The sequence below is a fragment of the Lonchura striata genome, chromosome 33, assembly GCF_050655825.1.
Source record: "Lonchura striata isolate lonStrDom1 chromosome 33, ASM5065582v1, whole genome shotgun sequence".
Taxonomy (NCBI): Eukaryota; Metazoa; Chordata; class Aves; order Passeriformes; family Estrildidae; genus Lonchura; species Lonchura striata.
Window position 1 is genome coordinate 6,245,974 of NC_140735.1, and position 70,943 is coordinate 6,316,916.

A 70,943-nucleotide genomic window follows, 5' to 3' on the forward strand; every position below is an offset into this window, starting at 1 on the left:
GCCGAGAGGTGCCGCGCCCGGCAGGAATCCCCGGTGCTCGGCACCATCTCGTACTCCAGCTCCAGCCCATGGCCCGGGGGGCCGAGGCCTTCCTGGGCTCAGATGTGGGGTGCTCGCCCCGCGTTCGCTGAGGACTCCGCACCACCAGCGCTCGGGTCGGGGCGGAAGCTGCAGCCCCGGCACAGCGCAGCCCCTGCAGCCCCGCCCGCCCGCCCCCCATCATTGCCCCGTGCACCCCGGTCCCTGCAGCCCCCCAATCCCCCGAGCCCGCCCGTAACCCCCCGGCCGAAATGCGCCCCCCGTTCTGACGGACCCCCACTCTCCCGGCGCCCCCGTTCCCGACAGGGCCCCGCCCTCAGCCTCGGCCCCGCCCCTCCCGCAGGCCCCGCCCAGCCCCGCTGCTGCGCGGGCCCCGCCCCTGCAGGCCCCGCCCGGGTGACGTCATTGGGCAGGCCACGCCCCCAGATCAGGCCACGCCCCCTGCGCCGCAGCGGGGCCGCGACTCTGTCCCAGTACAGACCAGTACAGCCCAGTACAGACCAGTACGGACCAGTACAGACCAGTACAGACCAGTACAGACCAGTACAGACCAGTACAGACCAGTACACACCAGTACAAAACAGTACAGACCAGTACGGACCAGTACGGACCAGTACGGACCAGTACAGACCAGTACAGACCAGTACAGACCAGTACGGACCAGTACAGACCAGTACGGACCAGTACAGACCAGTATAGACCAGTACAGACCAGTACAGACCAGTACAGACCAGTGCAGACCAGAACAGAGCAGTACGGACCAGTACAGAGCAGTATAGAGCAGTACAGACCAGTACAGACCAGTACAGACCAGTACAGACCAGTACAGACCAGTACAGACCAGTACGGACCACTACAGACCAGTATAGACCAGTACAGACCAGTACAGACCAGTGCAGACCAGTACAGAGCAGTACGGACCAGTACAGAGCAGTATAGACCAGTACAGACCAGTACAGAGCAGTACAGACCAGTACAGACCAGTATAGAGCAGTATAGACCAGTATCTACCAGTACGGTCCAGTACAGACCAATACAGAGCATTATAGACCAGTACAGACCAGTGCAGACCAATACAGACCAGTACAGACCAGTACGGACCAGGACAGACCAGTACAGAACAATACAGACCAGTACAGACCAGTACAGACCAGTACAGACCAGTACAGACCAGGACAGAGCAGTACAGAACAATACAGACCAGTACAGACCAGTACAGACCAGTACAGACCAGGACAGACCAGTGCAGACCAGTACAAACCAGTACAGACCAGTACAGACCAGTATAGACCAGTATAGATCAGTATAGACCAGTACAGAGCAGTATAGACCAGTACGGTCCAGTACAGACCAGTACAGAGCAGTACAGAGCAGTATAGACCAGTACAGACCAGTGCAGACCACTGCAGACCAGTACCGCCCAGTACAGACCAGTACAGAGCAGTACAGAGCATTATAGACCAGTACAGATCAGTACACACCAGTGCAGACCAGTACCGACCAGTACAGCCCAGTAAAGACCAGTATGGACCAATATGGACCAGTACAGCGCAGTAGAGATCAGTACAGACCAGTGCAGACCAGTACAGACCAGTATAGACCAGTACAGACCAGTACAGACCAGTATAGACCAGTACAGACCAATACAGATCAGTACAGAAAAGTACAGACCAGTGCAGACCAGTATAGACCAGTATAGAGCAGTATAGACCAGTATAGACCAGTACAGACCAGTACAGACCAGTATAGACCAGTACAGACCAATACAGATCAGTACAGAAAAGTACAGACCAGTGCAGACCAGTATAGACCAGTATAGAGCAGTATAGACCAGTACAGAGCAGTATAGACCAGTACAGACCAGTACAGACCAGTACGGACTAGTACAGAGCAGTACGGACCAGTACAGACCAGTACGGACCAGTACAGACCAGTACAGACCAGTACAGAGCAGTATAGACCAGTACAGACCAGTACAGACCAGTACAGAGCAGTACGGACCAGTACAGACCAGTGTAGACCAGTACAGACCAGTACAGCCCAGTATAGCCCAGTACTGCCCACTAGCAGCCTGTAGAGTCCAGGATAACTCAGTACAACTGGCACAGCCCACTATAGACCAATATAGTACAGTATAGCCCAGTATAAGAAAGTAGAACCCAGTACAGCCCAGTATTTTCCCCGAAGGAACCAAAACCAGCTGGTTCAGTCTGAGGAAGGGGAAGAGGAACCAAGAGCAGCACGTGGCAGCAGGGGGACGGCGCGGCCGGGGCGAAGAGGCTTGGGTGTCCCAGGGGCCCCCCAGACTCCGGGAGTCTGCACCGAGGCGGGGTGACCCAGCTGTGTGGACTCGTAGCCCTGCCAGCCCCTCGGGGACCCCTAAATCCGTCTGGGCAGGGGCCTCCCCCACCAACGTCACTGGGAGGTGGGTGGGGCAGTTGTGACAAAAAGCGATACCCCAAACTTCCCGTTTCTAACCCCAAAATCACCCAAAGCAGAGGCAGTGGCACAGTGGGAACTTGATGGGGAGCAGGGGGGCGCCCAAAATCCGTGGGGGGTGGGGGGCAAGGGGTCCTTGGGGTGTGTGGAGGTTCTTTGGCCCTAGGGGAGGTCCCTGGGCTCTGGTGGGGGTCCCTGGAGTGTGTCTGCCTTGGCTGTGGATGGGGGTTGGGGGGTCCTCTGTGCCCTTGGTTCCATGAGGATCTGGAGGATCACAAAGGATCCTTGGATCCACAAGGTGTCGAGGAATTTCTCATGGAACAAGGACATGCTATCCTTGATGCTATTCCTTTGCAGGAGCTGGACAACCCTGGCCTGCAGATTACTGAGTTATTTTAGTTACTTTAAAGTACTTAGGACATCCTTGGAAAGACAATAAGCCTTGTACAAACACAATAGCCAATGCTGGTTGCTGAGTAGTATATGAAAACTATCACATATTATAACCTGATCAGATGCTTGTAGAATAACAGCCAATCTATAAGTGACAATAGCAAATAAATATTCATTGGTTACCATAACATAATTTCATATATTATGTTAAGCCATGAATGTTAATTTGCTATTGTATTATGTAAGGCAATAAAGGCATAAAATAAGACATGAAAAAATTAGACAATAAAGGAGGATGACATCAAGCCATATTGGTTTGGGTGTCATTACTCCAGCTGGGTCTCTGTGAGACCCTCTTCAGACTGTCAGCAACAAGGGGTCTTGATTTTCACACCTACTAAAAATGGATTAGGAAATGCTGGGGATCCATATCAACTGAGGATTGATGATATCAATCTATAAATAGGAAAAGTAAACAGGACAAAACAATTCCCTCTGCACTGTTTTCAATATAGTGGCTTGACTTTGAATACACTTCTGCAATCTGTCTAATTAACCACTGAAGAATTGAAGACTTGAATTATTTCCATGGGCTTGTTTTGTTTGGGTGTTTGGAAGAAATATGAATGAGCCTTTGTCACTGAATTTCTACACTGAAGAGCTCAAGAAAGAAGAGGTCTCTGGAGTAGTAAAGTTCATCACCAACCTCCAAGGTGCTGAGGATCCATACCCATCAGAGCAGCAATGAGCAGAAATGGGCTCAGCTTTGGGGCTGCCCCAGCTCTGGGTTGGGCCCTGGGCCTGGAGCAGGAGCAGCTCTGGAGGGCCCCAGGGCCGGGGCTCTTGTGCTGGCCTGGGCAGATGGGATGGCAGGAGGGGCTGCAGAGCTCTCAGCACCTCAGGCAGAGGGGAGCAGGGCACCCAGGGAGCTCCTTTGGCCTTGGCCAGGCCCCTTCCCCCATGGTGGGGCTGAGTCCTGGCTGAGCTGCAGCTGCTGCTGTGCCCTTGGCAGGGGCTGAGGCCGTGGGGCAGTGCCCAGAGCAGCCTGGGCTGAGCAGAGCTGTGGGGCCAGAGCCGGCTGGGCTGTGCTGGGGAGAGGCCCTTGGTGCTGCCCAGAGCTCAGGGCAGCTGGCAGAGCTGGCAGGGAGCTGGGCTGGGCTGGGAGAGCCTGGCACAGAAACCATCAGTGTCCATCGCAGCCTGGCTGAGCAGGCAGGGGCCAAGGACAGCAGAACATGGTCGGCAAGTTCTCTGTGTGGGAGCTGAGCTGGTGAGCCCTTGAGCCCTCCCAAGGTCTGGGGCTGCACCTCCAGCTCCAGAGATGTGACAGATGGGACCAAAGAAAAGTCATTCCTGCTGTGTTCTTCATTGTGTTTGCTTGTACAGGTGACCTGGATCCATATGTAGACAAGCTGGTTTGTGTCTGAAAACACTGGTAAAATACGAAGAATACTATTTTTTAGCTGAAAATAATATTCCATGCATAACACACAGTGAGAAAGACACATATGATCAGAAGAGCATCTGAGTTTTTCAGCGGATGAGAGACTCAATGATGTCTCAGTAGTCAAACCTATTCAAATACTTTCTTCAGGGCTTCCTTGAGATAAGAGGTGACCACCAGAGGCCAAGGCCAGCCAGAGCTCTCTGTCCTGGCAACTTTTGTCTGGGAGAACCCTTGCATATAGGGAACTTTTCAGGAGGAGTATCAATTTTGGCCATGGGCACCTGGAAAGATGGATGGTTCATTTTAGTAGGAAGGAAGGCACAAAGCTCCAGGTCTCCAGGGGCTGATGAGAGGCAGCCCTAGGCATTCCAAGATCAGCTGGACCTGTCAGGTGGTCCCTGGGAGGCCCAACCGGCCAGACCCATTCCATGTTCCCTTGGTTCCACCAGGCCCTGTAATGTCTCAATGTTCTCCTTGCTTCTCAATGTCCCAACGGCCCTGCGCTTCCATGAGGCCCTGCAGGGTCACAATGGCCCTTTGGCTCCAATGGGCCCAAAGTGTCACAATGGTCTCCATGATTCCATGGGGCCTTGCAATGCCACAATGCTCTCCACGGATCCACAATGCCCCACAGGATCACAACAGCCCTTTGGTTCCACGAGACACTTAAATACCTGCAATGGACTCTTGGATCCACCAAGCCCTGCTGCTTCACACTGGCCCCTTGGGACCATGTGGCCCAGCAGTGCCACAGTGATTTCCTTGGTGCCACGAGGCCCCGCAGTGTCACAGTGGTCCCTTGGATCCATAGGGTCCCCACCATGTCACAATGCTATCCACAGGTAGAAACCAAGGAGCCCCAGTGTTTCGGAGGCTGATGAACTGCAGCCACCAGAGGCCAAGGCCATACCTGTCTGTCTGTCCTGGCAGCTTTGTCACACTGGTCTCTTGTTTCCATGGGGCACTGCAATGTCACACCGGCCCCTTGTTTCCATGGGGCCCTGCAGTGTCACAATGGTGGTGTCATATTGGATCCTTGGTTCCATGAGGCCCAGATGTGTCACACTGGCCCCTTGTTTCCATGGGGCTCCATAGTGTCACAATGGTCCCTTGCTTCCATCAGGCCTTGCAATGTCACAGGGATCTCCTTGGTGCCGCAGTATCACAATGGACCCTTGGTTCCATGGGGAGTCACAGTGTCAGAAGGGTCTCCTTGGTTCCATGAGGCCCTGCAGAGCCCCTTGATTCAACAAGGCCTCAAGGTGTCATGATGGCCTCCAGGATTCCATGAGGCCCCACAATGTCCCAATGGACCTTTGGTTCCATGAAGTCCTGCACAATTCCATGGTTCCTGAGTTCCATGAGGCCCTGGAGTGTCACAATAGACTCCTTGGTTCCATGGTGCCACACAGTGTGACAACTGCCCCTTGGCCTGCCATGCCCCCATGGTGTCACAATGGCCCCTTGCTTCCATGAGGCCTTGTAGTGTCACAATGGCCCCTTGGTTCCATGGGGTCAGTAGTGTCACAGTGGTCTCCATGATGCCATTTGGCCCTGCAGTGTCACAACAGACCATTGGTTTCACTGAGCCCCACAGTGTCACTATGGTCCCTTTGGCTCCAAGAGGCCCTGAAGTGCCACAATGGCCCTTTGGTTTCACAGGCCTCAAAGTGTCAAAAAGGCCTCCATGGTTCCATGAGGCCCTGCTGTGTCACAAGGGACCTTTGGTTCCATGATGCCCGAAAGTGTCACAATAGCATCCTTTGTCCCACGGAGTCAGAATGGACCCTTCATCCCATGGACCCCGACAGTGTTCACTGTAGTCCCCTTGATTCCATGAGGCCCTGCCATGCTCTAATGGTCCCTTGGTTCCAGTGGGTCCCAAAGTGTCAGGATAGTCTCCATTGTTCCATGAGGCCACGCAATGTCACTGTGCTCCCCTTGGTTCCACAGAGCCCCACAGTGGAACAATGGACTCTTGGTTCCATGAGGTTCCTCAGTCACAATGGTCTCCCTGGATCTGCAGTGTCACAGTGGCCCCTTGGCTCCATGTGGCCACGCTGTGTCACAATGGCTCATGGTTCCCAGAGGTTTCTCAGTGTCACAATGATCTCCTTGGATCTGCACTATCACAATGGACCACTGGTTCAATGTGGCCCCAATGTGCCAAAATGGATTTTGGTTCCATGGGGTTCCGCGGTGTCCCCATGGACTCTTTGTTCCATGAGTTTGGGCAGTGTCACAGCTGAGTCCTGGGTTCTGTGAGGCCCCGCTGTCACCAAATCTCGGAAATATCACAATGAGGCTCCTTAACACTAATTTGCTATTTCAGAGGGTATAATTTATTCAGGCCTGAGGCCTAGTGAGGGATAACTCCTGATCTGATGCAGACATGTAATTTTACCAGTGTGTGGCTTCCATAAAGTTCCTAAATGCCAATTACAATTTACCCATTTCCATTAAACCCACCCCAAGTTCCCAGATTCAGTCCTTGTTTTCTCTGTCACTGCACCCTTGAGCCAGATGTCTTATCTTCCAGCCATCCCTGCTGGGAAAGCAGTCCCTGCATGCCTTGTTCCTGTGCTGAAAGTTCACAGGCAGGGTAAAAATGGAATTAACCCTTTGGGTATCAGCCCAAGGCTTTGTGTGGCCAGACAGGGGCAGCAGGAGGCAGAGCTGCCAGCAAAGGAAGGGGCCAGCGAGGTGGGGCAGCCAGGGGTGACAACAGCCTGCAGGGACAGAGGCGCAGGGCAGGGACACCGTGGGACAGCCTGGGCTGCAGAGGGCTCAGGGATGTGCAGCAGCTGCAAGGCCCTGACAGAGCCAACCTGTGCAGCCCTTTGGCCGTGGCTGCTGGCCCTGGGCCTGAGGCCACGAGGGGACAAGTGACCCTTGCAGCCCTGGGGCCTCAGTGCCTCCTTGTCCCTGCTCAGCAGCCTGGCAGGGCCGCCCCATGGTCCTGCCCTTGGCATTGCACATCCCCACATGCCAGTGCTCATCCTGGGAAGAGCCCTGAGCAATGAGGGAGGGACAGGATCTGCCTTGCCAAGGGCTGAGGCTCAGGCCTGGGCCCTTTGCATTCCTGAAACACATCCAGGTTTGCTCAGCACCAGAGACACCTTTCCCTTGCCTGTCCCAGCTGTCATCACTGCCTCCAGTGTTCTGCTCTGACTGGAACCTGGGGACACTTTCTCAGTCCTGTCCCTCAATGGGACCCATTAAAACTTCAAGAAGCTCTGAAGTTTTAATTTTGAGTTCTTGAGAAGTTTTTTGAAGACACATTCAGGGACTGAGTCTGATGTAAACAACACCAAAGCCCTGAGAGGGTCATTAAAATTTTTCTATTCCAGTTGTGGAGAAAGATTTCAAAGTGCTTGTAAGAAATACACATTCCTATTTTAAAGGGTGTATTTTATTACATTTCTCTTTAGATCAGAGGTGATTGCAGCATTCTGTGTTTGATATTGAGCCAGAGTCTCCCCTCAGGAGCTCTGGCCTGCTCAGAGAAGCTGTGCCCTGAGCTCTGGCCCAGCGTGGACAACCTTGCTCCACATTGCCCCAGCCCATCCTGTCTGTCCTCACTCACCTGGGACCTGCTGTGCTCGCAGAGCTGGCTGCACCCAGCCTAAGAGGGGCTTTCCCTTTTTCTATGTTTGAAGCAATCTAAAACTCCTGAGTTTCCCCATGAAAACAGACACCCTCCTCAGGCGTGTGCCAGCCCAAGGTGCCACCAAAACCATCCAGACCCGCCCTGGGCCAGCTGTGAGGGTGGATCATCAGCCCCAGCTGCACTGGGCACTGCAAGGAGCTGTGGCCATGGGCACTCCACTGACCCCACTGCTGGGTTTGGCTACCACGGCAGTCCTGAGAAATTAAACTGTTCTTGGAAACACTGGGGAGGACTGGGAATACTGGGGAACACTGGGAATGCTGTGGGAGACACTGGGACATACTGGGAGTGATACTGTGGGGATCTGGGACAGCCTGGGAACATGAGGAATGCTGAGGGGGAATCTGGGTGGACTGGGATGGACTGCAGGGGTACACTGGGACACACTGGGACATACTGGGTGTGAAACTGGGAGTGAAACTGGGGGATACTGGGACAAACAGGGAACATTGTGGGGAAGACTGGGCAACACTGGGGCATATTGTGGATGACATGGGAGGAACTGGGAGGGCCTGGGAATGAACTCAGGCGTATTGGGAGGGACTGGGCTGTGCTGGGAGGGCCTGGAGGGGCACTGGTGCTGTACTGGGCTGTACTGGGGATGAACTGGGCTGTACTGGGAGGGACTGGAGGGGCACTGGGACTGTACCTTGGGAGGGAGGACCAGGAAACTCAGGACATGCTTAAGAATGTTATTAGGTCATGCAGAAAGCAAAATAGAGAGGTAAAAGCTCAATTACAACTTAACCAGGCCACTTATGTGAAGGAGAATAAAAATGTTTTTATAAATACCTTAATGGCAAAAGAAGCGGTAAAGACAACCTCCATTTGGTGGGTCAAAAAAAAAGGTTCCATGAGGCCTCTGGGTGCCACAATGAATTCCTTGGTGCTGCAGTGTCATGATGGAGCCCTGGTGACACAAGATCCTGCAGTGTCACCAGGGACCCTTGGCTCCATGGGCACCACAATGTGACAATTGTTCCCTCAATTCCCAGAGTCCTTGCAGTGGAGCAATGGCCCCTTGATTCCATTGTCCCCAGGCTCTCCTGCTGGGAAAAGCAACTGAGTGATGAAGCATTTGCTGCATCTGAACACTGAGGTCCATCTTACCCCCTCTTTTCCTTATTGCCATTGTTCCAACTGCACATTTCTCAGAGGATAACCAGGGATTTTGGGACAAAACCACATTTTTTTGATTGTGAATGTCCCTGGGGATCCCCATTACACCAGGGTGAGGTCGCTCTAGAGCAGCTTCTTTCTCTCCTGGCAACCTTTTTCCTCCTCCCCAACCTCCTCCTCCTCTGCCTCCTCCTCCTTCTTGTTACCTTCATCCCCACTGTTCAGAGCATAATTCCAAGAGAAAAGCCAGTGATTTTGGGGCAGAAAACTGCTTTTCTGAAGGGGAACCTCCACAGTGGTTCTGGTCCTGTCAGGGCACCCTTCCTCCCTGTCCTCCTCCTCCTGCCCCGCACTGAGGGCACACCTGAGCTTTGCCCAGAAGAGGGGCCGCGCAGGGAGCTCGGAGGGCCAGCGCAGGTGTGTGCGCCGCAGCAGCACACGGCGCATGCGGTGGAAGGCCGAGAGCTCGGCCTCGGGGATGTCCTCGAGGAAGATGAGGACAAGGACATCGCGCAGCTCATCAAAGAGGCGATAGCTGGCCATCTGGATCTCCAGTGAGCACCACTCGCTGCGCAGGTACCCGCGGCTCACCACGCACACTGTGTGCCGGCTGTTGTACACAGCGTCCACGATGTTGTCCACTATGGCGCGGCCGGGGCGAAAGTCACGGTGGTGCAGGCAGAGCCGCAGGGCTCCGCACTCCAGCTCAGGCACCAACTCCTCCAGCACCCACCGCTCATCCCCAGAGTTGTAGGACACAAAGGTGTCGTAGGTGTAGCGCCGCTGCTCCCGCCGCCAGTGCCCACGTGCCCACGTGTGCAGCAGGAACAGCTGGTAGCGCAACCGCCAGTACCCACGGTGGTACAGCAGTGGCAGCACTAGCAGCAGCAGCACGGCTGGTGCTGTCCCTGCAAACAGGTACCGCCCCATGTCCAGGTAGCACACACGTGTGTCAAAGGAGTGCAGGTACGTGGAGGCCCCACCCGTCTCACCGCAGGTGTAGTTATACAGGTAGACCACCTGCACGGGCCCACCTTCCAGCCAGGCAGGCAGCCAGGCATTGGCACAGCTGCAACTCAGCGGGCACTTGCGCAGGTCCAGATAGCGCAGGGCGGGGAGGCGGGTGGCCAGAGTCACATCCAATGTACGCAGCTCGTTCTTGGCCAGGTGCAGCTCCTGCAGTCGTGTTAGGTTGCCGAAGACCTCGGGGCCAAGGCTGCGCAGTCCTGCACTCTCCAGGTTCAGGCTGCGCAGCTGGCTCAGGTTCTTGAAGATGCCGGCAGGCAGGTGGCCCATCCCGCCGTTGCTGTCAGCCAGCGTCAGGTTCCGCAGCTGTGCCAGGTCATCGAAGGCATCGTCAGGGATGGCCGAGAGTGAGTTCTGTGCCAGAGAGAGTGAGCGCAAGGCACCGAGGCCCTGGAAGAAACGTTGTGGGACTACACGCATCCCATATGGCTGCTGTGCCTGCAGATTCAGGTCATAGAGGTTATGCAGGTAGCGGAAAGGCGGCAGCTGCTGCAGATGTCGGCTCAGGTAGTGCAGCGCGTTGGCACGCAGGTCCAGCACACCCAGCGTCAGCTGCACCGGCTGGAACGCGGCCGCTCTCACCTCCAGCAGCCGGTTGCGGTCCAGGTAAAGTCGGCAAAGCCGCAGGAGGCCCTGGAATGCCTTGGCTGCCAAGTGCTGCAGGTTGTTCCCACCCAGGTCAAGCGTCTGCAGCTGGTCAAGCCCCTTGAAGGCGCCAGGGAAGAGCACGGCCACGCGGTTGTTGCGCAGGTTGAGGTCTCCCAGCTGGTGCAGGTCAGCAAAGGAGCCGGGCAGGAGGTCAGTGAGCAGGTTGTTGTCAAGGCGTAGGTGCCGCAGGTCGTGGAGTCCACGCAGCGCTGCGCGGTCCAGCCGTGCCAGCCCATTCACATCCAGCCGCAGCTGCCGCAGCACCGGTGCATTGTCAAAAGCGCCCGCACCAGCCACCAGGATGCGGTTGAAGCGCAGGGACATGTTGTGCAGCTGCCGCAGAACTGGGGACCCGTTGCACGATGGCAGCCGCTGCAGCAAGTTGTGCTCAGCCACCAGCTCGCTCAGCTCTGCGCACTGTGCCTGGTTCAGCAGCCGCCCTACGCAGCCCAGGTGCCGCAGCCGGTTGCCAGATAAATCCAGGGCACCCAGCACCGGACACTCGGCCAGAGCCCCATCGGGCATTGCTGTGAGCCCCATGCGCTGCAGCTGCAGCCTCTGCAGCTGCTGTCCTCTCAGCTGCTGGCACAGGTATTCCAGGCCGCTCGTGCCTACCTGTAGCCCTGACACGTCCACCTGGTGCGGGGAGATTCCAGGCACACGCAGCAGCTGCACTACGTCCAGCGGGTTCCCAGCCAGGTGCAGGTATGTCAGGTTGCTCAGGCACAGGTGAGCGAGTGGTGCAGGGTCTGAAATGTTGTTGTAGGACAGGTCAAGCTCACGCAGCCCTGAGGGCATCACCCCAGGGGTGGCCCCTGAAAGAGCTCCCAGGGAGTTGTTGCAGAGGTGCAAGACCCTCAGCGTGGGTGGCAGCCCCGGGCCCAGTGTCGACAGCATGTTTACACACAGGTCGAGCAGGTCTAGGTGCGTCAGATTCCCCACAGCCATGGCCACGGGCTCCAGTGCTTGGAGCCGGCCATCCCGCAGCCAGAGCGTGGTGAGTGCGGCCAGTGGCTGGAAAGCTCCGGGGGCCACTTTCTGTAACGGATTGTGGTCCAGCCGCAGCGTGCTCAGATTTCCCAGCCCAGAGAACACACCCGTGGCCAGCACTGACACCTTGTTGTGGGCCAGGTCTAGGTGCACCAGTGCTGACAGCCCCCAGAAAGCCCCTGGGGCCAGGCGTTCCAGCTGGTTGTGGGTCAGATCAAGGGTGTAGAGCTGCGGCAGGTGGGCAAAGGCACCAGGGGGCACCTGGCGCAAGATATTGACAGAGAGGTTGAGGAATGTGGCAGTGGAGGGGAGGTCGCCCACTGCAGCCCCCACGGTGCTCAGGAAGCGCTGGATGCAGCGGAACAGACCAGGGTCCCGCGGTGCCTGGATGCAGTTGCGGAAGCCATAGGGAGAGACCCCTGCAGGCACCACCACCAGTGTCACCAGTGTCACCAGCAGCGGGGTGCACATCCTGACTCACCCTGCAGAGATCCTGGATGCAGTGGGAGAGAGAGGAGGAGGAAGCATATCCTTGGTACCACAGAGACCACGCTCAAGGCCCAGAGACCACACTTGGGGACTCAGGGATCCCCACCACCCTAGGGATCCCCTTGTGAACCAGAGACCCCACCAGCATCCCAAAGACCCAACTCAGGGCCCAGTGACCCCCGATCCACACCCCAGAGACCCAAACAGAACACCGGGACTCCCACTCTGTGTCCAAGGACTCCTCATCCCCACCCCAGGGAATCACATACATACTCCAGGGACTCCCGTCAGGGCCCAGAGGACCCCCCCACCCCCATCCACAGCCAAGGCAGACACACTCCAGGGACCCCCACCAGAGCCCAGGGACCTCCCCTAGGGCCAAAGAACCTCCACACACCCCAAGGACCCCTTGCCCCCCACGGATTTTGGGCACCCCCCTGCTCCCCGTCAAGTTCCCACCGTGCCACTGCCTCTGCTTTGGGTGATTTTGGGGTTAGAAATGGGAAGTTTGGGGTATCGCTTTTTGTCACCACTGCCCCAACCACCTCCCAGTGACGTTGGTGGGGGAGGCCCCTGCCCAGACGGATTTAGGGGTCCCCAAGGGGCTGGCAGGGCTACGAGTCTACACAGCTGGGTCACCCCGCCTCGGTGCAGACTCCCGGAGTCTGGGGGGCCCCTGGGACACCCAAGCCTCTTCGCCCAGGCCGCGCCGTCCCCCTGCTGCCACGTGCTGCTCTTGGTTCCTCTTCCCCTTCCTCAGACTGAACCAGCTGGTTTTGGTTCCTTCGGGGAAAATACTGGGCTGTACTGGGTTATACTTTCTTATACTGGGCTATACTGTACTATATTGGTCTACAGTGGGCTGTGCCAGTTGTACTGAGTTATCCTGGACTCTAAAGGCTGCTAGTGGGCTGTACTGGGCTGTACTGGGCTGTATGGGTCTGTACTGGTCTGTCCTGGGCAGTACTGGCCTGTACTGGGCTGTAATGGTCTGTACTGGGCTGTACTGGTCTGTACTGGTCTGTACTGAGCTCTAATGGGCTCTACTGGTCTGTATTGGTCTTTACTGGGTTGTACTGGTCTGTACTGGTCTGTACTGGTCTGTACTGGTCTATACTGCTCTGTACTGGTCTAGACTGGTCTTTACTGGTCTGTACTGGTCTGTACTGCTCTGTACTGTTCTGTGTTATAAGTTGAGGCGAATAATTTGATTCAGCCTGTTAAGATCAATTAATAATTTTATTAATTACAGCAAGAGATAGCAAGCAAAACAGCGCTGGGTTCAGCTGGGAGCCTGGCTCCGCCAAAAGCTGACAACCTTTCCTTCTCTTCAGTCCCTTTTTATCTTGCATGAGTGGGGGTGATGAGTCTCGTTCCACCGTGGTTATCAGTCCCAGGAACAATGGGTTTCACAAGTGGGGTGGTGTGTCTCCTTCCACTGCGGTTTATCAGTTTCAGCAACAATGGGTTTCCACTGCGGTTATCAGTTCCAGCCAGTCCTGCAAAATCTTTCACAATCTTTGTTTGTGGTTACCAGTCAAGCCTGCAAATTCCATGTCCCGACTTCCCCCCCTTTTATCCTAATTTCATACTTTTGATGAACAAACAAGTCAATGCAGTTTCTCACAGTCCCCCTTTCCATATTTTATCATTTTGTTCATCAAATAGTTTTATTTCTTGGTGGGCTAGAATCAAAGTCTCTTCTACTTCAGGATCTCTAGGGAGAGTTTCATATTTGGCTTTGATTAGCATCAGGTGTGCTGCTTCCGATCTTCTTTTTACTATTTCAATTACCTTGTTGAATATACATGGGCCAAATGTTAATCCTAACACTAATAATATTAAAGGACCCGCAATTGTAGATAGCAAGGTAGTTAACCAAGGGGAGTGATTAAACCAGGTCTCATACCAGCTCTGCTGGGCCTCCCTTTCCCTTTTCCTTTTCTCAAGTCCTGCTTTCAGTTTTGTCATAGTGTCTCCTACCACCCCAGTGTGATCTGCATACACACAACATTCTTCCCGGAGGGCCACACACAGTCCTCCCTGTTGTAAGAATAGAAGATCTAGTCCTCTTCTATTCTGCAGAACTACTTCCGATAAGGACCTTACTGACTTTTCCAATGCTGATATTGATTGTTCTATACGTTCCAAATCTTCGTCTACAGCAATCCTCAGGGAATTAAACTCCTTTGTTTGTTTTACTAGGGAGGCTACTCCCGTACCGATACCTGCTCCCCCTGCAAGCATTAAAAGTGCGACTGTAAGTGTGGTCAAAGGCTCTCGTTTTTGTATGTGGTGTTCTGGGATGTTTTGTACATTATACATATATTCGTTGGGGTGATAGATAATTTTGGGAATCACAGCCACCTGTATACAATAGTCAGAGGTTTCGTCAAATATTTCTAAGGAAATACAGGGGGTGAATCCTCCTTTTGAGCAGATCCACTTGGTGTTTTTAGTGGGAACTAGCCATTTAGCTGGAGTATCTTCCCGTTTAGCTTTAGTAACAGTCTCACATAAATATTCCAGGTGTGTGGGTACTCTGCCAATACATCGTCCCCTCCCCATTGTTGAAGCCAAAGTCATTTCTTTACCCCGGGAATCTTTCCAATTACATTGCGGGGGATTGCTACCATTAAGACATCTCGCCTTTTCAGATATCCTTACAGCTTCGTAAAATGGAGGCCTAACATCAAAGCAGAGCCAACAGCGTTCTGTTAATTCTGGCTGAGTAGCATTTAAGACTTTATATACTCCCTCCATTAATTTCCAGAGAGTGTTAAACCGGGAATCCCCACTTGGCGGTGTTGTAGGAGTTGTAGTTTGGTTATCCGTTATCAGGTTCCTAGCTGTTAAATCCCCAACTATTACAGGATTAGGGCCCACTGCCTGTGTGTCTGCTGGTACAGGCCCTTTCTTTATGGTAAATACGCTCCCTCTGTCTTTTCCAGGTTCCCAATACCGAAAGCCCCATGATCTTCCTACCATCCATCCTGGGTCTGTGGGCTCAGTTATGTTTAAATGCACAAATTGGCAACTCCCTTTCCACCCGCCCAAGAAGGCGCCACTAGAATCCTTTTGTGGAGGGGTACACCCATAGGGTCCCCATGATACTTTAAGAAATTTATCTCCTGCTGCTTGCCAGTCTGAGGCTATTGTTTCACACCCCCAGTACCCACAGAAATATTCTCCAGGGTAATTGCAATACCCCTTTCCTGGGTTCGATGCTGGACACATGTAAAATCCTGCGGTATTAAAACAGGGCTCTACAGGGGCTAGTTCACATAACTGTGGGATAAAACTAGGGGGTCCGGATGTTATCTGACTCCGAATTACCCTGCCATCTATTCCGGTTAGCGTCCACTTAAAGGGCTGGTGCAGAGCCGGGGAACCCTCCCCTTTATGTATGATACAAAGCATTAAAATACTTATAATCTGCCAATAAGGGTGGGGTCCTGACCTTGTTTTTACTGCATAATATCCTGTTTTCCCTTTTTGGGTTTGTTGCCTTTTTGGTGTTTCAGAGGTAATCAGACGGGTCGTCCAGGGGAACCTAGTACTCGGTTGGCAATAGTTGGAGCATTTCAGCATTATTCCATTGCGGGGGGACCTGGCTTTTTCCCCTCTGCCTCACTCGCCGACCCAGTTGCTTCGAGCCGCGAGGTGAACCATCTTCTCGGCAGCAGTGGTACTCGCCTGGGCGTCCCTTCCCCTGCTCCTGCCTAACCTTGTACTGATCCCAATTTTTATCCTTGACCGGGGGTGGGTTGCACGGGACCCCCTTTAGTTCCCTCCGACAACACCCTTTTATAATTTGGGCAACAAATGGAGTGGGTTCGTTAGTATGGAAACAAAAGTTTCCTGGATGCACTCGTTTTGTGTATATTTTCCACCAATCCTCAGACTCGAAATGAACCCACTGATTTTCCAATTCCCCTAATTTTAACACAATTTTGGTTAACTTTCGTTCAGCCTTATAGCATTCTGTACAGACCCCAGTTGGTGGCCTCCCCTTTTGGCAATGGACCCACCACCGTTCTTGGCAAACTTTACATGCAAAGCACACAAAAGGATAACAATCACAATCTACCTTATTACAAATTATCAAATAATCACTAACAAGCAGGTAATCATATCCCTTTTGTTCCCCTTTGTGATCAACTTGAATGGTACACACAGAGTTCATCGGTTTTTCTTAATGGTAACCTTCAATTCCCCAGGCAGGCTGGTCACTTTCCACTGGTCATCTGTGGTGATCGGACCTTTAACTCGACTGGCATGTGTCCACCCCTTCTCGGCTGTCCGTATCGCAGTTCCTGTGGTAAGCAGAACAACAAAGGGGCCTTCCCAACGTGGGGTTAAAGAATTTTCTTTCCAGGATTTAATAAGCACATTGTCCCCTGGTTTGATTTTATGTATTGTAATGTCTAAAGGTGGCCTCTGTGTCAACATCCATTTTTCCCTCAATTCCTGCCTTCGGCTCATAATTTGTATGATATAATGCTTAATCTGGGAATCCTTCAAGCATGGATGGTCTGTAGGGGCTTCCATATCATAAGGCATTCCAAATAGCATTTCAAATGGGGAGATTCCTACATCAGTTCGGGGTTGAGTTCGAATATTTAATAAAGCCAGAGGCAAACATTTTACCCATGACATCTTGGTTTCTAACATCAACTTCGTCAGTTGTTTTTTTATTTCCCCGTTCATCCTTTCCACTCTCCCCAAGCTCTGTGGATGCCAAGGAGTGTGATATTTCCACTGGGTTCCTAAGGCCGTTAAAACATCTTTTGCGATTTTAGAAGTGAAATGAGGTCCCCTATCTGAATCTAAATATTCAATTAATCCATATCGGGGAATAATTTGTTCTAGTAACACTTTTACTACGGTATTTGAGGTGGCTCGGGCAGTAGGATAGGCTTCCACGTAATGGGTCAAATGGTCTACCAGTACCAATAAATATTTATACCTCCCCGCCTTTGGTAATTCTGTAAAATCTACTTGTATGTGTGAGAAGGGTCTTTGTGCTAGCTCCCTGCCGCCCATTGGTCTTTCTCTCAGTTGTTGTTTATTCACTTTTTGACAAGTTAAACACTGTTGAGTTACCTGTTATGCAAGGTTATAGACTCCTATACACATATATTTTATAGCAAATTGATCAACCAAGGCTTGTGTACCCCAGTGGGTTTTCTCATGGATTGCTTGTAGGACCCTCATTGCCATCCCTTTTGGGAGTACTTCCCGCCCGTCGGGCAATACCCATTTGCCTTCCTCTTTTTCTCTTATCCCCATCTGGCCTAATTTCTCCTTTTCTTGCACAGTGAAGTCTAGTATGTAATCAATAGGTCCATGAAACCAGCAATGTTTCTTTCGAGGGGTATCACAGGCACATTTTATTGAGTCTATCCCATAGTATTTCCAGCAAACCCAACACGGTGGATCTTCTAAGTCAGCTCCACAAGTGGAGCAATCCTCTCCTCTCTCCTTGTGACAAGCCCTGTCCATGGCTTTAAATTCATCAGGGCCGCTCGTTTCGCTTCCTGGTCCGCCAAATTGTTTCCTCGTATTGAATTTCCAATCCCTGCTTGATGTCCTTTTACATGGACAATGGCTATTTTCTCTGGCCCTCTCAAAGCTTGTAATACCTGCTGAATCAATTCTTTATGTACCAGCCCCTTTCCCGGTGAGTTCATAAGTCCCCTTTCTTCCCAGATTTTTCCAAAAGTATGAACTACTCCATAGGCATATTTAGAATCAGTGAAAATAGTCCCACTTTTTCCTTCCAATAATTTTAGAGCCCTAAGCACCGCATATAATTCGCATGCTTGGGCTGACCAGCTGGGGCTAAGGAGACCCGATTCTGCTGTCTTAAATGTTTTCCCATCTATTATAGCATACCTGGATTTCCTTTTCCCTTCCAGAACTCGAGAGGACCCATCTACATACAATCGAGTCCCTTCTTCTAGCTCTTCTTCCTCAAGATCCGGCCTTATTTTTGTTTGTTCCTCTATTTGTTGAAGGCAATCATGTGTTAGTTCTGTAATTGGTTCTCCATATAAAAACTGGGCCGGTTTTTGCAGGCTCGTTGTTTCTATACTTAACTTAGGAGAAGAGACTAGGATGCCTTCATACCTTAGAAGTCTGGCATCCATTATCCATTTATCAGCCTTCTGTTACAAAACTCCACGAATGTTATGGGGAGATATGACTTTTAGCTCACTTCCAAAGGTTATCTTCCCAGCTTCCTCTACCAGGAGAGCAGCAGCCACTATAGCCTGTAAGCATGTGGGCCACCCCCGGCTAACGGGATCCAGGAGTTTGGAGAGGTATGCTACTGGTTTCTTTTTCCCAGCCCAATCCTGAGCTAATACACCATATGCTACTCCCTCATTTGCACAAATAAATAAGTAAAATGATCTCTTCAAATCTGGAATGCTAAGGACTGGAGCATTGACTAGTTCAGTTTTTAATGCTTCTAATTGATCTTCATCATTGGTGCTCCATTTCAATAACCCATCATTAGTTAATTTTTCATATAAAAATTTGACTTTTCCACTAAAATTTTCGATCCATTGTCGGCAATACCCGAAGAGTCCCAGTAACTGTCGGACTTGTCTTTTGTTCTGTGGGGCCTGTAGGGAAAGTATTCCTTGGATTCTATCAGTGTCCAATTTCTTGGTTCCCCTTGTTAACCAGTGCCCAAGATATTTGACCTCTTCTTCTACAAACTGCAATTTTGGCTTAGAGACTTTAATTCCCTTAAGGCTTAAATAATTTAGGAGGAGTTTTATACTTTCTTCCCTTACCTTTTTTTCCTCTTTCCCTGCAATTAATAAATCATCCACATATTGTAGTAACACCATCCCTTCCCCTAAAGAATAACCTTCCAGTACTTGTTCCAAAGCTTGTCCAAACAGATTTGGGGATTCTGTAAATCCCTGGGGAAGGACTGTCCACCTCAATTGTTGTTTTCTATGTGTATCTGGATCCTCCCATTCAAAAGCAAAATAATCTCTAGAAGTTTCCTTAAGGGGACAAGCCCAGAAGGCATCTTTGAGATCTATTACACTATACCACTGGTTTTCTGGGCCAAGTTGACTTAATAAAAGGGTATGTGGGTTAGCTACCACGGGGAACCTTTCAACGGTTCTTTTGTTAATTTCCCGTAAATCATGTACTAACCTATAACTACCATTGGGTTTCTTTACTGGTAAAATGGGGGTATTAAAAGGGGACATACATGGTTCTAAAAGTCCCTTTTCTAAAAGCCTTTCTATTTCCGGTTTCAGTCCTTGCCTCCCCTCCTTAGATATAGGACATTGCCTAACTCTGACAGGTATCTCTGGGTTCCTAATAGTTACTTCAAAGGGTTCAATATTCAATTTTCCTACACTATCAGGGGTATACCACACCTCTGGATTAATCTTTTTCTCATCCTCAGCCCGGAGAGGACACAATTTTACTGTCAGTTCTCCCTCACTAATCTCTATCCCTATCCCCAATTCAATCATCAAATCCCTTCCCAGTAAATTATAATCTGCTTCTGGTACTAATAAAAATGACCCAATTCCTAATTTGGAGTTACTTTCTAAGAGTACATCCTTGATTATAGGTACTCCAAAGGGTTCCCCTTTTGCTCCAATCACCTGTATGATTTCAGATGAAATCTTACACCCTAGGGGAAGGGTCTGGACGGTCGATCTTTCTGCCCCTGAGTCCACAAGGAACTCATATTCTTGCTGCTGGGGACCTATTTTTAATTTTACCAGGGGCTCTGTTCTTTCTCTTGTCCCCAGCAGATAGAGCCCCTGACACCCCTAATCTTCCTTAAACTGCTTTTCATCAGCCATCCTTTGTCGACATTCCCGTTTCATATGTCCCTTTTTCCCACAGTAAAAACAAACAATCCTATCTCCTCCACCTTGTCTTCCTTCATGCACCTGTTGACCTGCTCCCTTCAAACCTCCTGGGTGACCACCACCCCTCCTTTGGGGAGATTGCCTCTGTCCTTCCCTTACAGCTGCTAACATAATCTTAGACTGCTTCTTGTAGTTCTCATCCTCCCTCCTAACATAAACCTTTTGAGCCTCCCGCAGTAACTCATCCAGCCCCCTTGCTTGCCACCCTTCTAACTTTTCCAACTTCTTTCGAATATCCACCCACGAATTTACCACAAAATGAACTTTCAACAATGTCTCTCCTTCAGGAGTGTTGGGGTCCACCCCTGAATATAACTGAAAGGCTTTTCTCAGCCTCTCCAACCACTCAGTTGGATCTTCATCCTTCTTTTGTTGTTCCTTGAATGCCTTTTGTACATTCTGTCCACGAGGGACAGCTTTCCTTGTTCCCTGTATTATTATATTTCGCAAATCGCCCATATGGGTACGGTGTAACGCGTCTTGATTATTCCACTGGGGATTATGTAGGGGCCATTTAATATCTGCTAATGGTCCCTGTTGATGTTCATCATCCCAGATTCTCATGCCCATTTCTCTAATCATTCTTCTTTCTTCTGCAGAAAACAAAATCCCTAACATGGATTGCATCTCCTCCCAAGTATAAATATTAGGTCCCAAAAATTGATCCAACCGCTCTGCCACCCCTAAAGGATCTTCTAACAGATGTCCCATTTCCTTTTTAAATTCCCTAACATTCCCTGAGTTTAATGGAACAGATATATATACTATTCCCAGAATCTGGGCAGGCTGTCCTGGTTGCGCAGCATTCGGGTTAGGCACCATTCCCATTCCATGCTCTCTAAGGGGAAATATACCCAATTCTTGCTTTCCCTTTTGTCGGGTCTGGCTTCGGGTTACTCGCCGAGAACCCTCAGGGATATTTTCCTCCAACCTTTCACCTTCCGGTCCCTCATCCTCCGATAATTCTTGGGTGGGTGCCGAGGGACCCGGGTGGTCGATTAGCGAAGGTTCCAGGTGGGGGGGTATAAAAGTTGTGGCGGTGGAGGTGGCAATGGAAGAGGTGGGGGTGGTGGCGGTATGTATGGAGGGGGAATGCCTGGAGGTAATTCAATTTCTTTTGACCTCTTTTTCTTCCTCTCGGTATTGAGAGCAAATAATTTTGCCCTTGTCTCTCCTCTTCTCCAGAGGGCTGCATATTCACTTTCTTCTAGATTAAAGGGTTCTTTTGAATTAACGTAAATATTTAAGGTCTGACAGATCCAATCCTCAGAAGACCCAAATACTGGCCAATATAACTGATCCCCTCTTATTTGTTTCCCCCCCACAAATTTCCATGCAGTAATGAGCCATTTTCACTTTATCTTTTCCCTTCCTAGAAGGAAAGGCATTCCAATATTTAATCATTAAGCCTAATGGACTATCCTCTGAAATATGGGGAAGTTTTACAGGGATTCCCCCACCCATGGGTTCAGCAGGCTTGCTTTTCCTCTGACCCATCTTCTGGAGTGCCTTCTCTCACACACACACTTGCTTCCCCCAATTCGTGGCCCAGTCCGTCGCCAGATATGGGAACCGCACTACTATGAGGTCCGCACTTGCTTGGGGAGTCCGAGCTGCCGGCCCCCCTCTCATACACCACACTCGTCACACTCCAGGATCTCCAACCCCCGACCAGGCGGTCCCATTCTCCCAGAACAGGCCTCCTCCGGACACCAGGTCCTTCGCAAAATACTTACACCATCCGGTGTCTTCGCCTGGGGCTTCGTGCACAAAGATTAAGGGGGTAGCCGGCAGTTCCTTGCTTGCTATCGGATTTTAGGTTCGTTGGTCAGAGTCCGTGGAGGAGTGTCCCCGTAAGGCCACTGTTAAAGCAAAGGCAGTGGGGCGCCTCCTTAGGACACCTCTTCTCCAGGTGTTCCGATCCGAGTCACGGCACCAAATTTGTTATAAGTTGAGCGAATAATTCGATTCAGCCTGTTAAGATCAATTAATAATTTTATTAATTACAGCAAGCGATAGCAAGCAAAACAGCGCTGGGTTCAGCTGGGAGCCTGGCTCTGCCAAAAGCTGACAACCTTTCCTTCTCTTCAGTCCCTTTTTATCTTGCATGAGTGGGGGTGATGAGTCTCGTTCCACCGTGGTTATCAGTCCCAGGAACAATGGGTTTCACAAGTAGGGTGGTGTGTCTCCTTCCACTGCGGTTTATCAGTTTCAGCAACAATGGGTTTCCACTGCGGTTATCAGTTCCAGCCAGTCCTGCAAAATCTTTCACAATCTTTGTTTGTGGTTACCAGTCAAGCCTGCAAATTCCATGTCCCGACTTCCCCCCCTTTTATCCTAATTTCATACTTTTGATGAACAAACAAGTCAATGCAGTTTCTCACACTCTGTACCAGTCTATACTGGTCTATACTGCTCTGTACTGATCTATACTGCTCTGTACTGGTCTACACTGGTCTGTACTGGTCTATACTGGTCTGTACTGGTCCGTACTGGTCTGTACTGCTCTGTACTGGTCTGTACTGGTCTGTACTGGTCTGCACTGGTCTGTACTAGTCTGCATTGGTCTGTACTGGTCTGTACTGGTCTATACTGGTGTGCACTGGTCTGTACTGGTCTGTACTGGTCTGTACTGGTCTGTACTGGTCTGTACTGGTCCATACTGCTCTGTACTGGTCTGTACTAGTCTGTACTGGTCTGTACTGGTCTGTACTGGTCTATACTGGTCTATACTGGACTGTACTGGTCTGTACTGGTCTGTACTGGTCTTTACTGGTCTGTACTGGGACAGAGTCGCGGCCCCGCTGCGGCGCAGGGGGCGTGGCCTGATCTGGGGGCGTGGCCTGACCAATGACGTCACCCGGGCGGGGCCTGCAGGGGCGGGGCCCGCGCAGCAGCGGGGCTGGGCGGGGCCTGCGGGAGGGGCGGGGCCGAGGCTGAGGGCGGGGCCCTGTCGGGAACGGGGGCGCCGGGAGAGTGGGGGTCCGTCAGAACGGGGGGCGCATTTCGGCCGGGGGGTTACGGGCGGGCTCGGGGGATTGGGGGGCTGCAGGGACCGGGGTGCACGGGGCAATGATGGGGGGCGGGCGGGCGGGGCTGCAGGGACTGCGCTGTGCCGGGGCTGCAGCTTCCGCCCCGACCCGAGCGCTGGTGGTGCGGAGTCCTCAGCGAACGCGGGGCGAGCACCCCACATCTGAGCTCAGGATGGCCTCGGCCCCCCGGGCCATGGGCTGGAGCTGGAGTACGAGATGGTGCTGAGCACCGGGGATTCCTGCTGGTCGCGGCACCTCTCGGCTGATGAGTTCGGTGCGGCCGCGGCCGGGGAAAGGCCGTGCAAGGGGGACTGGTGTGCATCGAGATCGGGGGGTATATTGGGGGTTATGGGGGTCTGAGGAGGCTTATTGGGCTCTGGAGGGGATGAGGGATTGGTGTACATCAGGGTCTGGGGTTACATGGGGAGTTATGGTGGTCTGGGTGGCTGCAGGGATTGGGGCACTTTGAGATGGCGATGTATATGAGGGTCTGGAGGACTGTTTGGGGTTTGAGGGGGTTGGAAGGATTGGGGTGCATCAGTATGGGGGATATATTTGAGGTTATTGAGGTGAGAGGAAGCTGAAGGGCTTGGGGTACATGGGGAATTGTGGTGGGGCTGCAATGCAGGGGTCATCTGTGGATACCCTGGTGGGTATTGGGGGCTTCATGGAGTGAAGCCCTTCTCACCCTGCCCCCCACCTTCCCCAGGTGTTCTGGAGACAGACATCACCCTCATCCCCATCATCATCCTCACGTTACTCATCAGTGAGCAGCTGGGGGAGATCTGAGCTTCAAGGGGGCCTGGGGGAGGCAGTGCTCTGAGAGATCCTGTGCTCCCCCCTCCAGTCCCCCCAGACCTGTCTAGGGTGGCAGCTGCTCCACACCACCTGAAGAGGCTCATGGTGGCTGCCAGCATGGAGCATGAAGGGGGAGCCTGTGGGGCTATGGGCAGGTTTGTGGGGTCCAGCAGCAGCTGCAGGGACTGGAGAGCATCGGGCTCTGGGGAAGTTACATTGGGATTTGGGGGATCTTCAGAGACTGGGAGATTCAAGGTCCAAGTGGCATATTGATATTTGATGGGGCTGGGGGTTCTGGGTGGGTTTGGGGGCCTTTCCCAGCAAAGTATAGGGGGTATGGGGGAGCACAGGGGCACTTTGAAGTCATGGGAGTTAATGAGGGGCTTGGGGGAGTACAGGAGGTGTAGGGGTGCACAGACCCTCATGTCGGGGATATGATGAAGGGAGGTGCCCAGCCCTCCCCATAACCCCATGCTGGCTGCTTCCTCCACCCCATCAGCTTCCTCATCTTCCTCCTCGTGCTCATCCTGCTGGGCAAGTGCTTTTCCATCACAGGTACCACGGAGGGTATGGGGAGGTGACTGGGGAGCATGGGGGCAGCTGTGGGTCACTATGGGGCAGTCAGGGGTCCCTATAGAACATTTGTGGGGGGTCTCTGGGGTAGTTTGGGGGTCTCTGTGGGGCACCCAGAGGGTTGGTGCTTTCAGGGACCACATCAGACTGGGGAACTCCATCCAGCTCTCCACGAACATCACCCTGTACAGTATCACCCATATCACCCTGCTCGCCTACAAGGCCCAGGTGAGACCCCTACACCCACCTGTATTTGTGCTGTATATAGAGGGTTTGTGGGTATTTGGGGGGTATTTTGGGATGCAGGGGCAGTTCTTTGCCCACAAGGAGGTACATTTTGGGGGACAGTTCTTTGACCACCCTGAGGTGCTTTATAATAGAGGTTCAGATGAGACCCATGTGCCCAGCTGTATTTGGGGAATATGGGAGGCATTTTAGGGATATGGGGTATTTGGATGGTGTTTGCTTTGTGAAGTTTGTCTTTGGGGGGAGAGGCAGTTTTTTGACCCTGGTCAGGTGATGTACCCCTACAAGTCACCTGTGGGGCACAGGCTCATTGTGCTGCAGTTCAGGGCCTTCAGCTGGTTGTGCAGTGCCATTTCCATCACTGTCACCATTGTCCTTGAGCACCGCTACTTCTACCTGCCCTTCCTGGGGGCTTATGCCCTCTGGTGACTCCTGGGGTACCTGGAGGACACCGGAGGTCTCTCACACAAGGGTCTCTCAAGGGGGTCTCATGAGGCTCTCACAGGGATGTCAAAAGGTTCAGTCTCATAGAAGTCTCAAAGTGTTCTTGCAGTCAGAAAACTCTTTAAGGAAAAATGCCACTCAGTTTCCACTTGGCAAGTCCTCAGGCAGAATTGAAGGGCTGATGTTACTTCAGACCCTCTGGAAGGGACCTCCAGGTCATATTTACAAGAGGCGAGCAACAAGTACCATGATCAGAGCTGGAGGGGCCCTGGCTCCAGCCAGGTGTGGGAAAAGGACAATGGGGTCTGTTGGATTGTGTGGATCCATGGCCTGGCACAGCAGAGTCACAGGAGCACCAGGCCTTAGTTGGCATGGGTGGATAATGTACCCTGATGCCATCATGCAGGGGCAGAATCCATCTCTGTTTCTGGGATGACAGGGGGTCCCAACAGGGACTATACTGGGGGCTGAAGTGCTCCTGACTGGGCATGAGTGACAGAAAAACGCAGTTGTTAATGGCCTAGAGGCTCCGTGTATCCTTGGCATAGATCACCTCAGGAGGGGTATTTCAAAAACCCAAAAGGACACCGCCGGGCTTTGGGAGAGCTGCTGTGGATAAAGAACTTAAGACAGCTGAATCTCTTGTTTGGTCTTTCAGAGGACCCTTCTGCTGTGGGACTGCTGAGGGTTGAAGAACAGCAGGTACTGATGGCCAGCCCAGCAGTGTCCCATCGGCAACATGGCACCAAGTGGAACTTCAGGAGGCTGTCCATGAGCTGATCCGGGCGCTGGAGAGCTGGGCGTGCTCAGCAAGACTCGCTCACCCCTCAGTAGCCCCACATGGCCCCTGCCTGAGTCCCGTGGAGAGTGGACACTGGCAGCGGACTGTCATGGCCTGAATGAAGTCCCACCATCACTGAGTGCTGCCATGCTGGACGAGTTGGAACTTCAGCGTGAGCTGGAGTCCAAGGCAGCAAAGTGGTGCCACAGCAGAGAAAGCTTTTGAGAAAGGGGATAAGGTAATTCAGATCCTCCTGAAGGGTGGTTTTGCCATAAAACAGAGTAAAGTCAACTGACCTGCCCAAGAAATTCAGTTTTTAGAAGTAAAATAGCAAGATGGACATTGTCAGATTCCAGCGGATGTGGTCAACAGAATAGCAGCCATATCCCCACTGACCCACAGGAAGGAAACACAGGTTTTCCTGGCACTGTGGTATTTTGGAAAATGCATATTCCAGGTTACAGTCAGATTGTAAACCCTCTCTATCATATGACAGACAAGGAAGAAGATTGATTTCAAGTGGGGTCCTTCACAGCAACAAGCTTTTGAACAAATTAAAGAGGAGATTCTTCCTTACAGTAGCCGTTGGAGCAGACAGGAGAGGACAAGGTGTGGAAAAAATGCTCCACACTGCAGCCAGGGAGAATGGTCCACCCTGGAGCCTCCAGCAGAAGGGACCTGGGGAAGTTGGAGGACCACCCTATGGTTCTTGAGTCTGGGATACAAAGGATCTGAGGCCAGCTATACCCATAGAGCACTCTGCAGCTTATGAGGAGGTTCCATCTGTTTCAGAAGGGACTGGCACTGAAGCACAGCTCCCACTGGCACCCGACTGCCAGTGCTGGGACGGGATGTTCAAAGGGAATGATATCTTGGAAGTCATTACAAACTGGCCCTGTGGCAAAATTTTCAGATTATCATCAGAAGGGGAAGAGGTGAAGGTGGCACGTGCTAGGGCGGCCCTGACTACCAGGAAATGAAAAGCATCACTCTCTCTTTCCTGATGGTTCCTGCCATATTGTAGGGATGCATCAAAAATGGAAAGCTGCTGTGTGGAGTCCTACTCCATTAACCCCTTTGCCTCCTAAGAGATAAAAAAAAGGGAAAACAATACAAAAAGGTGACTGTCACTAGGCTATACTCGCCACCTTGGTGTGTCAGAAAAAACTCTTCAGAGGAGGTTTCGCTGATTAGACTGGTCCTCAAAGCTTCGAGGGTTGTCGGCCACCCCCAGAGAAATCCCCCAGAAAATTGGGGTTTTTCTCTCTGATAGTGATTTAGAATCCAGAGGAGATCCAATGGAGACACTTCCAAAAGGCTCAGTAAAGCCTCAAGGTCAGGGCCCAGTTGTGCATCAATTGAAAATGTGGGTGTTAGAGTAGTGGTTGCTGCTGCCTATAATCTGTCTCCTGTGGAAAAGCAAGTTGAGATAACCTTCAGTCAATGCAGTCAGACCCTCACTTAGCACCCACCACAGCTGGCTCAGTGACAGAGGCAAGAAAGGCTCTTTTTGCAGGGTTTTATTCCAGTGGAGGATATCACATGTGGCTGAAGGGAGCTCAGCGAGGTAAAAGAGGGGGACCATGTGGAAGAGACAGCTTGAGAAGGGGAAGGGGTGGGGGGGGACGGAGCTAAGGGCTGGGCAGAGGGGTTTGGTCTCCAGGGAAAGGGGGGTGGCCACCAGGGCTACCGATCCTGTGAGGGGACAGGGAAAGGAGAAACCAGGGGAAGTTGCACAGGGGAAGTTGACACAGAGGCCCAAATGCGAGACTGCTTTTCCCCCCAGGAGGACTGGCTCTGTGGTGAGCAGTTACTGCTGTTGCCAAGGCTGAGGACTTGGGAGTGAGGTGGGAGAGTTCATGGGATGCTACATGCTACATGGCAACTTACGGAAGCCACTGAAGGACAAGGTGGCTCCAGGCACGTTACAGAGCTTAAAGCCTAAAGCCGTCTAGCTAGCTTTGGACATGGCTGAATGAGAGAAATGGCCAACTCTACCTCAGCTCTGATTCATGGATGGTGGCAAGTGCGCTGTGAGGTGGTTGGAACAATGGAAAAAGGACAATTGGCAGCACAAGGGAAACCCATTGGGGCTGCTGGGCTGGGGCAGGACATCACTGCCCAGGGGACAAGCTGGTTGTAAAAGTCCCTCCTGTGGGTGCTCACGTACCCAGGAGTCGGGCACTGAAGAGCATCACAGCAATGGACAGAGGGATGGGGCTGCCAGGATTAAAGTGTCCCAGGTGGGTCTGGACTGGCCACACAAGGCTGAGTTATTTCTGGCTCAGTGGGCCCACGATGCCTCAGGTAGCCAGTGTTTCAGGGGCAGATGAGAGGCTGTCCGGGCGAAGTAAAGACCTTCCTGTCCTGGAACATTTTGTGTGGGAGCAATCCGTGGATGGATCCAAATTTTGAGCTTAGCGCCAAATTTAGGAGGTTGGGCTCAGAAAGTGAATGAAAGCACATTTCCTTGGGAGGAGAAACACCTAGTCTTACTGTTAGTGCTGCAGATGATTGTTGGCCCAGGAAAGGAAAAGGCAAACAAGACCTATCTCTCCAGACACCTATTCTGTTGGAGAAATCCTTGGACATATTCATTAGTAGAGGTGGTTTCCAAATTCCTTATATGTGCTCCTGAAAGGGAATGACAATATTTTTCCTTGGAAAATAAAGCACTAGTCACAGTGTTTTAGGATGAAAACGTTTTGCTGGCCTTCACCTCCACCTGGCAGATGATCATCTGCAGCACCGTCAGTCGGACAAGGTGTTTCCCTTCACAAGAATAGGTGCTGTCATTAACGTTGAAGAACCTAGCTGCAGCATTTGGAGCCGAGTTCCAGTATTTAATACATCTAGGGCTCTAGACATTGCTTTCACACCAAATAGACTAGGGCAGGAAACTCTTGCTGGCATTTTCCTCCCCTCTCCAGTTTATAATCTGAGGCTAGCTGCTTTCCTTCCCATGTAAAAGCACTGTCATTCCATTTCAGGAGTCAAAACTTTTGTAAACCACCTCCAATATCAAATATGTCCAAGGACTGCTGTCAAACCAAGGCTCCTGGACAGAAAGGTTTTGCTGACTTGTCTCTCTACTAGGCAGATGATCATCTGTGGCACCAACATTAGGACTGGGAGTTTCATTTTCTAGGAAAGGTACTGTCATTCACTTGGAGGGCCTGGGTTCTGACATTTGGATTCAAGCTCCAATATTGAATGTCTAAGCATTGCTGCCACACAAAGCATGTGAGAACAGAAAGCTGTTGCTGGCTTTTACCTTCACTTTGCAGTCATGTGAACACCACCAGCAGGACTATGTGTTTGCCTTCCCAAAGAAAGGTACTGTCATTCATGTCCAGGAGCACAGTTACAGCATTTGGAGCCACATGCCGATACTAAATACTTCCAGTGGATGTCTAACACAAGACGATCCAGAGCAGAAAGGTCTTTGTGGCCTTTACCTCCCCTGAGAAGCATATCTGCGCAAGAAACAGTGGGTTATGTCCTTTCCTTCCCGTAGAAAATCACTTTATTCCTCTTCAGGAGTCCACCATCTTACTTTGGATACAACTTTCCAACATGACATATATCCAAGGATTGCTCTCACACAATATGTGCCAGGTCAGAAAATTATTACTGAATTCTACCTCCCTGGGCAGCATGTAATCTGCACGTTGAACCCTGGGCCTAGGGGCTTTCCTTCCCCTGTAAAAGTGTTTCAATCATCTTTAAGGAGCTCATCCACTGAAATCTGGATACCACCTCCAGCACTGAAAACATCCAAGGATTGCTCCCACACAAAATGTGGACAGACAGGGTGTTAGCATTCAGGAACACACATAATCACGGGATATGATTATCTGCAGGTGCTTTTATTGAGAGCTCTGGGAATCAGGGCTACAGACCCAAATCTGACTCCAACATGGCTTTTGAGCTTAATGTATTTTATATTCTATCGTTATATAATCTACATATTAATTATTAAAATTATATTGTTCTATTGTATACATTGACATGAGTTTCTCATGATCTTTCTGAGGCCACTTACCACAGTTTCTCATGATTATTCTTAGGATTAAACAGTAATTATATTTAATTACTAAACAATCATCACATCTAACAGTCATATCATTTATCATGTACTAGCTACACAGGTGCAGTTCTAGCAAGGTACAAATCCTTCATGTACCTAGGACATTTATTTTTTTTTTCAGGGCCTACAAAGCTTAATTTTCCTTTTAACCCTAAATCCCCATGATTTTAAAACCCTTTTACTATCAAGATCAGTGAAAGCTTTCTGATCTGGCAGCTTTTGTATGAGAGTCATCTCTGGGCACATATAATATGGGAGGTGGTATCCACATTTGAATAATCGCTTCTGGATGAGAATGAGAGTTCTTTTCTGTAGGAAGGAAAGCACGTGGCCCCAGTGTTTGTGATGCTGATGAGAGGCTGCACAGGGGAGCCAGGGAACGCCAGCCAAGACCTCTCTATCGTGGCACCTTTTTGGTGGGATCCATCCTTGGACGTAATAATGGAAGTGTTACCTAATTTGGGTAATGGGTAAAATCCCTGGTCATACTCAATTAATTGCACTTACAACTGACAAGCACGTGTGGTGTAGAATGCATGTACTAAGTTACCTTACTTCCTAGCTTAAATAAAAGAAGTAATTCTACCCTGTGGGTTGAATTTGTTAATTTAAACTTGTTAAATTTGTTTCCTGCTGGCAGGGATTGCTCCTGCAATAAGGATAAGCTGTCCTTTGATAGTTAACTTGATCTTCAGTGGGGGTGTGCTGGAATTGTTACTGATACCATTCCTGGATAGAAACAGTATGTGTCTCCTGGACAGGTTACCCCTTAGTGGCTCAAGTTGTTTAATCACTCAGAATAATGACAAAAGTCCTTTTTCCAACTCAGAATCCCCCTGTTCCATCTCTTTTAATGCGGTTGAGTTGAATGGTGAATATTTCTTTGGTCTTTCATGGTGCTAGGCCTTGATATCCTTCAGGAGGAATCTCAACCTCTATTTTATGAAATGCTTGCCCACTGCTGTTGCTGCTTCCAGTGTTTTCAGCAGGGTCTTCTGCAATGGCAATGTCAACAGCAAACACTGGCTAAACACTGGCAAGTTCTATGAGACTGGAGTGTGTTAAAATGATCACTGTCCACTGTCTCAGACAGGAGAGATAGAAGTGGGACTGAGTGGTAGTTCCTTTCTTCTCTTAACCTGTCACCACCCCATCAATGCCCAGGCACATGGGTGCTTATATTGTGGCTGTTAGGTTTACAGCATTGGCTACGTCAGCTGTTAGTGGGGACAAATTGGTCAGAACTTCCGAAATTCCACTTCTCCCTGCAGCAGAAATCCAGCATGGGGATACTAGCAGTTCTTGGACCAGGGGTGCAGGTGCCACATGGAGTCAGCACAGTCTCTGGACTCCTTTTATGCTTTGGGCCAATGTTCAAACATTAACGTTGAGTCCCTGCCATCAGGCAGACAACAGATTTGATTGTTCAGAATATCAGATTTGACTTTTCAAAACACCGCAATATTGTCATTGTGATCCTTGATTGCAAAGCAAGTAGCCAATATCCACATCTCATGCAGGACCTATAAATTAACCTTAGCAGCTTGGTAGATAACATTTGCTCCTTCTACTAAAGTAATTTTGACACTTGGCATCCGGGTCATACAACCAGCTTCTCGGCATCCTGCTTTGTTAGTGCTGAATGCTGTGTTCCTGTATCTGTTAGAAATGTAATTAGTCATTGGCAAGAGCCAGTGTGAATGTGGATGTGTGGGTCATTAGTACGTATGTATTGATGGGGTTTGTATTGATGTATTGATAGAGATTAGTACATATGTATTGATGGGGTTTGTATTGATGTATTGATAGGGATTAGTACATATGTATTGATGGGGTTTTGTATTGATGTATTGATAGGGATTAGTACATATGTATTGATGGGGTTCCACTTACTGCATTTCAGTCTCACTTGGCTTGTGCCTGGGATGCTTCTGCCAGTCAGCCACCTGAATGGACTCTGCACAACACAGGGGGAATTGGGAGCTTGCTTAAGCATCACCTTTACCATTTCTTTCAGTTTTCATATTTTCTCCTTTTCCTCCTGGAAATGTTTCTGCAAATGTTCAATTCAGTAACGGGGATAAATCAGGTTACCTCTCAGGTCTAGTTTCTCTCTTCTATACTTTTCCCTATTCAAATTCTCAAATAATTGTCTTTCCTTACACTCTGCTGAAGAAATTTGGGTCCTGAGATGATCTTTCTCAGTCATAAGTTTGTCCACTTGGATTCTCAGTTTTTCTCCAGTCTCCATCTCAGAAGCCAGTGGTGACTTTGATACCTCATTTTTTGTGTGAGTCTTATTTTTGGTGAGCCTCCTTAACTGCAGCCGGCAGCCCCCAACTCGCTGAGGATGGCAAAAGTTGTTTCTGAGACTCCAATTAACAACATTAGCCTGTGGGGCCATAGTAATTATAGGTCTCTCAGGAGTTCCAACTCCCACATCAGCATTTTATCCTGCTTGTGGCAAGGGAGTGCTGATATGCAGATGAAAATTGCAACTTTACAATTTTAATAAAGATTTGTTGGGAAATGGTAATTTTTTTTTTTTTTCTAGGGCTGGGCACACATCAGGATTTCCCTTGCTGCAGGGATCTCTCTTTAAAGGGCATGAGCGCCCCTTGGGGATTCTCGATCTTTTCTTTATCTTGCACTAATTTACATATATATATAGAATCTTAGAATAGGTTCATGCATATTCATTCTGTTGATTTTGCCTTACAATTTACAGTTGGCCCTTTGTACAGAGAACTCTCTAATTCCTTTGTCTCTTTTTTCAGACTTCTTTTTCTCTTAGTTTTAGAGTTCAAGGGGCCCCTCTTATCTCTTCACCTTGGAGATTACATTCTTTTCTCCTTGGCTGGGACAGTTTTACAAGCACAGCAAAGTTAACAGACTAAACAGCATATTTCACTCATGTTAGCAAGCCACTATGCAGTACACTTCACCTAAAGCCAGATGGATTTTCTACCCTGTTAAATCTTACTCTGTTTCAGTGTGATTTTCCTTTTCCCCTAGCACTATATCCTCCAGAACAGTAGTGGATTTATTTATTTTATTTATCACTTTATTTTTTTTTATTTAATTTATCAATTTATTTAAGTTATTTTTTACTTATTTATTTAATCATTTAATTTAATTTATTTATTTTAATTATTTATTTTTTATTACTTTAAGTTATTTTATTTATTTATTTATTTTATTTATCACTTTAAGTTATTTATTTATTTTATTTATTTATTTATTTTATTTATCACTTCTTGAGAAATCCCTTTCTGCATTCCATCGTGCACTGGGACCCCGGTGCTCCCTTTTGGGCACTCCACTTCCTTGCTGCCATTCCAATCTCCTGATTGTTGCTCTCTTTACTGACTGTTCAGTAAAGAAAAAATAATTAAAAAATCCTTCTGATGTCAAATGTACATAGTAAATCACTAAGGGGCACTTACTAATTCAAAAATTTACATTAAGTAAAAGAATTTACTTATCATCTTAAGGAAAGGGGGGAATGAGACAGAGCGAACAGTGTAGAAATCCATTTGGATTTAAGTAAAATGTGCCACTTTGAGCTTGCTAAATGTGCTGTTTAGTCTAATAACTGCAGCACTTGCAAAACTACCCTGGCTAAAGAAAATTAATGCAAATTTCCACACTAAAAGATAAGAGGTAAGAAAGACTCCTCAGACCTTAAAACAAACAAAGCAAAGTGACCAAGAGTTCTTTTTGTACTTTCTGACAAAAACCTGAGTATAACTAGCTATAAGTATAATGTGAAATCAGCAGAGGTGAGGGCTCCTGGGCGCCGGGGTCCCCATGGCAGGGGGCTCAGCTGTCTCTGTATACACAGATGCAGGCAGATAATCACGAAAAGCTGCTCTCACCTGGAATGAGCAAGGACCATGGAATCATAACATTTTAGAGGGACAGAAATCAGACACTTTGCAGACTTTAGAACTTCTAGCTATTGTTTGTGCATTTTGTCGATGGATGCATGACCCTATAAATGTTGTGTCTGATTCCTTGTATGCAGTTGGAGTAGCACAGCGTATTGAAGATGCATTGCTGCGAGAAGTACAGAATCAATGCCTGATTCCACTTTCTGCACAATTCCAATCAGCTATTAGACAAAGATCTTCTCCATATGCTGTTTTTCACATCAGGAGTCACAAGTAGATGGAAGGATTAGGGGAGGGCAATGCTTGTGCTGATCAGCTGGTATCAGTGACTGTACCCATGGAGAATTCTACAAAAGCATGCAATGCTCATGCCTCATTTCATCAGAATGCAAAAGGGCAACGACGTTGCTTTGATATTACCATGGAGGAAGCCCGAGGAATTGTCAGAGCATGTCCAGACTGTAGTCATCACAATGGACCAGGTCTTGGCCTGGGGGTAAATCCCCGAGGTCCAGGCCCCACTGAGTTGTGGCAAATGGACGTGACTCATGTGAATGAATTTGGGCATTTACGTTATGTCCATGTGGTCATTGACACCTACAGTCACTTCATTTGGGCCTCCCCACAAGCTGGAGAGAAAGCAATTCATGTTATTCAACATTTAACACTGTGCTTTGCTATCTTAGGGGTACCTAGAGTTATTAAAACAGATAATGGTCCTGCATAAGTAGGGAAGAAAGTTAATTGCTTTTGGCAGCAATGGGGTGTTAAGCATATTACAGGAATACCACACTCTCCCACAGGACAAGCTATAGTAGAAAGGGAAAACCAAACTCTAAAACAGTATCTTGCAAAATTTAAGATAATTACTGATCCTCAGGAAAGATTGGGAAAAGCATTGTTTACTTTAAATCATCTTTGTATATTTGGTGTTCATGATATGCCACCTGCCTAGGTACATGGGATACTTGCAAAACAAGGTGTTGATAAGCCAATGACTGTAATGCATAGGCATCCTGCTACAGGGATATGGTCAGGACCAGCACCTGTAAATGATATGGGTAGAGGTCATATGTGTGTGTCTACACCTACAGGGCCCTTGTGGGTTCCCAGTAAGTGGACACGTCCTGTTTCAACACGGCTGCCAACACCTCTGCCGAAGACCGAAGACTCCACAGACGACGACTTCGGCTTGAGCCTATTCTACAAGAAATAAATTATGCTTTAAGGAACAAAATGATACTTTTGACTCTGATACTGTCAATTTTGTTGCAAGCTAATGCTTGGGCTCCTGCACAACCAAGAACAAACATATGGGTTACTTTAGCTAAGCTGACAAATCGGAGTGCTGTCTGTCTCTATCCTCACCTGGAAATCCATTCTCTACCTGTCTGGTAGGGATACCTGTTGACAATTGGCCTTGCCCTCAGAACACACCATCTTGTAAGGTGACAAATCCCCAAAATAATGTGGATAATTGGGATTCTTGGGTTCCTCACCTTCCCCCTGCTCCTCTTGAACCACAAGAGTTAGAGCTTTTGGGACCAATTCAAGCTGATGCATGCATTGTTTTTAATTGGACTGGTATGGAGCAACAAAATCCTGACAAGTATCCGGTATCAGTAAATTCCAGTCTCCCAATATATAGAAATTCTTCCTATTGGTGTAATTACACTTCAGCACATGTTTCAGTTTCTTCCAGTTCTCCACTGCAGCTACCTGCTGGGTACTTTCTCATCTGTGGAGATTGTGCCTGGTCTGGTATCCCTTCTAAACTCAAAAGAGGTCCTCGCACAATTGGTTGACTGTCTCTACTGACACCTACTATGTCCATGATATTACAGATGTACCGACAACATAGACAAAAAAGGATGACCCATGCATTTCAGAGCAATTGTAGGGATGATGCTAAGTTTTGGTCCACAGAAGCAACTGTTACTTCTTCTATATTTGTCCCTGGAGCAGAAGCAGCTAGATCACTTACATTGTTAAACAGACTAGGTTGTTGTCTTGCCAACATCTGCTGCATTATCTAGTCTCTTGTTGGATGTAGATTCTATTTGTCATGCTACTTTACAGAATCGTGCTGCTATTGACTTTTTACTATTGGCTTAGGGACATGGCTGTGAAGATTCTGAGGGAATGTGCTGCATGAATCTGTCTGATCATTCTAAGTCGATACATAAGCAGATTAGTGAATTGCACAGGCTTACTGCTCAGTTACAACAACAACATGGCTTTGGGTTAGATGACTGGATAAAATCATTAGGTCTAGGACGATGGTTTTGCTCTATCATTCAATATCTGATTATGCTTGGTTTAGTGATTTTGCTGATTATATGCTTGCTATATTTGTGCTTGCCTTCAGAGAGCTATGCACCAAATTGCCTCATCAGTCACTGATCAGGCAATGTTGGTGCAAGAGAAAAAGAGGGGAATTGTTGGAGAATGGTTGCAGGAGAGGGGTCATGGATCAATGGAACAGTTATTCATTGATACCTCTCTCTAAGACCCCAGAATCAGAATCAGCCTGTGTCTGGCCTGGGAGCAGAGTTTGGGAAACCAGCTCTGTGTCTAGGCCTGGGAAACTGTACAAGGTCTGTCTAGGCCTGGGAAATAGAACAAGGTCGCAATGAGATAATAAGGACAGGCATAGCCTTGAAGATATGCTCTGTCCTTGGAAGGCATGACTTAGCAATGAGAACTTGGCTTGGAGAACTTAGCTACAGCTGTAAATGCACATAGAAGTAAAACAAAGACCTTTGTAAACTTGACCAATGAGAGCTGTTGCTGACTTTGCTTGTAGCAAACCCTATATAAACTGTGTAGTAGATAGGGACAGGCGAACGGAAGATTTCGGGATGTGACGGAAAGAAAGACCCCTTCCCCCTCTCACCCTGCAACATGTTATCCATTACCCCAAAGAATGTAACCACACCTAACCCAGTAGTTTTCCACTCCTGACTAACCCTAGAGACCCTACCAACCCCCCCTGACGTAGCAGAGTCCCCCAAGACTATTTAAACCCATGAGATAAGATAATAAACGCTTTCGACCGTCCACCACATTGGTGTCCAGCGCGTGTCGTTGGCCCGAGTGGCCCAGGGGAGACTGGGCTGCCGTGCTGTTCCTTGAAACCAGGTCGCCTTGCCTTCCCCTGAAGGCAACATAACTGGTGCCGAAGCCCGGGAATAATTAGCTCGGGCAGCGGGTGTCGCCTGGACAAGAGCAGCGGCCAGACCGGTAAGACCGTGTTCTCGGCAAGGGAGACGTCCCAGGACCCGCAGTCGTCATGGACGCCACTGCCAGGGTCGTAAGTGAGGTTCATAAACAATGGGGAATTGAGTGTAAGCTCAAAGACTTTTATCTTGCTATAGCAAGGCTGCTTGAGCTTGGGGCAATTGAACGCCCTGTGGATGTTTTGCATCCGGAGATATGGGAAAAATGCACAGCCGCGCCGGCCGAGGACACGAAATCCTCAGGCAGCGGCAAATGTCTTAAGGCGTGGGGAAAAGTAGAGAAAGCCCTGCGCAGAGCAATAGAAGAGCAGGAGACATGGAGCGCAGCGCGTACGTGTTTATTGGTTACACCCAAGCTAGGGGTAGGAGCGGCAACGCAAACTACCCCTGAGGGTGACCCGCCCGGGAGCGGGGATCCGGGGGGGCCCGGCGCGTCGCCTCCCTCCCCGGGCCGGGGCCCGGGGCCCCCCACGGAAACCTCCCAAAAATCCGCGGCTTCCCCATCCGCCCCGCCACCGCCGGTCGGTGACCCGGTACCGGAGGTGCAGCAGCGCGCAGAGCTCTGTCGGCGGGGACTGGCGGGGGAAGCCAGAGGCGCGGGAGCCGCGGCTCGGGAGGGGATCCTGCCCACGCCACCTCCAAACCCCTTTGAAAATGGCTCCGGCAGCCAAGGGGAGGGGCGGGGCGCGGGCAGTCTCGGCGCGAAGAGCCCAGAGGCGCGGAGTTTCGCTAATGCACGTGTGCGGGAGAAAGAGGAGGAGAGCGGCAGAGGGCTCGGAGCCGATCAGCAGCCGCGCCTGAAGCCACTACCATGTAAGGGAGAAACCCACCCCTGCAGGAGGCAGGGCGAGCCCGGGGGGCGGCAGCGGCGCCACCCCCGGGGGGAGGAGCGGGGTCGGAGCCGCACAAAACAGCACCGAGCCCCGGAAGTGCGCTGGCATTCGACTTCTGACTCGTAGTCCGGCAGCAGCTCCGGCAGCTCAGAAGAACTGTCGGGAGCCAGCTGGGGCTCTGAGATGAAGAGAATAGAGCCAATGCAATTTAAAACAAAACCAAGTAAAGCTTTAAGCCGCACCGAAAAGCAGCCACAATACGAACCAGCCCAGTTTACCGACTGGGGAGAAATAAAAGGAAAAAACACAACCCACCCCAAAACCTTGCCCCCAAAAGTCACCGACACCCCGGCTGGCCATGCAGATGTATTCCAGATAAGCCGCACAGCCGAGTCCGATCCAAACCCAATTTTTCGTATGCTAGAAGCTACCTTTCTAACCCTAAACGAAACCAAACCGAACCTGACTAACTCCTGTTGGCTTTGTTATGATGTTAAACCCCCTTTCTACGAAGGCATTGCTTTAGACACCCCCTTCAGTTACTCCACAGCCAGTGCCCCCCACCAGTGCAGATGGGACACTCCCCGCAGAGGAATCACCCTGAGTCAAATCACAGGACAAGGCAAATGTTTTGGTAATGCAACTTTAGCAAAGCAGAAAGGCAACTTCTGCACTAAAGTTGTCAAGCCCAACAGAAAGATCGGTAAGTGGGTGGTCCCGTCCGCATCTGGGATGTGGGTTTGCCAACGATCCGGAGTGAGTCCTTGTGTGTTCCTTGCCAAATTTAATGACTCTATTGACTTCTGTGTCCAAGTTCTGATTGTTCCTAGGGTCCTGTACCACTCAGATGAAGAAGTGTACCACCTTTTCGAAGAACCTGACAGACTGCACAAAAGAGAAATAATCACAGGTATAACTATCGCAATGCTGCTCGGCCTGGGAGCAGCTAGCACAGCCACGAGTGTCTCAGCCATCGCAACCCAACAGCACGGACTCTCTCAGCTGCAAATGACCATCGATGAAGACCTGCAGAGGATCGAGAAATCCATCTCCTATCTAGAGAAATCAGTCTCTTCGCTTTCAGAAGTAGTTTTACAGAATAGGCGAGGACTGGACCTCTTGTTCATGCAACAAGGAGGACTGTGTGCAGCTTTGAAAGAGGAATGCTGCTTTTATGCAGATCATACGGGAGTCGTTAAAGACTCCATGGCAGAACTCCGAGATAGACTGGCTCAGAGAAAGAGAGACAAGGAAACCCAGCAGAGCTGGTTCGAATCCTGGTTCAATCAATCACCTTGGCTCACCACTTTAATTTCTGCCCTGGTAGGTCCACTGGCAATACTGCTTTTAGCTGTTACCATAGGACCATGCCTGCTGAACAAGCTAGTCTCATTTGTTCAGGCCCGTCTAGAACGGGCAAACATTCTGTTTGTAGGCCAGCAACAAATGCTGTAAACCAAAAACTGCTAACACAGTCAGCTGCAAAAGCCTTCGAAACTCACCTTGCGAGATTTACTCAGGTTTACCAAAAACCCTTTTTTCCTTACCAAGTTACAAGTTTGTACCTCACTCCAGTGCCTATATCTACGACTACCACATGTTACTTATGAAAAGGAGGGGGGAGATGTAGTAGATAGGGACAGGCGAACGGAAGATTTCGGGATGTGACGGAAAGAAAGACCCCTTCCCCCTCTCACCCTGCAACATGTTATCCATTACCCCAAAGAATGTAACCACACCTAACCCAGTAGTTTTCCACTCCTGACTAACCCTAGAGACCCTACCAACCCCCCCTGACGTAGCAGAGTCCCCCAAGACTATTTAAACCCATGAGATAAGATAATAAACGCTTTCGACCGTCCACCACATTGGTGTCCAGCGCGTGTCGTTGGCCCGAGTGGCCCAGGGGAGACTGGGCTGCCATGCTGTTCCTTGAAACCAGGTCGCCTTGCCTTCCCCTGAAGGCAACAAAACTGACAGGATTTTTGAATAAATGAAGCTCGCTTATCAATCATACTGATTGTGCTTCCCTCTGCCCGTGGCATCATTTAATGCCAACATTGAAATCCACGTGGCTGGCTCTGATCCCTCGGCCATCCTGTGGGTGCCCTGTGATGACACTCAGGGTGATCTGTTCCATAACCTTGCCAGGCACTGAGATCAGGCTGACAGGCCTGGAGATCCTCCTTCCAGCCCTTCTTGGGGATGGGCTCACACTGGCACCTCCAGTGCTCTGGGACCTTCCTGCTGAGCCAGCACTGATGGTAAATGATGGAGAGCAGCTTGGGGAGCTCATCCACCAGCTCCCTCATCCCCCTAGGATGGATCCCATCTGCTCCCAGAGACACCTGTGAGCATTTGAGTGGCTCAGCAGGTCACCAGCTGCTTCCTCCTGGATTACAAGGGGGTTGTTCTGCTCCCTGTCCCCATCCACCAGCTCAGATCACTTGTCCTGAGCACAACTTGACTTACTCTTGAAAACTGAGGCAAAGGGGTTAAGTACCTCAGCCTTTTCCTCATCCTTGGTAACCATATCCCCCACAATAAGAAATGGAGGTTGTCCTTACCATTCCTTTTGCCATAATGTAGTTATAGAAACATTTTTATTCTCCTTCACAGAAGTGGCCTGGTTAAGTCCTAATTGAACTTTCACCACTCTAATTTGCTTTCTGCATGACCTAATAACATCCTTAAACATGTCCTGAGTTTCCTGGTCCTCCCTCCCAAAGTGATGCATCCTAATTTTTCCCCTGAGTTCCTGGAAAAAGCCCCAAGCTCTGCCAATGCTGGTGCCTGTCACCTGCCACAGAGACCTGTGGCCCCGGGGGACTTGTGTGCCAGAGGACAGCCAAAGCCAACGTGCCTTGGTGTCTATGTGATCCTTTCTGCAGGTGGCTGCAGGCAGGAGCACCTGGAGCAGCACTTGGTAGCTGCACTTGGTATCGGTCAAAAGCTGTTGCTCCTTCCTAGAATGATTTTTGCTTGGAAGTGATAATCTGCAACACAAAAACACCATCCACTGTTGACTTCCAGAGGACAATGACATTCTTACAGAGATACTGTCAAGTTTCCTTGTGTCCTTCTGTTTTTTCTTGCTTTCTGGGAAAGAACATCAGCCCAGCATCTGATGCCCAATGCTCCGGTTGATGCCTGTCTGGCTGTGGCCAGCAGCTCATGTCCAAAGACAAGCGGGTGCTGCCTTCTGAGCAAGGGAATGGACAGGCATGAGCAGAGAATTCCCCTGCTGAAGCTGGGAGGAACCTGGGGAAGTGCAGAAGATTGGGATAACGCTGGCATGAGAGAAGCCGTTCCGTGTCTCTGATGATGGTGCCAGCAGTGTGAGGGAAGAGCCAAGAGAAGCGCTGGAAGCAGACACATCCTGCTGCTTTCTGCTGTTCCCTGGACACGGAACACACTTGTTCCCATAGTTCCCGAAGGCTTGATGCAGGAAGAAAAACATTCAACAGGAGCACCAAAGGCCAGGGGGTTATTCGCCACTTTCCCTTGCCCACCGCACGCTTGGGCAACTAGCCAAGTGCAAGCGCCCTTTTTCCCCTCCTCTTCATTGGCCTGAAGAATCTGGGCACCAAGAGAAAGCTCCTGGACCTCTGGGTATGACAACAACCATTTATTAATGCTACTCTGGGGTGAAAGGAAGGGCTTGCAGAGGGCAGCTGTTCCTCGCAGGCTCAGGTGGCCCCAGCAGAAGCAGCCTGGCGGATCAGTTCTCCACAGCACTGCAGCAGGACAGCCAGCCACGGCGGCACGGGAAAGGCCGTGACTTCCAGAGCCGGCGGAGTTGATCTTGCACATTCTGGAGTCGGGAGGAGGGAATGGCCTGTACAGCTAAATTGATGTACAGGGTTTGAAAGGCCAGGCATGAGATGGCAGGGCTGGCGTCATCCGCCAGGTCCTGAAGGGCTGCGAGAGAGAGGAACAGAGCCACGGTCAGAGCCTGCGTCTGCAGAAACATGGGGAGACCCTCCTGCCACGTCCATGCCAGGCAGCTCTTGCCATGGCCTGGAGGAAGCAGGAGACAAGAAGGGCGAGCTGGAAGGTGCTGGCCACGAATGTGCCACAGGCCCCCGAAAGGTCTGTGTGCTGTGCCCACGCTGTCCTTGGTGCGTGCCGGGCCAGGGAAGGCAGCTGCCAGCGGCAGCCCCCGCTGAGAGCCCGCTGGCCTCACTCACCCCTGCAGAGGATGCGGAACTCTTGCTGCTGTCCTCTGAGGCAGCGCCCGGCCATCCCTTGGGAACAGAGAGCGTGAGCTGGCTTCAGAGCCACAGCTGCCGCCCGCGGGCGCTGCCCGGCCCGAGGCCACACGGGCTCCTGGCCCGGCAGGGCTCAGCCCGGGCCCCTGGCGCATCCTGCCGCCCCAGGGCACGGCTGCCAGAGGGCGGCGGCAGCGCCGAGGCCAGGCGGGGCTCCAGATGGCCGCGCGCGGATGCTGCTGCCGGGGCAGCAGGCGGGGCTGGGGCCGAGCTGCGGCGGGGCGGGGAAGGAGCCGGGCTCGTGGCTCACCCATGAACCTGACGGCCGCCTCTCGCAGGGGCTCCTGTGGGCTCTGCACGTAGGGCAGGGCCCGGCGCAGGTGCTCGGCCGCTCGGCTCCTGTCCTCTGCCAGCTGCAGAGAGCGGCGGGGCACGAAGGGAAGGGTTGGTGCGGGCCCTGCCCCTCGGCCGGGCGCTCCCTCCGCCCGGCGCCGCTCCCCCTGCCCACACAGCGCCGAGGCCCGGCCAGCAGCCGCCGGCGCCGGGCTCTGCAGGGAGCAGAGGGCCCGGCGAGCCGCGGTGCCGCCCCGCGGCAGAGCCCGGCTGCCTCGGGGCTCCCTCAGCACCGGCCTTGGGGCCAGAGGAGCCTGGAGCAGAGCCCGCACGGCCCAGGGAAGGCAGCGGCGTGTGGGGCGCCGGCCGGTGCCCCTGCGGGCAGCACTGGGCAGGGGCCGCAGCTGCCAGGGCACAGACTGGGCACCGTGGGCAGGCGGCTTCTCCAGGCCGGGGCTGGGGCTTCTGGGCTGTGCTTACCAAGCGCTCGGCAAAGCTCCACATCTGATCCGTTTTCACCAGCTGCTGAAGATCCCTTCTCTTCAGGAACCTTACTGCAGAAAGCAGCGTTTCCCGAGAGGCCTGCAGAGCGGCAGAGACACGGACATGGCACCGCAGCCCAGGGCACAGGAGCCACATCCCTGTGCCAAGGCCAGGAGGGAGCTGGAGCCCATGAGGAGGAGCCAGGCTGTGGGGAGACAGCTGAGCCCCCTGCCATGGGGACCCCGGCGCCCAGGAGCCCTCACCTGTGCCACATGCCAGTTCTCATCGTGGCAGTTGAAGAAGAGTGGGAGCAGGCTCTGGCTCACAGGCTTCTTCAGGGGCTTTTTTCCCTTGGCCACCACCAAGTTCATCACCTCTTGGAAGAGGCGAACAGAGAGCAGCTTTACAAGGCTGTTGTCCTGTTGGAAAGGAAGCAAAACCCCTCCACACCAGCTGCTTCAGGACCCCCTGTGCACAGGCACAAGGCACCGGGCTTCCAGGCGGCGCCCGGTGCCCGTAACTGGGGGCACAGAGCCTTACATTGTCAAAGAGTTGCCAGAGCGCCTCAGCCAGCTGCAGAGCGATGGGGCTGGCTATTGCAAGGTCTTTGTTGCAAAGCACAGAGCTGAGAACAACGATGGTCATCTCAACAATGTCTTCATCCACGGCCTGCAGGAGGTTGCCGAGGCTTTCAGTCAGGCTGTACATTCTTCCGTTCTGTGTGGAAAACAAGGCTGTACAACCCCACGCTGCTGCTGCTGCTGCTGCAGGGCTCAGAGGCTGAAGGCCTGTCCCAGAGCACTCAGGCAGCTGAACAGCCACCCTGGAGAGCTGAGAGCAGCTGCCACAGCTCCCAAAGCCCAGCCAAGCCCAAGGGGCTGCTTTCCCCAGCCCCACGCTGCCAGCACAGCTTCAGCTGCTGCCTCCTTCTCACCATCGAGGGGTCCTGGCTGAGCACCACGAGGCCTCTGAGCGCCACGCGACGCATCTCTCTGGACTTGCTCTGCAGGTGCCTTGTCATGATCTGCAGGACGTTTTCACCGTATTCACTCAAGTCCAGGCAGTCCAGGACCTGAAAGGCACGGAGCAGTGACAGGAGTGCCCAGCTGGCAGGAGCTCAGAACAGCATAGGGCTGAGCCAAGGCAGCAGCACAGGGCACCATCCCAGGCAGCTGTGGCTACCAGAGGGCAGAGGCGTGGGAGGCAGCTGAGCGAGGCAGCGCTGGCCATCGGGCTCACCTCCACCAGGAAGGCCAGGGCGGGCAGTTCCCAGTCTGAATTGTCTTGGCTGAGTAAGTCAAAGAGGCAGGATGCCATGCTGCAACACCAGATGATGGAGACACGGCGCATCTCCCTGGGGGGGAGAAAAAGGCACCATTGCTCCTGAGCTGAGTGGCCAAACCTCTCCCAGGGGTGACTCACAGAAGTCTGGTCTTCTCCCGAGCACTCCCGAGCACGGGTGCTTTGGGAGGCAGCTGCTCCAGGGCACCCTCCTCTCCCAGCCCATTCCAGTCTGCTCATCCCTCCCTTGAGGGCAAGGCCCTGCCGCCCATGAGCACAGGGACTGCGTGGGGTGATCTGGGCACAAAGGAGAGGGGCGGTGGGGAGAATGAGGTCTCACCTGGCCAGCAGACCCACTGCATAGTGGTGGGTGTCGGCACAGAGCAGTGTGTCCCAGGCACACCTGCGTTCCATTGCTAGCACCACGTCCTCGTACTGCATTTGGCAGAGCAGGGCCTTCAGGGTCTGCAGTGCAAAGCTGTGTGCAGAGCAAAGCCCAGGTCACGCTGGGAGGCCTGGCTCCTGCCCTGGGAGCATGGCAGGGATGGGGAGACTGGGAAGACTGGCATGGAGCACCTGTTGGGGTGGGCGGCAAGGCCGTGTTGCTCCTGGCATCTCTTCCAGAAGGTATCCACCTCTTCTGGCATATTCAGAGTGCTGATGTAAGCTTGGAAGAGCAGACGCAGAAGGAGGTTGGGGAAATACTCCAGCACTACAGGTGGGCACCAGGTCAGATTGAAGAGCCTCCACAGTGTCAAGGTTGCCTGCAAGAAATAAAACAGCCAGAGACAGTAATCAGTGCCAAGACATGCATGTGGCATGGCCCCAGCCTGCGAGGGAGAGGCCAAGGGAGACACATGGGGAGCAGCCAGCCTGGTGCCCCAGAACCTTGCCCCCAAGCCAGGTTTCAGCCCAGCGCCTGAGGCAGGGAGATGCAGCTGGGGGCAGGGCAGAGAGCTAGCTGCTGGAGAGGTGGCCTGGGGGCTGGCAAAGGCCGCTTCCAGAAACTCACAGCCAGGGCAAAGACCCCTGTGCTGTCCCCATCGGAGGTGTACACGCTGTCCTCTGGCCAGGCGCTCAGCACATCGAGAAGGATCTGTAGCGCCGGCTCCGCGGTCCTGCTCGAGGACATGATGGTCCCCCACATGATCACGGCAGCTCTGTGGGGCCAGAGCTCTGTGTCAGGGGGGTCTCAGCCACAGCAGCGTGGTCTGGGCAGCTGCAGGGACCTGCACTGGCCCTCAGCCCTGCCTCTGACTCCTGGCCCTGGCTGGCAGCAGCCAGCCAGCCCACGTGGGTCCAGGCCCTGAGGGGCAGGGAGGGAGCATGGCAGCAGGCTCCGGAGTTGACATGCCAGGACTGGAAAACAGAGGGGCCAGAGGCTCCTGGAACTCTCCACCTGTCTGTCAGGGACAGGCTCTACGGGGTGGGGGGGCTGGTGAAGCCTAAGGCCTCAAGGCAGTTGGGGATGCCATGCCTGTCACACGATGGGGCCCAGCGCAAGAGAGTGATCAGCACGTCACAGGGGTATTCCTTGGTCAGCTCCAGAAGGGCCTTGTCCAGCCTGTGCTCAGCAGATTTGTTGGCCGTGAGCCACTGGTGGATGTACCTCACCATGGCTGGCACCTACAGAAGGCACAGGGAGACTTGGAGAGCTGCCAGGGCAGCAACTTGCCCAGCTTCCCCTGAGAAGTGCTTCCCTTTCCACCACATTGGGCTGGACCTCACAGGCTGAGGGAGCCCAGCAGACCCAGCAAGATGTGCCACACCGTTCTTGGGGCAATCAAACCCTTGCCCCAGACTGCTTACTTGCTTTGCATTGGAGACACCCTTCTCCACCAGCAAATCCAGCATGGCAGCACTGGTCTCGGCACTGAAGAGGTGAAAGCTTGCCAAGATCCCGGTGCCCACACCTGTGGTCTCTTCCTGCCTAATGCACGTGATGAATTGACAGATGGTCTGCAGGAGAAGAGCAGGAAGAGAGGGAGAATGCATGGTGTGCTGCAACCACTCGGTGCTGGGCTGAGCAGTGCCAGCAGGCCCAGCCCAGGTGGGTATGGCCGCAGGTACCTGCGCTGTTCTGCGGAAGCGGCCATGGGCGGGTTCCTGTTCTTGTGTCCGGTCCAGGGCTGCATCTGGTAAAGAGCGAGCGCGGCCAGAGCTGCTGAGGGGCTGCAGGAGAGGCCAGAGAACACAGCCCAGCCCTGTTCTCTCCTGGCAGGGAGAGCCTCACGATGCCCCAGGGATGGAGCTGCCATGTGGTCCAGCCCCAGCCCAGCTTCTGTCCTATCCATGGGCATGTGGGATGGGATGGGATGGGATGGGATGGGATGGGATGGGATGGGATGGGATGGGTTGTGGCCAAGCTGGCTGCAGCCACCAGCCATGCAGCCCAGCAACCCAGCTCTGCCACTCACCCTCCTGCAGCTGCTTGAATGGCACCATCTCTTCAGTCTCGTGCACTGGGGCAGCTCCAGGGCCTTCTTCCTCTTCCTCCATCCAGGCCAGCTTGGGCACTCTTGGGGGTCTCTGCTCCATGTCACTGACTGGATCTGTGGCTACTTGCAGGAGAGATGCCTCGGAAAACTCCGAGTCAGCAAGTCCTGCTTTTGTGCCTGCACGGCACCTTCAAGAGAGAAGCGTCAGGAAGGCTCAGGACAGCAAGTCCTGCACTCTGGTCTCGAGGGCTTCTGCCACAAGGACAGGAGACTCCTGTCAAGGATTGTGCTCTCGCCTCGAGGGCACTGGTGGCAGGGATGGGAGATGCCTCCAGGGCACCAAGTCCCACGCTCTGCCCTTGAGGGCACCTGCAGAATTGAAGCCTAGGAAGGCCACGGGTCAGCAAGTCCTGTGGTCTGGCCTCGACGTCAGCTGCAGGAATAACGCCTCAGAAATCTCTGGGTCAGACACGAACGAGTGCGCTGTGCGGGGGCTCCTCACAGCACTGCTCTGTCCTGTCCTGTCCCGTCGCGTGCTCGGAGCACTGTGGCATGGTCCTGTCACTGTCAGCTCCTATGTCACCACGTGTCACAAAGGTCCCTTTGACACACTGTTCCATGCCATAGTGACCATGCTGCAGCGTGTCACAAAGGGCCCCTGCACACACTGCCCCCTGCGCTACGGCCGCCCCTGGCCCACCCAAAGTGGCTCAGGTTGGAAGGAATCCCTCACCCCAAGTGTCTAAGACAGCCCAACAGGGTCTTTAGGAACGGCTCAAACCATCAGCAAACGCAGCCCTGCTCTGCGGGCTCAGGGCAGCAGAAGGAGCCCCCAGGGCTGCCGATGCAGCCGTGCTGGGAAGGGCACGGGGCCTTCCACAGAAGCTGGCACGGCCTCCTTGGGACACGTCCCAGCCCTTGGCCATCCTAAACCCGTGGGTGTGGCACGCACAAGGAACTGTGGGCCAGGGCAGGAATGCTGCTCTGAGCCCTGGGGCCCGGGGAGCGCTGACACCAGCAGGTGAGGCAGAGTCCCTGCCCAAGCAGACCTGCCACCCCCGAGCCCTGGCAGGGTTGGTGCCGTGTCCTGCCCCAGAGACCTGTGCCCCTGGGGGCTTCTGTGCCAGAGGGAGCCAAAGCCCAGGTGCACTGGGGGCTGTGCTCCTGCCTGCAGGGGCTGTTAGCAGGAACACCTGGAGCAACTGCTGGGAACACTTGGTCTCTGTCAGAAGCTCTTACTCCATGCTGAAATTATTTTCTCATTGAAGTTATTGCCTTCAGCACAAAAACACCTTAGCGGCAAAGGCACAGGAAAATCTGGCAAGGAAGAATCCTCAATTCAGGAAAGCTTTACACCCCATTGCTCAACTCAAGTAGTTCCAAACAAGTGCAAACTTCTCAAATTATTTGGGATGGCCTGAGGAGGTGAAGATTTGGAATTTTGCTTCCCATCTCAAAGCAGCAACTCATTTGCCTTAACCTCATCCACTGAGGGTCACTTTACAGAACATAACACTACACAAAAAAAGGGCAAAACCAAGGGCCATCCTTTGGTTTGCAAATGGTTTTCTATGAAGGGATGATAATATCCTAGGCCTCTTAAGGAATAAAAGCTCTCAAGAAATGAAAGTCCACAGAGTGGTACAAAAGTAGCTCAAACAAATGAATAGATGGCAAAAGGGCTAATCTTCCCCCTGCTACAGATAACTAATTGTCCAATAAAGTACAGCTCTCCCATCTTGTTCCCTGCAGGAGAATCAGGACCATGAAAAGGAAAAGTCACAAATATTCTTTCTGCCTTCTGTAACCACAGCTGTGCAAAAGCACAGATGCTGCCTTCAAAGTGACTCTAATTCCAGCCTAGAGCTCTCACCTCCCAGACAACTCCTTCCTCAACACCCCACTAACACCAACCCCCCCAAACTCCTGCACAGAAGCCCTCAACACCCCGTCAGGGGCCCCAGCTGTCCCCATCCCTCTGCAGAGCTTTCCCAACCTCCAGCAGATGCCCTGGTTCCCTGCACATGCCGTGGGATGGCACTCGGGAGGATCTGCTCCAAGGCTTCCCCTGGGGCAAGCTCAGGCTGCCAGGCCTATGGATCCTGGATCATCCTTCCCACCGAGCCTTCCTGTGCACGGCTGTTCCATCTGCACCTCTGGGCTCAGCTCAGACTTCTCCACTAAACCAGGAGTGCTGGTAAAGGATGGAGAGCAGCCTGGCAAGCTCTTTCTCCAGCTCCCTCTTTACTCTTGGGGAGGTAGAACATTCCACAGGAAAGCAACTGATGCCACAAGGAGAGGGGTGGTGGCCACAAGCACCTTTGGCAATGAAACAAAGCCTTTGTTTGACATAAGTAAGCCCAAGCAATTCCCAAAAGTAAACAGGTAATTAGCACAGCCATACATAAGTACTCAGCACCAGTTAGCATAAGAAAAACCTGGCAGGCCTAACTTGACCTGAGAGTGACTTGACAAAAAGCTTTAGACAGTGTACCAGAAAAACTAAGGGCAAGTGTGGAGTCAGCCCTGTGCAGGGAAGCCATGAGGAAGACTTTGTGCTGCTTTAGGGCATCGAGACCACTCCTGGCCAGCGCCTGGACATCAGCTTCAAGGATAGGAATCTGACCCAATGTATTTCCAAACCCCTGCCTATCAAATCGCCTCAGCAGTGTAAAGATGGATGGTATGTTTGGTACAATTCCTGCATCAACCCACTAAAATTTATACGTGGCAGAGGAATATTTGAGTGGGGTGCAGACCCCCGCCATCCTGCCAGGTCAATAAAAGAGTTTTTGGTGGACAGTGCATTTGCCTGCTGATTTCTTTGAATGAGGGAGACCCCTCAGGACTGCTATATCCTGAGGGAACACCATTGGCCTTGACCTGTAGGCAGCTGCACAAGCTTAAAATCTGCTGCCTCAGCTTCCAGGACCTCTCTTGGCCAACATCCTGACGTGGATGCAGAACTGCTGTGAGGCACTGCCAGGACCCAGCAGGACAGGACTGCCTGTGTCGTGTCCACATAGCACCCCTCACACAGCCAGGGTCATCCTGAAACCAGACAAATGCTCAGCTGTCAGCAGAGGGGAGCAAGGAGCACTGGGCTCCTCTCAGGGTATCTCAGCTGGGCTCGCTCCACAACACGCCCCCATTTTGAGGCCTGCTGATGCCCAGCTGCCAGAAAGGCCTACCTTGTTCTCTCCAAGATGCACAGGGAGAGCCAAAGAAGCAGAGCAGGACATTTGGGAAGCAATCCTTCCAAGCCTTTTCTGAGGCCAGGGACACCCCAAGATCAGCCAAGACTCTCCACGCTGCCTGGCCCACCCAGCCCAGCTCTGTGCTGGCCCTGGGCCACAGCAGCTTCCACCAAGCAAGGGCAAATGCATGTAGCCAAGAGTTGAAACACAGCAGACAGGGAAGATGTGAAAAGTGTGTGCGTAAAGGCCTGTTAATTCACAGCTCTCAGAGAGAGCTTTGGGGCTCACAGCTGGACAGAGATGCTGCTGCTCACACCTCTGTCCAAAGCGGGGGATCACACCTTGCTGCAAGTGCTTGGGTCAGTCTCTGCAGGTCGAGGCAGATGCCAAACCTGCTCTTCACAGCCTTCTCCCTTGCCCTGCCCCTCTGACAAGCACAACATGCCTCAAGGACTGAAAGGACCCCAGAGAGCCAAAGGGGGACCCTTGCACCTGCATCACTGGGAGCTCCCTGGGAAGCACTGTCCTTGAGAAGCAAGCCCCTTTCCTCCAAAGGCATTTCCCCAAATGTGTAGCTTTCCTGGGGAACACCAACACACTCTTAAGAAAAGCTGGCAAGGCTGAATGATTTCCAGTCAGGCGCTCCAGCTGTAGCCCGTATTCCCCCAAGTGTGTTTCCAGGTGGAGGCTCAGAGGTGCAGCTCCAGGCCCTCTACAAACACAAGCTGCCCACTGCCTCTTCACCTGCCTCAACTCCAGCCTGTGGTCACGGCAGCAAAACCAGGCTGTTCCCAGCCAGAGCCCAGAGCCCTGTTCCCGCAGGATGCTCTTGCCAGCACCTTCCAGGACTCTCCGCTGTGTACGCAGTGCTTTTCATGCCCGCTCTCAACAGGCCTTGGAAGGCAGAGCACAACCTGGCTGGCTCTGCCACCAGCACACCCCAAAGACAGGCGGAGGAAGAAGCAGCAGGGTTGTTTTGCAGCCATACCCAGGAGAAACTGGAAGGTGCCCTCCCTCTGGTCTCACTTGGTTGGCTTTCTGACTGGCTCTGAGGCTGGGGTTTCCATTCCTTGGTTCTGGGGACCAGAACCACACCTGGGATCCCGGCACTGCCTGACAGCGCTCCAGGCTCTGGCACAGTCTGAGTTTCGGGCACCGTGCTGCTGCTTCATTTGCTCTTAGGCACACCCAAAGCTCTCGGTTAAGCCCAGATGGTCTCTGGTTCTGCCTTCTCCAGGGATTGCAGCTCCCTGCCCAGGCATTGCAGCTTGCCCGGCCAGCCCCTGCTGACTGCCCACTGCCCTCATTCACACTCAAGGAGGTCTGAGATGAAATCAGAGCACCCAGACAAGGATAAGAAAGGAGGACCCTCGCCACCCACGGGGGAGCCAATAGTTGAGATCATCACCAAGTCCCTGACGTACAAAAGTCTCTGTAATCTGCACAAAGACATTGTACGACAGGGACATGAGGCTTATACAACCTGGTAACTGCGTGTCTGGGACCTTAGGAGAACAGGCATGCAACTGGATGGTGGTGAGGCAAGGAATTTGGGACCCTTGACCCAGGAGCCAGGTATGAATCAGATTTTTGTAAGAGAGCCAGGCTCCCTTTTCCTCTGGGAGCAGCTTTTAATGAGTATCAGAGAGAGGTTTGTCCACAAGGAGAGAATGCAGGAGCACCACCATAGAATGAGCTGGAAGACCCTTGAGGAAGGGATCCAACAGCTGAGAAAAGTGGCAGCATTGGAGGAACTCTTTGGGAGGGATGGACAGCATGATAATGACACTGGCAAGGTCAGGTGCACAGGGCAAATGCTGTGGAGTCTGGCAAATCTAGGGCCATGTCAAGCACCACCTTCATTGCAACAATTACTGCTGATACCAACCGAGAGACAGTGGGTTCTGCTGCCAACAAGTTTAGAAATTGTGAGAGTATGGTCAATGGCCCAATGCAGGCTCATGGCTCTGCTGTGATCAAGGAACTCAAAGAGGAGTTTAAAGAGGAGATGAGGACGATTGGAGATTGATTGCATTATTGTGCCTTGAATGAAGGGACTCCACCACTGAGCGCTGCTGTGCCGGACATGCTGGAACTCCAGCACGAGCTGGCAGCAAGGTGGTACACCACTATTGGCATTGCTAAGGCGTTTTTCTCCATTCCTCTGGCAGCAGAATGCAGGCCTCAGTTTGCTTTCACCGGGAGGGGCGTGCAGTGCACCTGGAACCGACTGCCCCAGGGGTGGAAGCGCAGCCCCACCATCTGCCATGGACTGATCCAGGCTGCACTGGAAAAGGGAGAAGCTCCAGAACACCTGCAGTACATCGATGGCATCATTGTGTGGGGGAACACAGCAATGGAAGTATTTGAGAAAGAACAGCGCATCATCCAGATTCTGCTGGAAGTCAGCTTCGCCATCAAGAAGAGCAAAGTTAAGGGACCTGCCCAAGAGATCCAGTTCCTGGGAGCAAAGTTGCAAGACAGACAGAGTCACATTCCCACTGAGGTCACCAATAAGATCACTGCAATGTCATCACCAAGCAGCAAGAGGGAAACACAAGCTTTCCTATGCACCATTGGCTTTTGGAGAATGCACATTCCCGAGTACAACCAGATTGTGAGCCTTCTTTACCTGGTCACCCACAAGAAGAACGATTTTCACTGGGGCCCTGCGCAGCTGCAAGCCTTTGCCCAGATCAAGCAGGAGATCGCTCATGCTGTAGCCCTTGGCCCAGTCAGGACAGGACCAGAGGTGAAGAATGTGCTCTACTCTGCAGCCAGGAGCAATGGTTTGTCCTGGAGCCTTTGGCAGAAGGTGCCTGGGGAGACTCGAGGCTGACCACTGGGATTCCGGAGCTGAAGTTACAGAGGGTCTGAAGCCAACTACACTCCTACAGAGAAGGAAATCTTGGCTGCCCATGAAAGAGTTCAAGCCACCTTGGAGGTGATTGTTATGGAAACACAGCTCCTCCTGGCACCCTGACTGCTAGTGCTGGGGTGGATGTTTAAAGGAAAAGTTTCCTCTGCCACCATGCCACTGACACCACATGGAACAAAAGGATTGTTCTGCTGTCCTTCATAAGAGTAAATGTTGTTCTGTTCTCCTGTCCTTGTCACAGTGCTCACCCTGCATGAGATGTGTCTGCAAGCCCTCCAACCTCTGGGCTTGGGGAGGGCAAATGTTCCTGGGGGAACAGGGATGGGCCAGCTGGGCTGGACTGACCCAAAGGATGTTCCATTCCATGTGACACCATGATCAGCAATCAACTGAGAGAACTGGTGACAAAGGGGGTAGAGGATTAATTTCTTTTTGAAGATACTTTTCTTTCAAAGCAGCACCTACACACACAGAATTTTATTCTGCCACAAAGTTGTCAAACATTTTCTGCTGATAGGCAATTTTTTGTGGATTTGCTTTTCTTCTGTTAGTGTGTCTTGCTGTGCTTTTTTTTAGTTGGGTTTGGAGGGTTTTTTTGGTCGGTTTTGTTTTTTTCCCTGTTGAACTGCCTTTCTTCTCATGCATACATTTTTCTCCCTTTCCTTGTGTCTTGCTTGGTACCTGACAGCAAGAGAAATTTACCCAACTCAGTCATCTTGCCCAGTTATGTTTAGCAGTCACCATTAACTAGATGAATTCAGTCACAGACTCCCTGCCATTTGGCAGCATCCACAAAGAATTGAAATTGCATTTCATGTCCTTGTAGAGATAATAGAAATAATCCACAGTGGTGGTCAAGGGCTGGTCACTGAGGGATGTCACCAGGGCCTGGCTGCCAAGAGGACTCTGTACCATGGATGACATTTGACCCTCATTGTTCAGCCACATTGCCACCCACCCCATGTTCCACTCCTTCAGCCCAGCTCTCTCCAGTCTGGCTCTGAGGAGACCACAGCAGACCCTGTCACAGGCCTGCTGAAGCCTGGGCACACAACATCCCCTTCTCTTCCCTCCCACGTGGGTTCTGCAGTCCCTGCCTTGTCCTGCCAGTGCCTGGAATGGCTGCAGGAGGATTTGCCACATCCCCTTCCCTGCTGAGCCTGACCAGTCCGTGACTCTCCCAGTGCCCCTCCCTGCCCAGACTGGTTCCATGGCTGCCCTTCCCAAGGGCCCAGGACCCTCTGGGATGGCTCTGGCCTTTCCAGGGGGTTTGAGAGAGGTCCCACAGTGACACTGCCCAGCCTTCTCAACAGGCCTGACACCAAAGGCCTTTTCCACATCCCTCAGTCCCAGATCAGTGCCCAGAACACAGCACAGCCTATCCAGGTCCTCAGGGTGGTTCAGAAGGGAGGCAGCAGGGTTTTCTCCCCACAGACCCTCACTTCATCCAATGTCTCTCTGTGCAGACCATGGTTGCCCTGAGCATTTTGTCCTGGAGCCTCCCTGCCCAGGATGTTTGTCTCTATGCTGTCCTAACCACAGCCCAGCAAAGAATTCAGGTGGTTTCCCCGAGGATGTTACTCTCAGAGTAAAATGGCCTCAAGGTACTGTTTGTGCCACTGGAATTGTGCCACCCCCAAGTGCTGCTGATGGTGTGTGTGCTCACTCAGGTTCATCTCCCCACACACACAGGATGCACTGCTGAAATCTCCCCAGTACAGAGCAAACATGGCCTGCTGGCCTGGTCACTTGGTGTCCCTCCATGCAGGGACAACCAACCTCCTGCAGGTGGGGGAGAGGCCAGTGCTAGCAGTGGTGGTTGCAGGGGCTGGTGTGGGACAATTGTCGTGGGGCACCTTCCCAGGCTGTCCCCAGAACAAAGACACAGCCCAGACCCTGCTCTGCTGCTCCATCAGGGCCATGCCAGGAGCTCTGGCTGTGCCAGGACACTGCTATGTGCCCCCCCTGCACACTCCCCCTCTGCCCAGGCACTGGGCTTTGCTGTGCCAGGGCATTCCTGGAACACATTGCTGACAGCATCTCTGGAGGAGAGCAAAGCCTTCCTGCCCTGCCCTCAGGAGATGCCCTTGGCTGATGGAGCTGCTGTGCTGGAGCCCAGCTGTGTCCCAGCAGTGCCCACGGCCTGTCCCTGCCTGTGGTCACAGGCAGCCATGGAGATGCCCAGGAACAGGCAGAAGTGCAGGAGCTGCAGCTGCCGCGTGTCTGCCAGTGCCAGCAGGAGGAAGGGGCTGATGGAGCTGCTGTTGGACATTTCTGCCTCAGGAAATTATTGTCTCCTGAGGAGAAAAATACAGCACTGAGTCAGGCCACACTTCCGTGAGCAAAATCTATTGCATATCTCATAGCAATGGAACATTTAGGGTCTCTCCTTTTAAGAACACTTCTCTACATTCCCCTCACCTGGGCTCTTGGTTTTGCAGGAATTCAGAGCAGGGCTCAGGAGGATTCCTTCTTCTTGAGCAGTGAGAGGTAACTGAGAATGCTGGGTGATCTCCAATTAAATGAACTTGGAAACACCAAAAATCTTTTCAGCTCTGCTGTTTGCATTTTGCCCATCTGAAGAACTGAGCTGAGGGAATTCCTTGTATTTGTTCACCCAGCTGCAGCTGCCACAGTCAGGAGTGGTTGTGGCTGTTTGAAATCCCTGACATTTCTAATGCACTGCAGGTGAAATCGTGTGGGTCTGAGAGGCACAGGGGTGGTCTCTCAGTGCAGGGACAATGGAGCAGCTCTGGCCATCAGGGCTGTTCTCAGCTGTCCCTTGCTGGCAGCTTCAAGCTGCAGGAGAGGCACGCAGAGGAGTTCCCCTAGAGTGAACCAGGGCAGTGCTGAGAGCAGAGGCTCTGGGGTCAGACAGCACATGGACAGAGCCCTCGCCTTCCCTCAGGGTGCCTCACTGGGATCTCAGCTGTCTCCTGCCAGGCTGCTGCACAGAGGGATCACTGCAGCTGCCCAGGTGCAGGTGCCCAGCAGCATTTCCCTGGCCCTAACACTGAGCTGTCTCCTCCATGAGGATCCCACGCAGCACAGAGACACCACGGGAGAGCTGTGCCCTTCTGGAGGGCACCTGCAGCCCTGCAGGACACCCAGGGAATCAGCTGAAGGGCCCCTGAGGACACCTGGGCACTCTGCTCCCACAGACACATGTCCACAGCAGGGTCCCAAGGCTCCCTGCCTGGACGGGCACTTGCCACCCCCAAACCCTGGCACTGCCTTAGAAAACCCAATGATGGCAATGGGGACAACACAGGCATCTGGGCATGGCAGTGAAATGTCACAATGCTCCTGCCAGGGGAGGAGGGACAGAGAGACTGATGGAAACCGAGGCCTTGTCCTTCCCTGCCTGGGCTCTGGCTGCTGCAGGGGCCCTGCACAGCCGAGCCCGTGTGGGATGAGGGCAGGGGCTCTGCTTGGGATGGGAAAGGAGCCTGGGCAGGAGCTGCTGGGGGAAGGTGTCTGAGCCACAGGGACAGTAGGGAGGTGGCACATCCCCCTGCCCGGCATTTGTGGCAGCAGCTCCCTGTCCCTCCCTGCCCGTGTCTCTGCTGAGGGGGCTGTTCCTGCCAGCAGCGTCTCCCTGTGCCCAGCTCCACTCCCTGCCAGCGCTCACTGAGCCCATCCCCACCCCACGGCCCCGGGGCAGCTCTGCCTGTGCAGGGACCTGTCCTGTGCCTCTGAGGGAGCAGCAGGGAAGCCCCGCTCTGGAGCTTGTTCTGCTCCACGCCAGGACATCCAGGAGAGCCACCCTGACAGGTCCTGTCAGTGCTGGCATTGTCAGAGACACTTCCAGGAACTCACCTGCATTGCTCTGCAGCCAGAGACTCAGTGTGTCCAGGGGCTGTGCAGATTTCTCCCCTGATGGGGTCTCTCCTGTCCTGCCACCCCAGGCTGCCTTTGACCTCTTTGGCACTGCTGCTGCCTGCCCTCGCTGCTGCAGGCACTGCCCTGTCTGCCTGATGGCCACGTCCTCTGCCCCAGAGGAACTGGGAGAGCCCTTGCAAAAGATCATGGAAAGTGGGGCACGGGCCAGCCTTCGGAGAAGCCTCCAGGAATGGAAGTGGAATTTTCCTAGAGGCAGAGAATGATTCATTCAAACCCTGTGAAGATTTCTCCCCTAGCGAGAGCTCAGTCACCCTCCCAGCCCAGGCTGCCTCTCCTCTCTCTGTGCCTCTGTGCTGTGCCCGGGCTGGCTGCAGGCAGTGCCCCAGCCCTGCTGGGCTGTGCCCAGGAGCTGCTCCTGGCCAGAGCTGTCTCTCTGCAGCGCTGCCCTGGCCAGGAGCTGCCTCTGTGCCAGGAGCCCGGCCCAGCTCAGCAGCACAGACACAGCATCAGGACTTCTCCTGTGGGTTGGCTGCTGAGTCCCTGGCCATCAGTCCCTGAAAGGGAGTGGCAGAAATCTCTCAAGAATTCAAAGTTACAATCAAACTCCAAAGTTTCCTGAAGTTTTAATGGGTCCCACTGAGGGACAGGACTGAGAAAGTGTCCCCAGGTTCCAGACAGAGCAGAACCCTGGAGGCACTGATGTCAGCTGGGGACAGGCAAGGCAAAGGTGTCTATGATGCTGAGCAAACCTGGATGTGTTTCAGGAATGCAAAGGGCCCAAGCCTGAGCCCCAGCCCCTGGCAAGGCAGATCCTGTCTCTCCCTCATTGCTCAGGGCTCTTCCCGGGATGGGCACTGGGATGTGGGGATGTGCAATGCCAAGGGCAGGACCATGGGGCGGCCCTGCCAGGCTGCTGAGCAGGGACAAGGAGGCACTGAGGCCCCAGGGCTGCAAGGGTCACTTGTCCCCTCGTGGCCTCAGGCCCAGGGCCAGCAGCCACGGCCAAAGGGCTGCACAGGTTGGCTCTGTCAGGGCCTTGCAGCTGCTGCACATCCCTCAGCCCTCTGCAGCCCAGGCTGTCCCACGGTGTCCCTGCCCTGCGCCTCTGTCCCTGCAGGCTGTTGTCACCCCCGGCTGCCCCACCTCGCTGGCCCCTTCCTTTGCTGGCAGCTCTGCCTCCTGCTGCCCCTGCCTGGCCACACAAAGCCTTGGGCTGATACCCAAAGGGTTAATTCCATTTTTACCCTGCCTGTGAACTTTCAGCACAGGAACAAGGCATGCAGGGACTGCTTTCCCAGCAGGGATGGCTGGAAGATAAGACATCTGGCTCAAGGGTGCAGTGACAGAGAAAACAAGGACTGAATCTGGGAACTTGGGGTGGGTTTAATGGAAATGGGTAAATTGTAATTGGCATTTAGGAACTTTATGGAAGCCACACACTGGTAAAATTACATGTCTGCATCAGATCAGGAGTTATCCCTCACTAGGCCTCAGGCCTGAATAAATTATACCCTCTGAAATAGCAAATTAGTGTTAAGGAGCCTCATTGTGATATTTCCGAGATTTGGTGACAGCAGGGCCTCACAGAACCCAGGACTCAGCTGTGACACTGCCCAAACTCATGGATCAAAGGGTCCATGGTGACACCGCAGAACCCCATGGAACCAAAATCCATTTTGGCACATTGGGGCCACATTGAACCAATGGTCCATTGTGATAGTGCAGATCCAAGGAGGTCATTGTGACACTGAGAAACCTCTGGGAACCAAGGGGCCATTGTGACACAGCAAGGCCTCGTGGAACCAAGGGTCCCTTGTTAAACAGTGCGGCCTCATGGAACCATGAGCCATTGTGACACAGCGTGGCCACATGGAGCCAAGGGGCCACTGTGACACTGCAGATCCAGGGAGACCATTGTGACTGAGGAACCTCATGGAACCAAGAGTCCATTGTTCCACTGTGGGGCTCTGTGGAACCAAGGGGAGCACAGTGACATTGCGTGGCCTCATGGAACAATGGAGACTATCCTGACACTTTGGGACCCACTGGAACCAAGGGACCATTAGAGCATGGCAGGGCCTCATGGAATCAAGGGGACTACAGTGAACACTGTCGGGGTCCATGGGATGAAGGGTCCATTCTGACTCCGTGGGACAAAGGATGCCATTGTGACACTATGAGGCATCATGGAACCAAAGGTCCCTTGTGACGCAGCAGGGCCTCATGGAACCATGGAGGCCTTTTTGACACTTTGAGGCCTGTGAAACCAAAGGGCCATTGTGGCACTTCAGGGCCTCTTGGAGCCAAAGGGACCATAGTGACACTGTGGGGCTCAGTGAAACCAATGGTCTGTTGTGACACTGCAGGGCCAAATGGCATCATGGAGACCACTGTGACACTACTGACCCCATGGAACCAAGGGGCCATTGTGACACTACAAGGCCTCATGGAAGCAAGGGGCCATTGTGACACCATGGGGGCATGGCAGGCCAAGGGGCAGTTGTCACACTGTGTGGCACCATGGAACCAAGGAGTCTATTGTGACACTCCAGGGCCTCATGGAACTCAGGAACCATGGAATTGTGCAGGACTTCATGGAACCAAAGGTCCATTGGGACATTGTGGGTCCCACTGGAAGCCTGGAGGCCATCGTGACACCTTGAGGCCTTGTTGAATCAAGGGGCTCTGCAGGGCCTCATGGAACCAAGGAGACCCTTCTGACACTGTGACTCCCCATGGAACCAAGGGTCCATTGTGATACTGCAGCACCAAGGAGATCCCTGTGACACTGCAAGGCCTGATGGAAGCAAGGGACCATTGTGACACTATGGAGCCCCATAGAAACAAGAGGCCAGTGTGACACATCTGGGCCTCATGGAACCAAGGATCCAATATGACACCACCATTGTGACACTGCAGGGCCCCATGGAAACAAGGGGCCGGTGTGACATTGCAGTGCCCCATGGAAACAAGAGACCAGTGTGACAAAGCTGCCAGGACAGACAGACAGGTATGGCCTTGGCCTCTGGTGGCTGCAGTTCATCAGCCTCTGAAACACTGGGGCTCCTTGGTTTTCTTCCTGGGGATAGCATTGTGACATGGTGGGGACCCTATGGATCCAAGGGACCACTGTGACACTGCGGGGCCTCGTGGCACCAAGGAAATCACTGTGGCACTGCTGGGCCACATGGTCCCAAGGGGCCAGTGTGAAGCAGCAGGGCTTGGTGGATCCAAGAGTCCATTGCAGGTATTTAAGTGTCTCGTGGAACCAAAGGGCTGTTGTGATCCTGTGGGGCATTGTGGATCCGTGGAGAGCATTGTGGCATTGCAAGGCCCCATGGAATCATGGAGACCATTGTGACACTTTGGGCCCATTGGAGCCAAAGGGCCATTGTGACCCTGCAGGGCCTCATGGAAGCGCAGGGCCATTGGGACATTGAGAAGCAAGGAGAACATTGTGACATTACAGGGCCTGGTGGAACCAAGGGAACATGGAATGGGTCTGGCTGGTTGGGCCTCCCAGGGACCACCTGATGGGTCCGGCTGATCTTGGAATGCCTAGGGCTGCCTCTCATCAGCCCCTGGAGACCTGGAGCTTTGTGCCTTCCTTCCTACTAAAATGAACCATCCATCTTCCCAGGTGCCCATGGCCAAAATTGATACTCCTCCTGAAAATTTCCCTATATGCAAGGGTTCTCCCAGACAAAATCTGCCAGGACAGAGAGCTCTGGCTGGCCTTGGCCTCTGGTGGTCACCTCTTATCTCAAGGAAGCCCTGAAGAAAGTATTTGAATAGGTTTGACTACTGAGACATCATTGAGTCTCTCATCCGCTGAAAAACTCAGATGCTCTTCTGATCATATGTGTCTTTCTCACTGTGTGTTATGCATGGAATATTATTTTCAGCTAAAAAATAGTATTCTTCGTATTTTACCAGTGTTTTCAGACACAAACCAGCTCGTCTACATATGGATCCAGGTCACCTGTACAAGCAAACACAATGAAGAACGCAGGAGGAATGACTTTTCTTTGGTCCCATCTGTCACATCTCTGGAGCTGGAGGTGCAGCCCCAGCACTTGGGAGGGCTCAAGGGCTCACCAGCTCAGCTCCCACACAGAGAACTTGCTGACCATGTTCTGCTGGCCTTGGCCCCTGCCCGCTCAGCCAGGCTGCGATGGACACTGATGGTTTCTGTGCCAGGCTCTCCCAGCCCAGCCCGGCTCCCTGCCAGCTCTGCCAGCTGCCCTGAGCTCTGGGCAGCACCAAGGGCCTCTCCCCAGCACAGCCCAGCCGGCTCTGGCCCCACAGCTCTGCTCAGCCCTGGCTGCTCTGGGCACTGCCCCACGGCCTCAGCCCCTGCCAAGGGCACAGCAGCAGCTGCAGCTCAGCCAGGACTCAGCCCCACCATGGGGGAAGGGGCTTGGCCAAGGCCAAAGGAGCTCCCTGGCTGCCCTGCTCCCCTCTGCCTGAGGTGCTGAGAGCTCTGCAGCCCCTCCTGCCATCCCATCTGCCCAGGCCAGCACAAGAGCCCCGGCCCTGGGGCCCTCCAGAGCTGCTCCTGCTCCAGGCCCAGGGCCCATCCCAGAGCTGGGGCAGCCCCAAAGCTGTGCCCATTTCTGCTCATTCCTGCTCTGATGGGCATGGATCCTCAGCACCTTGGAGGTTAGTGATGAACTTTACTACTCCAGAGGCCTCTTCTTTCTTGAGCTCTTCAGTGTAGAAATTCAGTGACAAAGGCTCATTCATATTTCTTCCAAACACCCAAACAAAACAAGCCCATGGAAATAATTCAAGTCTTCAATTCTTCAGTGGTTAATTAGACAGATTGCAGAAGTGTATTCAAAGTCAAGCCACTATATTGAAAACAGTGCAGAGGGAATTGTTTTGTCCTGTTTACTTTTCGTATTTATAGATTGATATCATCAATCCTCAGTTGATATGGATCCCCAGCATCTCCTAATCCATTTTTACTAGGTATGAAAATCAAGATCCCTTGTTGCTGACAATCTGAAGAGGGTCCCACAGAGAGCCAGCTGGAGTAATGACACCCAAACCAATATGGCTTGATGTCATCCTCCTTTATTGTCTAATTTTTTCATGTTTTATGCCTTTATCGCCTTACATAATACAATAGCAAATTAACATTCATTGGTTAACGTAATCAATGTAATCATATTATGTTAACCAATGAATATTTATTTGCTATTGTCACTTATTGATTGGCTGTTATTCTACAAGCATCTAATCAGGTTATAGTACGTGACAGTTTTCATGTATTTTCATGTATACCCAGCATTAGCTATTGCGTTTGTGCAAGGCCTATTGTCTTTCCAAGGATGTCCTAAGTACTTTAAAGTAACTAAAGTAACTCTGTAATATGCAGGCCAGGGTTGTCCAGCTCCTGCAAAGGAACAGCATCAAGGATAGCATGTCCTTGTTCCATGAGAAACTCCTCAACACGCTGTGGATCCAAGGATCCTTTGTGATCCTCCAGATCCTCATGGAACCAAGGGTGCATTGAGGCACAGCCGGGCCTTGTTACAAGCAAAGAAACCTCTGTAAAATGCAGGGTAACTCACAGAACCAAGGAGTCCATTGTTAGAGGATAAAACCTATGGAACCAAGGGTCCATGGTGACAAAGTGGGGCCTCATGGAAACAAGGGGTCACCGTGACACTGTGGGACTGCATGGGAGGAATTGTCCATTATGACAATGTGGATCCACGGAGACCGTGGTGACACGAAGGAACCTCATGGATCCAAAGGGCCATTGTGATGCTGAAGAACTTCATGGAACCCAGGGTCCATTATGACACAGTGGGCCAGCATTGGAAGAGAGGAACCATTGCTGACAGTAGAGAAACTCATGGAACCAAGGGACATGGACTCATGGGACCATTGTGACACAGCAGGGCCACATGGAACCAAGGAGACCAGTGACATTTAGGAAGCTCATGGAACCAAGGGTCCATTGTGACACTGCAGAAACAAGGAGACCATGGCTGACACTATGGAAGCTCAGGGAACCAAGCAGCCATTGTGACACTGCAAGGTGTCGTTGAACCAGGGAGACCATTGTGACCCTAGAAAACCTGATGGCACTAAGGGTTTATTGTGACACAGCAGGGTCCCATGGAACCAGTTGTCCATTGTGACAATGCAGATCCGAGGAGACCATGGTGACACTACGAAAGCTCATGGAACCATGGGTCCATTGTTAGAATCCAGAGCCACGGAGACCATTGTGACACCATAGAACCTAGTGGACCCAAGTAGATCATTGTGACATCATGGAATCTCATGGAACCTGGGTTCCGTTGTTACAGTCCATAACCAAGGAGATCATTGTGGCATCGTGGAACCTCGTGGAACCAAGGGTCAATAGTTACAGACCAGAACAAAAGAGAATTGTGATATCGTGGAACACCGTAGAAGCAAGGGTTCATTGTTGTACTCCAGAGCCATGGAGACCATTGTGGCATTAGGAAACTCATGGAACCAAGGGTCCATTGTTACAGTCTGGAACCAAGGAGACCATTGTGACAATGTGGAACCTTGTGGAACCAAGGGTCTGTTGTTACAGTGTGGAACCAAGGAGATCATTGTGACATCATGGAACCTCGTGGAACCAAGGGTCCATTGTTACAGTCTGGAACCAAGGAGACCATTGTGACATCATGGAACCTTGTGGAACCAAGGGTCTCCAGAATCAGGGACACCATTGTGACCGCACAGAACCTCACAGAACCAAGATTCCATTGCTATGGAGTGGGGCTTCATGGAACCAAGGAACCACTGTGACACAGCAGGGCCGCATGGAACCAGTGGTCCATAGAGATAATGCGTATCCAAGGAGACCATGGTGATGCTGTGGTGTGGAAAAAATGACGGGAGACAAGTCCATTCTATAATGTCAACAAGTCTCAGTTTATTCCAAGCACGCACGTACAGTTATACCCATTATAATGAAGCTCATGCATATTGTAAAACTTAGGCTCATCATTGGTGTATCAAAAACAGGTCAACCCTACCTTTGAGGCTTCCTAAGCTTGCTTTGTTTTCCCTTACACTTATCCTTTTGCTGACCATTCTACTGTTGGGAACCAGCTTACCCAAAGACATAAGATATTGTTGATACATCTGCTATTGCTGCACTGTGCAATTTTCAGCTACTGCTTCACTAACTGCACGTAGTCATGTCCTTTCTCACGAAGCCATTCATCCACAAAACTCTCCACACTGCACAATGGTGGTGGGTTGTTTTCACTTCAGAACCAATGGATTTGGTCCTTGCGGAGCTCTGTATAAAAGAGCAGTGCATTTTGAATTAACCGGAGTTTACTCTCAACAGCCTTCTGAGTCAGAGCCTCTTAATTCCCGTCCTGCCTCAACAGCGACAAAGACCCTTCATGGCTGACAATCAATCACACTTTGTCCCTACCCCCTCCCCACCATTTCCCTCATCCACTCCCTGGCACTCAGAGCAGCTGAGGAATGGAGTCACATCCACGGGTGTCCCCAGGGATCAGGGCTGGGCCAGGTCAGTGAAATCTCTTTATTGCTGATCTCGACAAGGCCATCGAGGGCACTCTCACTCAGTTCCAGGTGAGCCCAGGCTGGGTGGAGTGTGGCTGTGCTGGAGGGCAGGAAGCTCTGCAGAGGGATCTGGACAGGCTGGAGCCATGGGCCCAGGACAATGGGTTCAGGTTCACCAAGGCCAAGGGCCGGGTCCTGCCCTGGGCTCACAACCACCCCAAATCCCTGTCTGTGCCCTGCCTCTGATCCTCACAGCCTGTCCTGTTTCCTTCATCCCTGCATTGCCAGGGACTTTCTGGGACAAGGGAGCTCTGCTCTGGGGATGGAGGGAGCTCCAAGTACCACGACTGGAGTGGGAACCACAACTCATCAGGTTTGTGTCCTTTGGGAGTCAGGAACTGGTGAGACTCAGAGGCACAGAAAGTTTCTCTTCATGGCCAACAGACCATGGTTGAACAGAACACAATTTAATAACAATCACGCTCTTCCCTGAGCTATGTGCAACATCCCAGCAGCATCTGATGAGTCCACCATCCACAAGTGATTTCCATACTAAAACTGATTTTAGACTTACATGGTTCTCTGATAGATATAAACACAGTTAAGTTCTTGCATCAGGATGCTCATCCTGGAGTGGGGGCAAAAGAGCTCAAACAATTCCTGATTTGCAAAGCTGTCAGTGGTGGATGGAGAAGGGAGGTCAGGATGCTTTTGGTGTTGAGGAAATGTTGAAACAAATCTGATTCATTTCATCATCTTCTGTCCTGGCTGATCTTCCCTGTTTCCCCTTCCACCCATTGGCTTTTGTCTCCCACCAGGCCCCCGGTGAAGAGCCTGGCTCTGTGTTCTCCATCTCCTCCTCGCTGGCACTGCCAGGCTGGGATGAGGAGCCTCTCAGCCTTCCCTGCTCCGGGCTGGACAAGCCCAGCTCCCTCAGCCTCTGCTCACAGCCCAAGGGCTCCAGCCCCACCTTGGAGGCCCTTCCCTAGCCCTGCTCCAGCTGCCAGACATCTTTCCTGCCCTGGGGAACTCAACTCAGGCCACAGGGACTTGGATAATCCACGTACTTGATGTCCTGGTCACACAGCCCTGGCCCCTTGTCTCCATGTCAGGCTCTGGGGTGGATCCTATGGAACATCCTTGGGTGGAGGCTGTCGCTCCAGGGGGACTGGGGGGATACCGGGGGATAGGGACCCCGCTGGGCATGAACAGCATTGGACTTGTTGGGAGAAACTGTGAGGGGGGGCTGGGGCGGAGTGACCAACCCAGTGACCTCACAGAGCCCTCCTGGGATGTCACAAAGCCCCTCTGGGATGTCTCAGCCTGCTGTGAGATGTCACAGCCAGATCTCTAATGTCACACAGCTGGTCTCTGATGTCACTCTGTGATATCATAGTCTGCTGTTATGTCACAGCCTGTTATCTGATGTCACAGAGACAGTCAATGATGCTGTAGTTGCTTGATGCCCACTCTGTGATGTCACAGTCCACTCTGTGACCTCATGACACCAGATGATGAATTGTCTCCACCAGGTGAGCTGACAACTGGAGCTTGTTCTCCAACTCCCCAGGCCTATGGAAACCACACAATGCCAACTGTGGGAGAAGGGGAACTGGAAGTTCACCAGCCTCAGTGTCCTGCCAGCTCAGCCAGGCCCACGGGAACATTGGGGTCCACAAGCACCAGAGACCACCAGGGAAGATCCCCAGGACAGAAGACAGCATGGGTATTGGGGAGGGGAAATATGTTAATGATTCTGGAAAAATGATTATCAGATGTGTGTTTAGTCCAGGACAATCAATGAATATGTGTGCAAAATACAGAACATGAACAGAAACTTTCCTGTACTCAGCAAGCTCGGCTTTGGGAGGAGCTATCCCCCGTGCATCCAGCTGAATAAAGAATGCTGCTTCTTAAAGCTGCACTGGTGTTAAGGAGTTTTCTGTTTTACCCAATTTTTGTAACACTCCACTCCCAAGGAAAGCTCTGTCTCCTGCTGCTCACAAACAGAGGGGCTGGTAGCAGATGTGGGGCTCAGAGGCTGCCTGGGGCACAGGGACCATGAAATAATCAAGTTTTCAATGATCTGTGAAAGAAGGAGGGACAGCAACAAAACTTCCACACTGGAATTAGGAAGGGCAGCCTTTGGCCTATTTAGGATGCTGACTTGAGGAGTACCAAATGAGGTACGGATATTTTTAAGGGAAAAAGCCCTTAAAAACAAAGGGGTCAGGAACAAAGGGCACATTTTGAGAAAGTAATCTTAAGGGGGAAGGAGCAGCCTGTCCCAGTGTGGCAAAAGATGAGCTGGTGAGGAAAATGACTGTCCTAGCTGCCCATGGAGCTTTTGTGGGAACTCAGGGGAAAGAAGAGGGTGCATTAACTTTGGACAGAAGGTCAGGCAACTTAGCAAGCGTTTAAGGATATTGTTAGGTCATGCAGGAAAAAAGAGGAAAGAGGTGAAATCTCAATAATAGATGAACCTGGTCACTTCTGTGAAAAATATTAGAAAAGTTTTCTACAAATAACTCAGTTGCAATTTATGGGATGATGAGAACCTCCACTCTTTATTGGATGCAGTGGAAAATATAGTAGCTAAAGATAAGGAATAGGCCAAGCTCCTTAACATCTTGTTTCTTTTAATTTTCAATCTTAGGATAGGCTGTTCTCAGGACAAGAGCTCTCCTGAGCTGGTAGATGGGCACAGGAAGCAGAACAGCCCCCTGTAATCCAGGAGGAAGCAGCTGGGGTCCTGCTGAGCCACTCAAATGCTCACAGGTGTATGGGATCAGACGGGATCCATCCTAGGGGGATGAGGGAGCTGGTGGATGAGCTCCCCAAGCTGCTCCCCATCATTTACCATCAGTGCTGGCTCAGCAGGGAGGTCCCAGAGCACTGGAGGTGCCAGTGTGAGCCCATCCCCAAGAAGGGCTGGAAGGAGGATGTGGGGAGCTCCAGGCCTGTCAGCCTGACCTCGGTGCCTGGGAAGGTTATGGAACAGATCACCTTGAGAGCCACCACAGGGCACCCACAGGATGGCCGAGGGGTCAGAGCCAGCCAGCGTGGATTTAAGAGGGGCAGGTCCTGCCTGAGCAACTGATCTCCTTTTATGACCAGGTGACCCACCTGTGGATGTGGGAAAGGCTGTGGATGTGTCCATCTGGATTTCAGCAAAGCCTTGGACACTGTCTCTGACAGCATTCCCTGGAAAAGCTGCAGCCCACGGCTTGGGCAGGTTCCCTCCTGGCTGGGAGATGGAAGAGCTGGCTGGAAGCTGGGCCCAGAGAGGGGTGGGGATGGTGCTGCACCCAGCTGGTGTCCAGTCCCTGGTGCTGTCCCCCAGGGATCTGTGTTGGGCCCAGTCCTGTTTAACATCTTCACCGATGATCTGGGTGAGGGGATCGAGCCCACCATCCCCAAATTTGCAGGTGACACCAAGCTGGGTGTGAGTGTGGATCTGCTGGAGGGCAGGACAAGAAGACACAGCCTCCAGCTGCACCAGGGGAGGTTTAGGCTGGGCAAGAGGAAGAAGTTCTTCACAAAAAGGGTGAGTGGGCATTGGAATGGGCAGGCCAGGGGGGAGGTGGCAGAGTCACTGTCCCTCTCCAGTGGCACTCAGTGGCATGGTCTGGGTGACAAGGCGGTATTAGGGCATTGGTTAGACTTGATGATTCCAAAGGTCTTTTCCAGCCTATTTGATTCTGTCATTCTGTGATGATTGGGACACTCTGGGGCCATTGTGACACTGCAGGGCCTCGTGGAACTAAGAGGACCATGGTGACACTGCAGCCCCATAGAACCAGGGCTCCATTGTGGTGCTCTGGGGCCCAATGGAACCAGGGAGTCCCCGTGACACTGGGTCCTGGTGGAACCACAGAGGCCATGGTGACACTGCGGGGCCTCGTGGAAACAAGGAGTCAATTGTGACACTGAGGGAACTTGTGGAACCACAGAGAGCATTGTGACAGTGTGGGACCTCATGTGACCATGGGGCCTTTGTGGCACCCTGGGGCCCCATGGAACCAAGGGGCCCCTGTGAAACTGCAGCACCAATGAGAACATTGTGACACTGTGAAGCCCCATGGAACCAAGGAGTCCATTGTCACATTTTGGGGCCCCATGGGACCAAGGAGACCAGTGTGACAGTGTAGGGCCTGGTGTAACCAAAGGGACATTGTGACACTCAGGGGCCCCTTGGAACCAAGGACATCTTTGCAGATGACGCCAAGCTGGATGTGAGTGTGGATCTGCTGGAGGGTAGGAGGGCTCTGCAGGGAGGCCTGGACAGACTGGATCCAGGGCCCAAATCCAACAAGGTGGGATTTAACAAGTCCAAGTGCCGGGTCCTGTGCTTTGTCCACAATAACCCCTGCACCGCTGTAGGCTGGGGATGGTGTGGCTGGACAGTGCCCAGGCAGAAAGGGACCCGGGGGCACTGGTCGACAGCAGGCTGGACATGAGCCAGCAGTGTGCCCAGGTGGCCAAGAAGGCCAATGGCTCCTGGCCTGGGTCAGGAATGGTGTGGCCAGCAGGAGCAGGGAGGTCATTCTTCCCCTGTACTTGGCACTGGTGTACTTGGCATTCCTCCCCTGTCCTGGCACTGTTCCTCAAGTGCTGTGTCCAGTTCTGGGACGCCCAGTTTGGGGAGGACATGGAGGGGTTGGAGCATGTCCAGAGAAGGGTAACAAGGCTGGTGAGGGGTCTGGAACACAAATCCTGTGAGGAACAACTGAGGGAGCTGGGGTTGTTTAGCCTGGAGAAGAGGAGACTCAGAGGTGACCTTATCACTGTCTACACTCCCTGAAAGGTGGTTGCAGTCAGGTGGGTGTCGGTCTCTTTCTCCTCACAGCAAGTGACTGAACAAGAGGACACAGTCCTAAGCTACACCAAGAAAAATGTAGGTTGGATATTAGGAAAAAGTTTTTTATGGAAGGGGTGATAAAGTACTGGAATAGTCTGTCCAGGGAGGTGGTGGAGTCATCATCATGAGATGTGTTTAAAAAAAAGACTGGATGTGGCACTCAGTGCCATAGTTTTGCTAAGGTGGTGTTAGTGTGTGGGTTGGACTTATGACCTTAAAGGTCTCTTCCAACACAGTAATTCTGTGATTCTGTGATTGTGTGACATCACAGACCAGGTTGTGACATCATATAGTCAAGAGTGAAATCACTGGTCTATTATGTGACATCAGAAAGCAGGATGGGACATCACAGAATGCCTTTATGACATCACAGAGCAGGCTGTGAGGTCAGAGTGTGTGCTGTGACATTATAGGGTGGCTGTGTTACATCACAGAAGGTGTTGTGACATCACAGGGTGGGTCTGTGAGCACACAGAGGTGCTGTGTGACTTGATAAGTGAGTTCTGCCATCGCAGAGCAGGCTGTGACATCATAGAGCAGGCTGTGACATCACAGAGGAGGTTGTGATGTCACAAAGTCAGCTGTGCCATTACAGGCTGGCTGTGTGACATCACAGACTGGCTGTGAGGCCACAGAGAAGACTCTGCCATCGTAGATAAGGGCTCTGTGACATCACAGAGCAGCTGTGTGATGTCACAGAGAAGGCTGAGACAATACGGAGTGGGCTGTGACATCACAGAGCTGACTGTGAAATCACAGAGCAGGCTGGGACATCACAGCGAGGCTGCATAACATCACACAAGTAGCTGTGCCATCAGAGAGCTGGCTGTGACATCACAGGGTGTCTGTGACACCACAGGCTGGGCTGTGACATCACAGGACAGATTTTGGGACATCACAGAGCAGACTGGGACCTCAAAGAGCAGGCTGTGACATGACAGGACAGTTGTACGAAATCACAGGTGGCCTGTTACATCTCAGAGCAGGCTGTGAGACATCACTGGGGCTGTGAGACATCACAGGGGCTGTGTGACATCACAGGGGAAATATGACATCACAGGGCCTGTGTGACATCACAGGGGCTGTGTGACATCACAGGGGCTCTTTGAGGTCACTGCGGAGGTCACTCTGCCCCAGCTCCCCTCCCAGTTCCTCCAGAGAAGTCCAACGCTGCTCGTGCACAGCGGGGTCCCCTGTCCCCCCAGTCCCCCCACCCCCGGCGCCGCAGCCTCCCCCAGAGGATGTTCCACGAGATCGACCCCAGAGCCTGACACGGGGACGGGGGCTGGAGCCATGGGGGGCGGGACAGGGGGACAGGGACCCCCCGGCAGCGTCCCTGTGTCCCCCAGGGCCAGAGCCTGGGCCAGGGCTCCTTCACCCTGTGACCAACGAGGGCTTGAGAGCGCTGAAAAATTCCCCAGCAAAAACCAGATTTAATATTCAAGTGACAGCAGCACAAAGTTCCTTGGCAAGAGTCACTCTGCTCCTGACTGGACACTTCAGGCACAAAAATGGAAACAAAGCAACAACAAAACCAAACAAAATCCAGGCAATCAAACCAGGAATGAACCGAGAAGTGTGTGTGTGCGTGTGCGTGTGTGTGTGTGTTTGTGTGTGTGTGTGTGACACAGGGACAGGGAGGGCAAGAATAAAAAGAATAAAGAGATAAAAGCTGAACAGAGCTCAAACTTCACAGGACTTAACTTATATCTTAACCTTAACTTCTGCATTAAACTCCACAATTTAGAAAGAGAACAGCACTTAACAGTATGCA

The 70,943-nt window shown here is 52.2% G+C and overlaps 2 protein-coding genes across 2 annotated transcripts; one reads left to right on the forward strand and one right to left on the reverse strand.

Moving 5' to 3' along the window:
- Positions 1-9,094: 9,094 nt before the first annotated feature.
- Positions 9,095-16,173, reverse strand: LOC144247989 (uncharacterized). Its single transcript, XM_085564456.1, has 2 exons — positions 12,720-16,173; positions 9,095-12,264 (listed from the first exon to the last, which is right to left on the reverse strand). Exon 2 carries the CDS (start codon positions 12,240-12,242, stop codon positions 9,231-9,233), a length of 3,012 nt encoding a protein of 1,003 aa, XP_085420582.1. The 5' UTR covers positions 12,243-12,264; positions 12,720-16,173; the 3' UTR covers positions 9,095-9,230.
- A 7,254-nt stretch (positions 16,174-23,427) lies between these two features.
- Positions 23,428-25,257, forward strand: LOC146764543 (transmembrane protein 145-like). The gene is made up of 6 exons (XM_085564524.1): positions 23,428-23,485; positions 23,921-23,977; positions 24,059-24,164; positions 24,509-24,586; positions 24,717-24,810; positions 25,099-25,257. The coding sequence occupies exons 1-6, from the start codon at positions 23,428-23,430 to the stop codon at positions 25,255-25,257; spliced, it is 552 nt and encodes a 183-aa protein (XP_085420650.1).
- The last annotated feature ends 45,686 nt before the right edge of the window (positions 25,258-70,943 follow it).

What these genes read in the sequence shown, in the direction of transcription:
- LOC146764543 (XM_085564524.1), top strand. Translation starts at nt 23,428, where the DNA reads ATGGTGCTGAGCACCGGGGATTCCTGCTGGTCGCGGCACCTCTCGGCT. An exon ending in CCTCTCGGCTGATGAGTTCG is followed by an intron (nt 23,486 to 23,920) that starts GTGCGGCCGCGG and finishes CACCTTCCCCAG; the next exon opens with GTGTTCTGGAGACAGACATC. An exon ending in GCCTGTGGGGCTATGGGCAG is followed by an intron (nt 24,165 to 24,508) that starts GTTTGTGGGGTC and finishes CCACCCCATCAG; the next exon opens with CTTCCTCATCTTCCTCCTCG.
- LOC144247989 (XM_085564456.1), bottom strand. Translation starts at nt 12,242, where the DNA reads ATGTGCACCCCGCTGCTGGTGACACTGGTGACACTGGTGGTGGTGCCT.